General features: G+C 42.0%; 1 protein-coding gene across 2 annotated transcripts; it reads right to left on the bottom strand.

Annotated features, from left to right (window-relative positions):
• Nucleotides 1-14,419: 14,419 nt before the first annotated feature.
• On the bottom strand, nucleotides 14,420-71,723 carry RASIP1 (Ras interacting protein 1). Of its 2 annotated transcripts, none has more exons than XM_066607700.1 (12): nucleotides 70,579-71,723; nucleotides 68,831-68,982; nucleotides 63,072-63,661; nucleotides 54,350-54,729; nucleotides 49,459-50,097; nucleotides 35,512-35,549; nucleotides 31,951-32,102; nucleotides 30,432-30,547; nucleotides 26,805-27,045; nucleotides 24,622-24,794; nucleotides 23,291-23,438; nucleotides 14,420-15,150 (listed from the first exon to the last, which is right to left on the bottom strand). In XM_066607700.1, the coding sequence occupies exons 2-12, from the start codon at nucleotides 68,962-68,964 to the stop codon at nucleotides 14,951-14,953; spliced, it is 2,811 nt and encodes a 936-aa protein (XP_066463797.1). In that variant the 5' UTR covers nucleotides 68,965-68,982; nucleotides 70,579-71,723; the 3' UTR covers nucleotides 14,420-14,950. The 2 variants fall into 2 exon arrangements, with proteins under 2 accessions (XP_066463797.1, XP_066463798.1); XM_066607701.1 differs by having other exon boundaries at nucleotides 14,420-15,147; nucleotides 70,579-71,719.
• Between the last annotated feature and the right edge of the window lie 366 nt (nucleotides 71,724-72,089).

Here is a 72,089-nt window from a genome sequence, read left to right as displayed (position 1 = left end):
TCGGCTTGCGGGCTTAAGTATCTTGGCCAAAATACAAACTAATACCTAATACATTTTATAGTTATTCCATCTGACTATGTGTGCAGGTATGCAGGTGAGTGGTTTAGGTGTTTGTCAGTAGTTGGTTTATGTCTGTCCACGAGTATGTAGTCCGTTTCGCAGTTCTGCAGTTCTGTCTGAGTTTGCCATTCATGGGTGTGGAAGATGTAACAGAATGTATTCCACCGTTTCAGGTGGAACGTATGCGTAGCATTTGTGCCGTTCCGCTTTGTGTGGGTTGTGCGTTTATTCTGTTTCCTCCCCTTTTCTGTCATGTGTGTACATCTGTGCTCTATGCTAGGCACATATGGATAAGTCCTGTGCATCTTTTTGTCAGTCTGATTTATGCTTGTTTTCCGTTCTGTGTGTGTGAACAATGAGGTGTCCTTTGGTTGTTCAGTGGGCGTCTAGTCCCTGGTGCTATTCGCAGTCTTGGTGTTCTGTGGTCTGTCAGTTCCAACATCTAGCCCCTTGTGCTATTCGCAGTGTGATCTTGTTCTGTATGACTGCCCTTTGCACCAGACCCCTGTGTGTTAGGTACTGGTGTCTTCAGAGGCCCATCTTTAAGGGGGAGGTACTGTTAGAGCATTCTGCTGCGATCTGTTGTTCTACATGGGTTTCTAGTAGCAATGCTTCACAGAAGGAGTTGGCTGGGTGTGGATTTCTCCAGCCAACCAATCCCCCAGGTCTGCTGCTCATATATATATTAGCCCCTCTGATGAGGCTGCTGGCCTTTCCCGGTTTGTTCAGTATGTTCAGTGTGAACAGTGTCATGTTCCTGCGTGTCTGTGCAGTTTTTGGTACGTGTAGTGTGAACTGCATCTTCCTTTAGAGCCTTTATAATCTAGGACGAGGTAGGTGCCTAGATTCCAGCTCAGGGCCGTCCCTGTCGGGACGATCACCCCCCATGCACACAAGTTTCCTGGGGTTAGTCGTCTTGTTAGAATAGGGACCTGCAAGACGAGAACCCTTGAAGTGGGTTTGCGGGCTTAAGTATCTTGGCCAAAATAGAAACTAATACCTCATACATTCTATAGCTATTTCATCTGGCTATGTGTGCAGGTACGCAGGTGAGAGTTTTGAGCATTTGTCAGTCATTGGTTTATGTCTGTCCACGAGTATGAAGTCCGCTTCGCAGTTCTGCAGTCCCGTTTGAGTTCACCATTTGGTGGGTGTGGAAGATGTAACAAAGGGTGTTCAGCATAGCTGGAGGTGTGATAATTGACTGAAGCATTCACTTGCCCACAGACAATGTTTATCACCTGATGTTTTTAAAAATAAACCTGGCATGGATTTCACCTGACTTCTGCACCCCCACGGCAGGTTCCACTGATTAGTTTTTACTCTCATATGACTGAACATAGATTTATATCAAAGACCACACTGTGCACTTAAGGTGCTGTTCTCCTGCTTCCGCCATGTTTCCTCTTCCTACGTCCCCCCAAATGAAACACATGTCAATATGGAAATACAGAGCTACAGCTTTCACATTTCCACAAGGAACACATTTTGCCCTCAAGGTGCTGTTGCTGCTGATTGTGTGGTACTGCTGCTGCTCTCCTTCTCCCACCATATTTCCTCCTCCTAAACGGAATTTTTTAAAGCTCTACAGCTTTTCCTTGGAGAACGCCCATGCTTGGCTGTTCTGTTTATCTTGCAGAATTTGTCCTTTGTAAACTTTATGACATTGCTTTTAAAACAAGCAGCGCACCTGCTGTCTTGTGCAGCAAATTCTTTGGTAGCTCTACAGCTGTTCCTTGGAGCAGGTCCGTGCTTGAGTGTTGTCTTCACCTGGCAGAATTTCTCCTTGTAAAATTTATGACAATGCATGTGCCATTATAAGTAGCAATGCTGTAAGTACAGTTTAATGGTATTTTCATTCTTTTTATTTGGGGTTTACTGCAGCACTTGACTGAGTGCTGTGGACTCTTCAAACATCTGAAAATGGGGGCGAAAATAGTTGGATCCTCATCAATCTAATATTAATGGCCAATCCTAATGATAAGCCATGAATTGTAAAAACCTGGACAGTCCCTTTAAAGGGGTTGTCCCGCGCCGAAACGGGTTTTTTTTTTTTAACCCCCCCCCCCCCGCGCGCGCGCGCGCGCGAGACAACCCCAATGCAGGGGTTAAAAAAGAACACCGCACAGCGCTTACCTGAATCCCCGCGCTCCGGTGACTTCTTACTTACCTGCTGAAGATGGCCGCCGGGATCTTCTCCCTCGGTGGACCGCAGGGCTTCTGTGCAGTCCATTGCCGATTCCAGCCTCCTGATTGGCTGGAATCGGCACATGACGGGGCGGAGCTACACGGAGCCGGCATCCTGCACGAGCGGCCCCATTGAGAAAAGAAGAAGACCCGGACTGCGCAAGCGCGTCTAATTTGGCCATTAGACGCCGAAAATTAGACGGGCTCCATGGAAACGAGGACGCTAGCAACGGAGCAGGTAAGTGAAAAACTTCTTATAACTTCTGTATGGCTCATAATTAATGCACAATGTATATTACAAAGTGCATTAATATGGCCATACAGAAGTGTATAGACCCACTTGCTGCCGCGGGACAACCCCTTTAACTTCAGTGTAAGGAGGAGAAGGGAGTAAAATTAAAAAGATCTTTCAATAGCTCAGCTGAGTCCAGCTGTAGCCACACTGAGGGATATGAAATTTTAGCACTTCAGCAGCTCTCAATTTCACTCTGAAGGCCTTAGGCTAGTTTTACTCTAGGCCTACTTCTCACAGAGGTGTACATTCACAGTCTGAGGTACAGTATTGCCTCCCTTTTGTTGGTCTCTCCTCTCTTCTTGGCATGATACCAAACCCAGCCAAAGGTGCCTCTCCATTGGCACTGAGCTCAGAGAAAAGCCATGACAAGGATTTCTCTACTTACCGTACTGGCTACTAGGAAAACTGGTCTACTAGAAGCCAGCAGATGCTACCTGCAGAGCTTGACAAAACCTCAGATGCACTGAAAGCACAGGGGGAAGGCACCACTGATGGGAATAGGCACAGGAGGGCAGAAAACATAGCTGCACAAAAGAGGGGCAAACTGAAACACTACAGCCCCCTGTCCACAGCCGAGGTGGAATATCGCTAGCGATATTCCACTGCGGGGAAGGAGGGGGGAGCACTGACAGGTCTCCGAAGTGAACCTATCTGATAGGCTCACCTCGGAGCATGCCACAATTTAAATCCCGCAAGCAGAGAATCCCTATGATTGTTCGCTCGTGGACGCTGGCACTGCGCTTTCCATAGCAACCCTACGGAAAGCTTCACAGAGCTAAAGACAGACATGAAAACACAGACAAGCATGTAATTACACATAGAGAATGAGTTCTGCACATGGTCAAGGGCTGTAAGTGGGAATTGTCCAGTTTTACTGCCTCACTTGGCTGTGTAGGATACTTGGGTCCTAGTTATTATCCATGACCCTCGTGTATTGGATATGGGTATGGCAATTTACTTGATTGTATGCAGACCTTGAATACTTTAGAAAAACTTGCTAGTACGGTTTTAGATAAGACTAGACTTATATATTATATGTCTTGCTATTTATGTGTAGCTAGTGACTGGAGAGCTGTGTTTGTATGTTTCCAGTTAAGCAGCCTTCTTACATGCCTGAATCATTATTACAATCCCCAAAAAGTTGGGACACTGTAAAATGTAAATAAAAAGAATGCAAGGCTTTGAAAATCTTATCTAACCATATTTTATCCCCAACAGAACATAGAGCACATATCAGAAGTTGAAGATAAGACATTTTTCCATTTTATTTTAAAAATTAATTTAGAAGTTGATGGCAATAACACATCTCAAAAAAGGTTGGGCAGGGCAATGTCTGCTATTGTGTAGTACCCCGCCTCTTTCTACAACAGTCTACAAACATCTAGGAATTGAGGAGACCAATTGCTGGAGTTTTGTAGGAGGCATTCTTGTCTGATGTAGGATTCTAGCTACTCAACAGTTCTAGGTCATCTTTGCTGGATTTTATCTTTCATAATGCACCATGTTTTCTGTTGATGAAAGGTCTGAACTGCAGGCGGCCAGTTCAGCACCCAGACTCTACTTCTGCAAAGCCATGCTGTTGTGATGGATGCAATATGTGGTTTAGCATTGTCCTGCTGAAATTATGCAAGGCCTTCTCTGAAAGAGACATTGTTTGCATGGGAGTATATGTTGTTCTATGTACTGCTCAGCATTGATAGTGCCTTTCAAGATGTGTAAGCTGCAAATGCCATAGGCACTAATGCATCCCCATACCATCAGAGATGCAGGCTTTTGAACTGTGCGCTGATAACAAACTGGATGGTCCCTCTCGTCTTTGAGTCTGCAAAACACAGTGTCTGTGGTTTCTAAACAGAATTTAAACTTTTGATTCATCTATCCACAGAAGAATTTCCATTTTATATGAGCTTTAGCCCAGCGAAAAGGATAAAGTTTCTTGATTGTGTTGATACATGGCTTCTTCTTTGCATGATATAGCTTTAGCATCCATTTGTGAATTGCACAGTGAACTGTGTTCCCAGACAATGGTTTCTGGAGGTCTTCCTGAGCCCATCCAGTGATTTGCATTACAGAATCATGCCTGCTTTTAATACAGCAATGCCTGAGGGCCTGTACATCTCGAGCATCCAATATTGACTGTTGGCCTTGTCGCTTGTGCATATAAATTTCTCCAGATTCTTTAAATCTTTTGATCATATTATGTACTGTAGATTTCATCACAATTTTATGTTGACGTAGTTTTTCCCAGATTAGTGGAACTCTGACCATCTTTGCTTCTGAGAGACTCTGCCTCTCTAACATGCTTTTTTTATACACAGTCATGTGACTTTGTAGAAAATGCCCCTCTAGCTATTTTCATTAGTATCACTTACTTTTCCAGGCTTTTGTCTCACTTTCACCCTCTGATATGGGTTATATATTCTATTGGGAATGAAATATGGTTACATGAGATTTCCAAATCATGGTATGCTTTTTTTCTTTACATTTACATTTTTCATAGCATCCAAACATCTAGCTGTTTTTGTGCAGGAAGCTAACAGTTCTGTACATATCGCAGTGGCTCAGGTTGGTGATGCAGGCTGAGTCCTATTAAAGTGAATTCGCCTCAGCTTGCAGTACCAACCCGGACCACTGCACAATGTACAGAGCAGTCTGCTTCCTGCAGCAAAACAGCTAGAAGTGGGACAACCTCTTTACCAGAGTTTTATATAGTAATTTACTAATTTGTTTCTTAATGCTAAACTGTTTTCTGTCTACCACACTGGTGGCTCTGATGTTGAGGGAAAACAGTCAGGTAATGGGCTTCTGGTAATTATTCTATCTTCATGCACTATTTGTAGATTTATAGCACATGTTGTTCTGACCTTGCCCTGTGATCCCCTTTCCACCATCACAGTCAAAAATGCTAGATGTGTTGATGGTATTGCAGGGTAAACTGCCGGTTTAGCTCATTAACATTATGGTCACTGTCAACTGACTGAGATCAGATTTAGTCCCCTGCCATGAAAATGTTGTCTATGTATCTGTACCATGACAATCTTTTCATTGCCACTTCTGGTTCATATCCACAAAAAAGTGGTGCCTTTCAACTTGCCCAGGAAGAATTTTGCATATTAAAGGGTATACAGAAACTCCCCATGGAGGTATTATAGAGCTGGTGGAAGTACCAATCACCTACCTCAAGACAGACATTAATCACTAAAAGGATACGAATATTTTATATTGACCATTCCAGTGATAATAGACTAGTTTTAACTAATAGAAGATATTAAACCTCATGGCCGTCAGCAGGCTGAGCTTTGGAAGTTGAAGTATGTTGTAATGGAAATGTTACCCAGGGGCAAGCACGGTGCTTATGCACAGGAGTGCGACCTTCAATGTGGTCAGTGATACCATTAAAGTGTAATGGTCCGGCTAGAATGGCAAGCAATATACAGTAGCGATCATCTACTCCAGACATAGTAAAGGATCAAAGTTTTAGGGTATATTCACATGCAGAAGTAATGGTATTGTGCAAAAAAACATTTGCATCTACATGTGGTTTTGTCCCAATTGCAGTAAGATGTTTGAATAATGACTCCCATTCACAACTGTAACAAAATGCTCCTAGAATTGTATCAAGTCATCTTAACACAACAAAAGCCATTGAAAAGTTATTAAATAGGCAGATAAACTGTGTGACAGAAACTTTAAACTTTGCTACATTTGTGCATGCTATTTTCTTCAGTTATTCTATAGGTATAATAATAAATTGTAGATACGACATTTCACACATTTTTACACCCTGTGTGATTAAAGCTTTCAGCCAGCATGCTCCAATATACAGTATATTACATTTACCATCAGGTGATTTTGTGCATTTGACAAATTTTGCACCACTTCTGTCAACAGAGAAATATTAGCAAAAATGCACTTTTTATCCACCTATCTTATTGTGATTTCACAATGATTTATTCCAACTGCCAAACTCCTTTCTGCTGCATTGACTCGGCCAGTTCTGTTACATTCGTACGTTCCATATAAAATACAAACACTGTAACAGAATTCACTCTGTTTAAAAATATGATCAAGCTGGCATTTGTCCAGGTAATACCAAAGACATTAATAATGCGGTCCAGCAAGATTGAATTTAGTAGTAAAACGTCTTTATAGTAGAGGTCTCAGTAAATGTTATGAGTAGAATTGGCAGTAAGGAACTCCTCTTTGCCCTTTGATTTAATCCAGCCTTTGCTATACGAACGTTACCCTGGCTAATTTTTTGCTCTGTTTTTCCTGGAACAGGTGTCACCTGCTGCCAGCCATCCTGAAAGTACGAGCAGGATTTCACTGACGCTGCGGTGTCAAATTCAGCCCTGAGTATTTAAAGATATGCACACTCATTTTTTTCTCCCCTTTCTCTCCCATACCCCTCAGATCACATACTAATCCTTTATTTCTCACAGAGTAAAGTGTCTGCAGAGAGGAGAAAGAAAAAAAGAAACACTCATTTTGCGAGCTGACTATTCACAGTAGTGCTGTCTGTATTGTGCCACGTTGTGTGCCATATATTCTACTGTAGCAGTGCTTCTCGGGGGAATAGAACCTAACATACACTCCCAATGCAGCATACAATAATTGAATTTTAGAAAATATGGCAGTTTTGGCCTGTTCTGGCAGACCTTTGGGCATCCCTGTAGTACAGTTACCTGAGAAGTTATTGAAACTATTTAATGATATTTTTGATATAGTGGTGCCTTCCTAATTTAATGACGGAAACAGTTCTATTTTACCGACCGGGTTATTGACCTATATCCATTGTGAACTTAGACGTTAAAGGCCTAGCCTAGACCTTTTATACCACAAAAGTATATTAAAAAAATTTACAGAATGAGGGCAGACAGTGAGATACATCACTACTCTCACTAAGGCCCAATGTCCACTTGCACGCACGGATTCCACGGCTGAAACCCACAGTGGAATTGAGCCGTGCCTGCAGACATAGACAGGAAAATACATTGTACCTGTCCAGATCCAGCGCGGGTCTACTCTGTGCCAGACGGATCTTCTTTCTTCGGCATGGCGGATGCGTCCTGACGCGCCGGATGAATGCACAGTGCATTTTAAAAAAAAATCTCCTGCTTTCCCATGGCACGTCTACAGGGACAGCTGTGGCTGTGCCGCAGATCAGATTGCTTCCATTGACTTCAATGGAAGCCGTCCCACGGGATCCGCAGAAAAATGGAGCATGCTGTGATTTCTATTCACATGCCGGGAAAAAAAAATAACATTTGTATGCTCTAAATTGTTTTGTGGATGCTAATGCACCCCTATGAGTGCCTAGAGCTGTGGATCTCCCGCGTCTATGGACATTGGGCCTAAGTGCCGTCAAAAGCTTTTGACACAGTCAAGTGCAGTTTTTTTTTTTGTTATGGGTAGGATGGGTAGAATGCACTATTTAATTTAAATAATTCAAATTCTTTATAGCAAGCGCACATTATATATGCGTTTTGCTCGCTCAGAGGATCACAATCCTTTCCATTCAGGATGGTTGGCATCACATGCAAAACGGCTCTTGAGACTCGCATCTCATGAATTAAAAGCTGTCAGACACCAGAATTTCAAATCACCACAAACACGTGTGAAACATAAAATGATTCAGGTTTCACAACCCACAGGGTATCAGTCACTTTTTTCCTCCCAGGGCGTCTAGAGGGCATCCTCATCTGTCAGACCTTTGTCACGGGCCCAGACTGGTCTGCGCTGGACCTCAAGCTCCAAGTTCCTAATGGCTGTTGCTACAGCCTCTCACTCTGGCTTTTAGCCAAATTCCCCCTGAGTGTGGCAGGAACTGATCCCTTCATTTCACTTCCTGCCACACCCACAAATGTTCTCTCTCTCTCTTCAGGTACAAGAATGCCTGTCTACAGCCACCTACAGGCCATTCTGTGTACTGACCTTCTACAATACACACATACAGCTTTGCAGAATGCACATTATACACATACAGCATGCAGAACACAATTCATACAACTTTGAATATGCTGCATGCATGCTACACATTGATTTTATTAATTACATTGAACCCCTGCACACAAGTTGGTAAAATAATAGCCAATTCGCAGATCCAGAGAAAGTTCAGAAGGAGATGCAGACCTCTTTCTGTATTTAATTAGGTCTACATCTTTAAATGGGTTGTCCAGTTGTAAACTATTGATAACCTATCTGCAGAATAGGCCATCAATAGTAAATTAACAGGGGTATGCCTCCCTGGACCTCCACTAATCAGCTGCTCACCAGGCTAAAGTGCTTGTACACTGAGATAATTTCTGCAGGAAACAGAAAGCCCCATTCCCACTGCAGTGGCAAGGCGTGGTATTGCAGGCAAAGTTCTCATTGAAGTGAATGACAATTTTGCATGTAATACCAAGCCTAGCCACTGCAGTGGGAATGGAGCTGGCTGCTTCTGGCAGACACCTGCTCAGAACACAAAGCACACCAGCCTGGCAAACAGTTGATCAGTGGGGGTCCTTGGTGGCATACCCTGATGATCTACTAATGATGGCCTACCCTGAGGATAGGCTATCAATAGTCTACAATTGCACAACCCCTTTAAGATCTGGATACAATTGATTAAGGTAGTAATGCTGAAGGAAGCAGCACTCAGCTCCTTGCTCCACAGCCTGGCACCTTCTCTGTGATGCAGGAGGCACAAGAATGTAGTTGTGCCACCTGCGTCATTCTGCAGGATCCCAGCCATAAAGAGCAAGGCAGTGGATGGAAGATTCCATGAAAATGTGAGGGAGGTGACAGAGTTTATATTATTACAGGGGACAGTGCAGCTTATTATTTATTTTGAGGGACAGTGTGACTTATTATGTGGGACAAGCGCAGTATATTAATTATGTTGGGGACAAGATATGGCTTATTAATGATTGAGAAGGTCACAATGCGGCTTATTAATTGTAGGGGGCCCCATTTTTTTTTTAATAATTACTGTGACAGGCACAATGTGGTTTGTTAAAAATCCAGGAAGCACAATGTGGCACTATTAAGAGTTTGTCTTAATAAGTGGTGTTATATAAAGAGATGGATAAAGTGTCCCCCAGCTGTCCAGTATTAATCAGCTGTCGTTCAGGACACTAGGAAAGTTGTGCTGACATCCTTCACCCTTGAATTCCCCCTTACTAGGCGACAGGGATGAGCGTTGGAAGTGATCTAAAATGAGATCAACCACCATTGCCCATCTGATGATATATGAGATGATAGATAAATAGATAGATAGATAGATATTAGACAGGTAGATCGATACCAGAGAGATAGATAAAGATATGAGATGGATAGATATATATTGTGATGTGGAGGCTGTAGCCTGCAAGACATTCTGTGTGCGTCTCAGCGTCCATTGTTATGTTAGCCCATTTAGTAGGACGCGGCTACCTTAGTCCCACGTGGTTTTGCAACACTGCTGTGTAGCATGTAGGTGGCAGTGTGTATTGTGTGAGCATTGTAGAGCTCTGGGGTGCGCTAGAATGACCACGTGGATGATTTGAGCTTTTGCTTTGTATGCGTGCAGAAGCCTGGGAAAGCTGGGTACAAATCAACCGGTATTCTAATGACTTCAAGCTTGCAATCTCAGCTTTATTGGGCACCGGGCTAGGCGGATCGCTGTAAAGTTGTTGCAGAAGGTGATAGTCGTTTGTCTGGTTGACGTGCAGAGTCCTGGGAAGTTGGGGACCAGTCACTCCACAATCTAAGCCTTCCCCTCGCCACGTAACAAAGGGGTTAATAATATGACAAATAAAGTGCAAAAACATCTGTGTGGCAACTTCTAAAGAGACAAGTAGCAACTTTCAGAAGTCATCATGGCAGTCTGGATCAGATGGAGTAGAGAAGGATCCCAAATCATAAACTACTTTGCTTATTCTCCCACTGACTGTGTCTGATCATTCTGGTAGTCACTGTCTAGTCTACAGTGTTGAAAGGTGGTAGCATTGTTTGGGAGGTAACAACTTCCAGCATTTATTTACTGTTACTCAGGTCATACTGGGAGATACAGTTTTACAAAATTCTATAGCCAGGTTAACTTGACTTTATTGATCACAGTTCTGGTGCTGTACATATGTACAAAGAATAGTTATGGTGCTGTATTTACCTGTATGTCAGGAGTTTGGGGCTTTATTTATGTTGTGAACTGAGTTCTTGAGTTGCACTTATTTATGTTATGAGGTTGGTTCTAGCACTGTATTTATGTACCAAGGTTAGTTCTGATGCGGTTTCTAATGTTATGAGGGTAGTTCTGGTGACTTATTTATTTTATGAACTTGATTGTGGTACTGAATTTATCTTATGAGCTTCGTTCTGCAGCTCTTTTTAAGTTATGACACGGGAGCTTGGTTCTGGTGCTGTCTTTATGCACTGAGCCTGGTTCTGGTTCTGCTCACATACTGATACTTTCAAGACTGTCTCCTCCCAAGCATCGAAAAAGATGTGAAAAGAACTGGTATGGAGGCGCAACACTCTAAGCTACTAGAAGATGTAGATCAAAGTCCAATGTGTGATGGTGAAAGTACTTTTTTTAAATTATTTTTTCAGAAATTAAAAACCAGCAATGGAATACGCGTTTCGGGGAAGAACCCCTTCGTCAGTTCGGCTGGATAGGACTGTGTCATAAGTACAAATAGATAATGGAGGAGTGATTAACAAAGAAAGGGGAGGAGAGGGGAGAGGGAAAAAAAATTCATATACATAATGAAGTCTCACAAATGTGTCAATAAGAACAATAAATATATGATGAAAGCATCGATCTGAACAGTGATAAAATATATATGAGACAAAAAACATAAAAAAGAATATGAGCATCCGTACATGTAAATTAACATGAAATTTATACAAAACAAATATCTGTTAAAATAGGATGAAGACAATCCTGAGTAAAATACCAATCTTAAAAGTACCAATATGAAAGCGGATGGACTGAAAATCGTGTGGTTGCTTTCAGCTGAATGGAATGACTACAGAATTAAAATGCATGTACAGCCTATTGGGAAACATGATATGATTGCTACACCCGAGGGGGTGCATAAATAAATGTGTATATGTATGTGAAAATGAGAAAAGAAGACAAAAAAAAAAAAAAGACAAAAAAAAAACACAAGTCATTCCATTCAGCTGAAAGCAACCACACGATTTTCAGTCCATCCGCTTTCATATTGGTACTTTTAAGATTGGTATTTTACTCAGGATTGTCTTCATCCTATTTTAACAGATATTTGTTTTGTATAAATTTCATGTTAATTTACATGTACGGATGCTCCTATTCTTTTATGTTTTTTGTCTCATATATATTTTATCACTATTCAGATCGATGTTTTCATCATATATTTATTGTTCTTATTGACACATTTGTGAGACTCCCCTCTCCTCCCCTTTCTTTGTTAATCACTCCTCCATTATCTATTTGTACTTATGACACAGTCCTATCCAGCCGAACTGACGAAGGGGTTCTTCCCCGAAACGCGTATTCCATTGCTGGTTTTTAATTTCTGAAAAAATAATAAAAAAGAAGTGCTTTCACCATCACACATTGGACTTTGATCTACATCTTCTAGTAGCTTAGAGTGTTGCGCCTCCATACCAGTTCTTTTCACATCTTTTTCGTTACACTTACGCCCACACTGGTGGAGCGTCATCTGGTTGGCAGCACCTCCACCATTCAAAATACTCAATCATTGAAAGCTCTTTGTACTCCATAAATATTCCATCACCCTCACTGGGTCTTGCTCCACCCTCCTTTTTCATTTCTTTTCCTCCCAAGCATGACTGATCACATGGTCTCAACATCATGAAAGTTCTTCTTGTTGCCTATTTGTGCTGTATATGTAATGCTTGTCTCTCCTGGGAGGCCTTGATCTTATAGATCAGGGATGGGCAGGGAGAACTATGCATCTGCCATATATATGTACAGTATCTCAGCACAGTTATTCCAACGATCAGGTTTTATAAGCACACTTCCGGATTATTAAGATAGCCGTTAAGGTGCTCTAGCATTGCCAGATCCCCCTGACTCTCCGCTATAACATACATGGACTTTTTCTTGCTGAAGACTGTCTCCCAGTCTGAAAAATATAGTACATGGAATAAAAGAGTTATACATTGATCTGCCATTATATTAAATCGTCAAGCAGGTGAAATGAATAATAATAGAACCTGTCAAGCAGTAAGACATATGAGGAAGCAAGTGAACAGTCAGTTCTTGAAGTTGATGCTTTAGTAGCAGGAAAAACAGGGAGCATAGGGATCTGTGTGACTTTGACCAAGACCAAACTGTGAAGGCTAGTTAACTGGGTCAGAGAATCTCAAAAATCGGCAGGTCTTGGGGTGTGTTTCCAGTAATCAGTAGTTAGTACCTACAAAAAGTGACCCAAGCAAAGACAACTGGGAAATTGGTAACAGGGAGTGAAGGCTAGCCCATTAGATCCAATTCCACAGAAAGGTTACTATAATACAAATAGCTGATGCTACCTACTGCAGCTAGCTGTATATAAGGGTGCGTAGCCACAGACTGATCTGATGCTCACGTACTCATTGTAAAGGTCAGCATGTGCACTCTGAACTGTACCAAGAAGCAATGGAATAAAGAAGGTGGCCTAGTCTGATGAATCACGTTTTCTTTAACATGTGGATGGCCAGGTAAATGTGTATCACTTATCTGGGAGAGCAAATGACACAAAGTACAATGCATCTGCAGTACTGCTTATTGGAAGGCAACTTCCCTATATTGTATATCAGTGTCTGAGCTTTTACCAGGCCTTGTAACGTGACTAGGGATATATGCCAAAACCAGAGTCTTCTCCAGAAAGAAAAGATGACCATGTATAGACAGGCTGTTTCTGGGTTTTAGCTCCTCGTCCATGTACAGTAGGTTTCTGGCTGTCTGGGTGAGAGGCCTATGATGTAGGTTGGGAGGTGTTGTGTTTCTCCTTGTAGAGAGTGCCAAATAAGTGTGAGGAAATTTACAGCCCATGCAATGCTCCTCTAAGAAACTTGGTATGCAAAAGGAAGATGACTATGTAGAGGACTAGTACCACCTATGGGAAGGTGCCTGTCATGGTTATTTTTCCTCTTTGATAAGACTCTAGGTTTTGCTTATATCCCGAATTGTATTGCAAGGCTTGTTAGAAGGTTGGGTATTGACTTATAGGGAAGCTGCCTTCCAATTGGTGGAACTGAAGAGACATTGTACCATCTTCCATTTGTAAATCAAATTTCCCAGAAGACCATTGCATAGCCTATAAGTCTTTTCATTCCTACTTGGAACCTTCCACATAGAGAAATTGTACCCAGGAAAGAGATGGCACCGGGATACACTATGGGAGGAAGACCAGCCAGTAGAGCCTGTGTGATGCTCTGGGCAATGGTCTGCTGATATACCTTCAGGGAAAGGGAGGCAGCTTTAGATCTAACAGCATGCTCCAAAATTACACCAAAATTTTGACACAAAATACTGGTGCAAAGTATACCAACCAACAAACAACTGTGTAAAGTTAGATAAGTGTGTTTAAAGTTGTACCAAATTTATCATCAAATATGAGCCAAAGTGACAAACTTGACATAACTTGAAATTGACTGATCTACATTGACACTAAATATTAAACAGGAGTAATAAATGGGCCCCATTGTATACAATTTCCCCATTCTTTTTTAATCTGTTTTACTAGAATCATGCAAAAGTATGGGTGGACATCTTTCCATGGAAGACCTGGAATTTTTCAAAATTTTCTAACTTGGTATCAGTAGGGTTGGAATCCCACCAATGTGACTGTTATGTGAAACTGACATGAAAGTATACCAAATACCAGAGTAGAAGAAAAAAACTAATTTTATTAATAACATTGCAGTACTTGTTTTTTAATATAAAGAACATATACATAAAAATTCATATTTCACTTCCCAGGTAAGTGAAAATGTATTGAATCCGGAGCATACATTTGACTTTTTTTTTTTTCAAAAACATCTGAAAAACTGCAATTTGAGAAAGCACAATAGAATATAACATAGTTGCAGTTGTATTATGGCAAAGAGAATTCATATATAAAGCTATAAATTAATGTAGGACGTACTGACATTCAGTAATTGAATAAAGTGTCTTGTTTGACCCTACATACTATGTATCCTGTTAGATAATGGAATATGGAGACATCCAGAACAGGGTGTTGTTATCTTACGATTGAGCTATATGTTTTTCACTAGGTTCTTGATCCATATTGTCCATTATAAAATGTAAATAACACAATATAGTATACATATAGTCAGCACCATCCATGCTGGATACATTTCAATCAAGAGTGATATAATTCTAACAAGTCCCATACTGAACTTTGTGTTGTTCTGTTTGTATACTTGGAAACACCATATTAGTTGAAAACTTTCTTACTGACTATTCTCCACGCGGTATAAAGATCTCTGGTTGGCAGGCAGTGATTTCTGCTCAAGATCCCAAACAAATCGTCTAAGCTGACACAACTGCTTGTGAAAGGCATCATTAGACATGGGCTGGGAAATTTGCATCCGGAAGTTGTCACAAGGTAGAATCAATGGAGGATGATCGGTGAAGCTCTCAAAAATATCTGCTGCGAACAGAAAAGTCGGTTAATTAAAGTTCAATAAACAGGTAATATCCACTTTTTTTGTCTCAAAATTATTAAATAATTCCATAGGGTGTCTGGTTTAGAGTGGCTCTGACACTAGGGAACCTAGCATGTTGTGGATAAACAAATAGCCCATTGATGCCAGTAGTCACAATGAAATGCTGTGGTGACACTGTAGGTGAACCAAACACTTTAAGCCAGGTGCCCACAGATGATAGCTATAGGTCCCAGCAACAGGTGACTAGCTTAGGTCGAATGCACATGGCTGGTTCGAATTCCACATGTGGGATCCCACAGCAGAATCAGGCCCTGTGTCGGTTGGTCACCACCGTGTACCGGTTCAGATTGTCTTCTCTCTGCTGCGGATGTGCCGGGCCGACGTGGCGGCGCTCATGCGCAGTGCAGAGAATGCCGCGCCGGTGATGACATGTATTTACGGCAATTTCAAAATTGACATTTCGAAATTGCCGTGGGCCAGATGGCTTCCATTGACTGCAATGGAAGCCGTCTGTGTGAGTCCCGCACCAAAATAGAGCAGGCTATGATCCATCCTCTGTGAGCAAAAATCGCAAATGATTTCCACTTGTGTGCGTGGAAGAATCATTTTACATTGCATGCTATGGACAGGCATTACTGATGAATCCGTGGCCAAACTAGATTCCGCAGCGAAATTCCGCCTCTGTGCACTGGGCCTTATTTTGAGAGCACTCTTCTAATAAAAAGCAATTGTTAAAAGAGAACTAGCTTTTACATTTCATATTCATGTAAATGATTAGAGAAAAAATCCACAAAATATCCTTCCCACCCTTCTATGATCGTGTGGTCCTCATCAATACTTATAAACCACCTCTGGTGACAAATGGATAATTGCTTTTCTGACATAATAACTGATGTGATTTCTTTTTGGCATGATGTAGATCCAAGGAACACCAAACTTAGGGTGAATGCCCACGGACGGATTTGCACCGCGTTTCCCATGGTGGCAATCCACACGTGAATCCTGCAGTGGCAAGGTTCTATTTAAGCTAAGAGCTTCCTGCCTACCAACGAACACATGCGTATTTCCACTGTGGTTTTCCGCGAGCGGGAAAAACAATCGCGGCATGTTCTATATTACTGCGGATTCCCGCAGCGGGAGGGCACCACTGATATCAATGAATGGAGACCGCGGAAAAACGTGATCACTCACTGGCACTTTTTTGTTTTGAATCACGGTACTCCTGGGGTGGAAATCCGCGGGCGTAGTATTCCGCATCACTTGTGGGCATGAGCCCTTACAAAAGTTCTGTTTTTAGGGCTCCTTTATGAAAAGAATTTTTCCTCCATGTTTAAAACACCTCTTACAAAACACCATGACTTTTTAACATTATCCATGGCAATTTTTTTTACAGTACAAATGCTTTTTGTGTTTTGTTTTTTTTCAATCTGCAACATTTAAAATATACATTTTTCTAACTTTTTTTTTCTAAAAAAAAAAAAAAAAAAAAAGCTGTTATAAAAAGACAACAAAAACACCATGATAAAAAAGCTGCAAAATGCTCTGTGTGTGAATCAAGTCTGATAAAGCTGGTTGCATTTGAATCAGTAACGCCTGGCTACTAACTACTCTTGAGTGATTGTGGAAGAACTGTAGGTAGGGTACATCTACCGTTTCTTTTCTCACCCAGTTACTAAAAGTTGGATAACTTTTCGGAAAAACTAACTACAAATATAGCAAGTGTCAAATGAACGTACAGCACGCTACCATATTACTGCACTGAATGTTCATTCAGTGCTCTACGCCATTTCTGTAATGCATATTAACTCTATGAATGATGCGCTATGGAAATACTCTAGCACACCATGATAGTTAATATGACGTCAGCTAAATCTGTACATAATGAAATCTGTGTTTTCTCTCTTATTTGTGCTCCCAAAAGCAATTCGTTTGTTTACAGAAGTTGCCGAGGAATGCAAAGTTTTTAATTAGGTCTTGAAAAATCAGAACATAGACTTGAAGGACGGGGTAATTTCTTTTTTAATTTACAAAAAATTTCATGACTAGAATCTATAAACATTTAACCCTTTTCAATCCACTGTCTGACCTCTGAAGACATTATGATTTAAGGCTGTACAGCTCTGATGTTGGAAGACATCCGTCGGGGTTCTCTTACTGTATATTGCCAGCCTCTCTGCTGTCGGAGCCTATCCAATGTGTCACCTCATGCAGTACTGGCTTTAGCCAGCAGATAGCGCCGTTGTATAATGGCAGAAAAAGAGTAAGCCCCCTAGGACAACCAGGATACAAATTGGATTGGAAAGGGTTAAATATGAAAAAGATCTAAATTTTCACAACTTTCTGCATCTAAAAAATGTAACAATAAGACTAACCTGCTTATACTAAAAATAGCTAAATGTGTGTGTTCAATAAAACACAAAATAACTACAGGGCTCACTTTCATAGTGTATAATTGGGAAAATATAAAATAAAGGAAATCTACTTTTTCTAGATCACTACATGGAAGATTTCCAGACTAGGACGACAGATGGTTCGTGACCTTGAGCCAGATGTCCCTTTCTTACTTCCTGTTGGGAACATTTTAGAACAAGCAGAATATGCTGGAAGCTATAAATTTTGCATATCCTCCTGTGTTCACTATGCATGGGCACTGTAGAAGCAGGCTGTACCAAAATTAATTGCACTACAGTTTTGTTTTTAACTACCACCCATACCAAGCAATGGTCCCCACTAGAGGCATAACTGTACAGCATAAAGTTCCCATCGTGTGAACTTGTGTTGGAACTTTTCACTTTATGACGTCTAGCCTGTGTTCCATAGCAGTCCATTTACTAATTTGATCTCAGGCCTGAAGGGCTAATACAGGAAATTAGAATTTCAAGCTTCATTCTTGTTTTAGGTTTAGACTGTTCTACTTTGGGAAATCAGATAATATTCTGGGAACTGCTCAATCTGGACATATATTTTAAATGTTCTATGATATCATAAACAGTTAAACTACTTCAGTGAGATAAAACATTGTTGTTCAACTGTTCCAGCTCATTAGTTTCCAATATTTTATTCTTATTTTATTTCCTTATTTTTCATTATCACGGTATAAAATATTTTTTTAGCAAAAGACATTTTTTTCCATGCCCTAACTCTCATACATACTGAACCACAGGAGCGCAAATATTTCCAAAATTAACCATTTATTTCCATTTATTACATTTAGAAGGAGGGAGAATAATACTTGAGTTTTCTGAAATGTTTTTGCATTGCCCAATATACAAACCTTAGGATTATCTGGTGCAGTCACACCAAATATATACATTTTCTGTTAGTAATATCTCAATATCTATGTACTTAGGAGTTTCAGAACATATGTATCAGGTCTTCCCATCGTGTCTAATACTTAGGTCGTAGGTCAAGCTCCCTTCTTTTAATTTGATGTAATCTATAGGAAGTATAATTTGATCTGTTCGGTATGTACAATTGTGGAGTGATTTATGCAACAATAACTCATTAACCCCACTGATCATATTATGCTATACTTTCTTGGGCATTTGACTCATATCTCCCTCCTGCTTTTCTTTTGCAAACCCTTTATCACTGCATTGATTTAAGATCTTATACATTTCATCTTTGCTACTTCATCTTTTTATTGATTTTGAACAATAAGTTCCAATTTCTTCTAAGAGCTAATCTTGACTTCCTGTCCCAGTCCTCCAGTCCTAAATGTAGAACGCACCTGTGCATTCTTCAAAACACTGACCTCATCCAAATCAAATTCCTGGCATAGTATTCCAATTGACTTAAATAGAAAGTATAGCATCAACTGCATGTATTTTTTTACAAATTAAAACAAGGTACTGATAAACAGAATAGAACAACTATGTATTTTATGTTTGTAGATTTTTTTTATTTTGTTTTCTGTAAGTTATTATGGGAGCAGACATTTTGCCTGAGCTGCCATTATCAGCATTTAGAGATACACCATAGAGCAGCCTCATGAGCCATAAACACCAAGGGACAGGAGGGGACCCATTGAACTTCTGTGAGAGCTACCATCACAGATGGTACTGGAAAGACACAAGAAGGAGAATAGATCAAGTCAGTCAATGACAAGTCACCAGAGGTGTATGACGAGTCAGAGTTGAGTTGATCTGTACTTGACAAGGTGCTAAATTGTCTATCCTAGAGAGGTCAAATCCCCATCCTTCTGGGGGTTGGTAAGTATTAAGATCATTGGTTATGATCTACTCTATAATGGATACTGTGAGCCAAACCGCGCTCACAGATTACCTACTGGTGAAGAATGTGTGCAAAACAGATACCGTGTTTCCCCGAAAATAAGACACTGTCTTAAATAATTTTGCCCCAAAAAGGGCACAGTGTCTTATTTTCAGGGGGAAGGGGGGCTTATACTTACCTGGTCCGCAGCGTTCAAATAGTCCGCGGCGTCCCGATGGTCTCCGGCGGTGCTGTGGCAAGTGTCCTCCCCGTCTGCCTGCTCAACTTCTTTCTGGCGACGGGGCTTTGAATACCCGCCTCCAGCAAAGCGAACGCTTTGATTGGCTAATCTCAGCACCAGCAGCCAATTACAGCCGGCGCTCGATGAGCCAATCACAGCCATTCAGTGATGTCATCCACTAAATGGCTGCAATTGGCTCATCAAGCGCCAGCTGTGATTGGCAGATAGTGCTGAGATTAGCCAATCACAGTGCTCGCTATGCTGGAGGTGGGGTATTCAAAGCCCCGTCACCAGCAAAAACTGAGCAGGCAGACAGGGAGGTTTCTGCCGTTTGCCGCAGTGCCACCGGAGACCATCGGGACACCGCGGACCAGGTGAGTATCGATTTTATTTATTTTTGGGGCACCTGAGATAGGTCCTATTTTGGGGGGAGGTCTTATATTTCAAGCCTCCCTTGAAAACCCGATAGGTCTTACTATCAGGATAGGACCTATTTTCGGGGAAACACAGTAGCTGCTACTAATAGAAAATAGAGTTATCCAACTTTATGAGACCTCAAGCTATTCAGCTATATGAGACCTTACAATTGAGTTCCTCATGAACTATTTAAGTAGGGAAATGCGTTGAACCATAGGATATATCTGAACCTAAGAATTTTGCATCTTAGGAAATACCTGAACTATAGTTTTTAGTCAGGGAGTACTTCAGGGGTTGCGGCTCATATATTTCATAACCCTGACTATACTACAAAGGAACTCTATTGTAAGGTTACATATAGCTGAATAGCTCGAGGTCTCATATAGTTGGATAACTTTGTTTTCTATTAGTAGCAGCTATCTGTTTTGCACACATCCTTCACCAGTGGGCACTCTGTGAGCGCTGTTTGGCTCACAGCATCCATTATAGAGTAGATCATAACCAATGACCTTAATACTCACCAACCCCCAGAAGGATGGGGATTTGACCTCTCTAGGATAGACAATTTAGCACCTTGTCAAGTACAGATCGACTCAACTCTGACTCGTCATACACCTCTGGTGACTTGTCATTGACTGACTTGATCTATTCTGCTGGTGTCTTCCCAGTGAGGTGGCCACATCTGGTCTTCATTAATTTGTGTGCTTTGACTGTCTAATTTTGGTTTATCTACTTTCAGGGATATCCCCTTGCAGATTTCTCGATCAGTATTTGGGGGTTTCATGTTATATGTATATTTGTCAGTTCTAGCCCTACATATTTTAATTATATTTTCTAATAAAGTTGATTTTAGGTGTTTATACTGTGAATGACGTCAGATTTATACTTTAACTTCTCTGCTTCAATGAATGTATTTTGTAACAAAGTTCGTGCAGAAATAGGGTGCTACTGGTTCGGTTCGCTCAACACTAGTCCTGAACACTGGCATAGAACACTGACTAAAAGCTATAAAAGAGGGTTATGCAGGGCTTTTATATATCGTTATACATAAGTCTTAGAGTTTGGTGAACTTTCTGTTTGGTTTTAATGAATTCGGATTTAACCAAACGTTTTGCAAAACTTCAATGAACTGGCCGAACCGAACTTTTCAAAAAGTTTGCTTATCATTAATTAGGATGTTATAAAACAAACTGACTGCAGTTCAGAGGACAGGTATTTAAGGTGTATGGCCACCATTATGCTCACACTAGGGCTTCACACACTCAGATCATCTCACATGTTTACGTCTTAAATAGAGATGAGCGAACATACTCGTCCGAGCTTGATGCTCGGGCGAATATTAGGGTGTTCGGGATGCTCGTTACTCTTAACGAGTACCACGCGGTGTTCGGGTTACTTTCACTTTCATCTCTGAGACGTTAGCGCGCTTTTCTGGCCAGTAGAAAGACAGGGAAGGCATTACAACTTCCCCCTGGAACGTTCAAGCCCTATACCACCCCCCTGCAGTGAGTGGCTGGCGAGATTAGGTGTCACCCGAGTATTGAAATCTCCCCCTCCCGCGGCTCGCCACAGATGCATTCTGACATTAGTTCAGGGAAAGTGGTATCGTGTTGGAGCTGCTATAGGGAGAGTGTTAGGAGTTATTATAGGCTTCAAGAACCCCAACGGTCCTTCTAAAGGCCATACATCTTCTCTATATGCGCTCAATGGGGCCGGCGGCAGCAGCGCCGACCCCATTGAGAACATATAGAAGACAAATCCTTCTTTTCTGCCACAGCTGTAACAGCTGTGACAGAGAAGAACGATGTTTGCCCATTGAATTCAATGGAGCGGCAATACAGCCGCTCCATTGAAAGCAATGGGCTGCCGGCGTGCGCGGGGTGAATTGTCGGGAAGGGGTTAAATATATAACCCCTTCCCTGCAATTCATCCAGAAATGTGTAAAAATAACAATATATACCGGCGTATAAGGCGACGGGGCGTATAAGACGACCCCCCAACTGTCACCTTATACGCCGGCAATACAGTGGAGCAAAGAATAAAAAGCATTACTTACTTCTTCAGACGATCTGCGGCGCTCCTGCAGGCTGTCACTCCCTCCTGGTGTTTGCAGGCTCTTGCTCCCTCCTGGTTCCCGGCAGACTATTGCTTTCTCTACGAAAGGCTTTAAATCCCTGCCTCCAGAAACACACGTGCCTTCAGCCAATCACAGCCAATGACAATGATGTCATTGAATGGCTGTGATTGGCTGTGGTTCTGGAGGCGGGGATTTCAAGCCTTTCGTAGAGAAAGCAATAGTCTGCCGGGAACCAGGAGGGAGCAAGAGCCTGCAAACACCAGGAGGGAGTGACAGCCTGCAGGAGCGCCACAGATCGTCTGAAGAAGTAAGTAATGCTTTTTATTCTTTGCTCCACTGTATTGCCGGCGTATAAGGTGACAGTTGGGGGGTCGTCTTATACGCCCCGTCGCCTTATACGCCGGTATATATTTTTATTTTTACACATTTCTGGATGAATTGCAGGGAAGGGGTTATATATTTAACCCCTTCCCGACAATTCACCCCACGCACGCCGGCAGCCCATTGCTTTCAATGGAGCGGCTGTATTGCCGCTCCATTGAATTCAATGGGCAAACATCGTTCTTCTCTGCTACAGCTGTTACAGCTATGGCAGAGGAGAACGATCTTTACGCTGACAGTGCGGGGGGGGGGCCCACTCTTGCCGCTATTGTGGCTTAATAGTGGGACCTGTGAACTTGAGATGCAGCCCACCATGTAGCCCCTCGCCTGCCCTATCCGTTTCTGTGTCGTTCCCATCACTTTGTAGAATTGCCCAGATTTTCACACATGAAAACCTTAGCGAGCATCGGCGAAATACAAAAATGATCCGGTCGCCCATTGACTTCAATGGAGTTCGTTACTCGAAACGAACCCTCGAGCATCGCGGGAATTTCGTTCCGAGTAACGAGCACCCGAGCATTTTGGTGCTCGCTCATCTCTAGTCTTAAACCAAACACTCAGCACTCTCATTCTGTTTCTCATTTGTTAAAATGTCCTACTAATCATAAAAAAACTGGTCACTGAGTGTATGTATGAGCTGAAAATATTACGGATGGCATGTTTTCAGCATCTTGGCTACATGATGTACTTTATATTCAAAATTTCAAGTTTACTCAAAGTGAATAGCAGTCAAAAGGAAATTGAATCAAAGAGTTTAGGGCAAAGAGCAAGGTTTGACTGCACTCCGTGAACTCACTGTTTGTGATCTCATCCTTTTCCTCCTCAGGGGGGTCCCAGGCAGCTGGATGAGATCGTCCCACTCCCAGATGATAGTTCCTTAACAAATGGTTGAGCTGAGCACTGCTAAGTGCAGGATACTCGCTTCGAAGACTGCTCCATGAAAGCTGTGATCCAAAATATAGGAATACATTTTATTAAATTCTTAGTACATTTAACGATGTCACAACCTGTCCACTTAAATACTTTTTAAGTTATCTCTTCTACGTAGCTATAAAGACTACATCTGAGTAGTGTACATATAAGACAGGTCCCTATAAGAATCATCAAACTCAGGATCCCATTATGGTGCCTGAAAGTGAAGTGCCTGTTTGTTTACTAAGAGCCCTTTTACACCGAAAGGTTATCGTTCAAAGGATCGTTAGCTTTCAAAAAATCGTTGGATCATGCAAATTTGAACGATAATTGTTTAGTGTAAACACGGCCAACAACCGGACCACAAATGAGAATTTGTTTGCTTCTTATTCGTCATTCATTTTATACAGGCATAAAAATAATTGTTCGCTTGTCCGTACATCGTTGCATGTGAACAGCGATCATTTAGTCATTCACATTCACTGGTATAGTGAATGTAAATGACTGAAGGATATGCGAACACAATTGCATATGTTTTATCTACCTGCATAAATAGATTACAAGAGCGTACAGGTGAATTCTGTCGTTGTTGACTTGTTTGAGTGATTTATTGCCCCATGTAAAAGTTGCTTTAACTGTTGGCCAATTCACCACTGTTTTGTTTTCGGACGATACAGATAGTTGATAAAAGGGTAGTGTGATACAAGTACTCAACATTCAATGGTTAAGGATTAGAGATGAGCGAGCCTACTCGATAAGGCAAACTACTCGAGCGAGTAGTGCCTTATTCGAATACCTGCCCGCTCGTCTCTAAAGATTCGGCTGCCGGCGCGGGTGACAGGTGAGTTGCGGCGGTGAGCAGGGGGGAGCGGGGGGGAGAGAGAGATCTCCCCTTCATTCCTCCCCGCTCTCCCCTGCCGCTCCCCGCCCCCTGCCGTCACCCGAATCTTTAGAGACGAGCGGGGAGGTACTCGAATAAGGCACTACTCAATCGAGTAGTTTGCCTTATCGAGTATGCTCGCTCATCTCTATTAAGGATGTAGGACCAAACAGGGCTAGCCCCATAGCAGCTGTAGGGGCTGCTTCTACAGCATGTACACCTATATGTGTGTTGCTATAACAATTGCCACATATTGGAATTATTGTTTGCATAGTAAGAAATGAATGTACTCTGCTGACAATAAAAGTGATGCTTATGTCCTGTGCATAACCTACCTTTAAGAGACTGGTTTTAGGAATGCATAGTAAGTTCACAGTTGTAGACAACTTTTTGAAGAATTCAGAGGCTATATCCCCAAGACCTATACCTTGAAGCCAATCAAGTACAAGGTCGAGGTTTGTACGGATTTGAACAGCCTTTGACCATTGGTAAAATGGTTCTCCATTGCCTGCAAAACATGTTAAAAGGCCTTGTAATGCGGGACATTATACCAGTTACAAAATGAATGTATAAACAAAAAATTAGATGATTAAAATGGTTTTTCAGGACTTAGATATTGATGACCATCAACCAGAGGCGTAACTTGAAGCTCCTGGGCTCCAATGCAAAACCTGTAACAGGACCCCCAACTATAATGCTTTATTCATAGTACTGGGCTCCCTATATGGAGAAGAGAGGCCTTATGAGCCCTTTACAGTTCCTGGACCCGGGTGCAACCGCATCCCCTATAGTTATGCCCCTGCCATCAGCATTTGATTGGTGGTGGGGTGACTCCCAGCACCCTCATTGATTAGCTATTTGAAGAGGCTGTGGCACTCTGGTACGTATACCAAGCACAGCGCCTTTAATTTCGCAGCTGTGATTACTAATATTGAAGCTCAACCTCATTCACTTGAATCAGACTGCGCTGCATGAAAGACATGTGATCGATGAACATGGTGTCACAGGCTGAAGAAAAGGCCGCAGTGCTTACTCAAGTGCAACAGCTTCTTTAAATAGCTGATTGGTAGGGATTAGAGATGAGATCTCTCACACCAGTTTAGTACTGATAATACATCCTAAGGATAGGTAATCAATAGTTAAATCATGGAGAACCTCTTTAAACCCAAAGTTGAAAATGTAATTCTTTTTGTCAAATTTTTTACTGTTCGCTCATCAAATATCACTTGTGCCTGTTTGAAGTACTATGACTGACTGACACGGGTCATTCTCAGTCAGCTATCCGTATAGTCACATAAGGATAAATCTATTGGTGGCAATACACCATGTACACTCAATATATCCATTAAAAAGTTGTACAATCCACCTGGAACAAGTAAAGGGTTAAGTTCGGATGCTGTTATGGAAAAATAAAAGCACGTCATTCTCTTTTTTTCAGTGCAGGCAACCTTCTGCTTCCTGCTGTGAAGGAAAAAAATGGTCTCAACAGTGCTGAGAGCAATGCAAGGAGGAAGCACACAACTTCCTGCAGATAATCTGCCAGGACAATTAGAGGAACTGCTAACTCATGGATGCAGTCATAGGACCAATCCCTCCTTCATCAGGCATGAGGGAAAAAAGTTAGTTAAGGATGCTTTAAAGCAGAATGGTAGCACTTTTCTGGCTACATACAGTAAGATTATACTAAATATTTTAAAAAAACCCTCATAAATATCTATTATTACTAATAAAAATAATATAGAATCATTAACTGATTTCAAAAGGCTCAAATTCATCACAAAATGCCTTAAAACAACATAGCACCCCACAGTTCATTCTTTACCCATTTTAACATATACTGATTTTTAAGAGCAGAGGCTGTTGCTTCCAGGAACTAGAAGGTTAGTTGGCGCCATAGAGAGGGAGAGACAAGATGTGGGAAGCCAAGCTCCAGCTGGTGTGCCTAGAAGGGTCAATGCTCCAAGGCCTATGAGAGAAGACTAACAGAAAGAAAAAAAAGGGTTCCGTACCCTTAATCCAGTTTGGATAAAGAGATGGCTATTGTACCCACCAGTTCCTGAGGACACCTGCCAATTGCCACCCATGTAGTTCCAGTTTGTTACCGGCTGAATAAAAAAAGTTCACACAGTTTTAAAGTAGTATGTGGAACTGTAGTGAATTCTGTTCAGCAGTGCAGAGGACTTGGCAATTACCTTGCAACTGGGCGTTTTTCAAGAACCTCTCCCCGACACAAGGCCTTTGGGCCTGAACCCTGGCTAACTCAGCACCCAGTAGGAGAGACACTGAAAGAGTGGTGGGTAAGCCCAAATAGCCAGTGTCCCAATGGCCAATGCCTGAGAGTGCCTGCCTCGAACCTGCTTTACTAAGAATAAAGTCACTTTAGTGCGAACTAAGCACAGAGTTGGCTTCAAAGTTTGGCATTCCTAGTCCCCTTGCTGTTCAGGAAGCCACACCACAGTTCCATTTAATGCCGTACAGTTAAAATACAATTTAAATTTTAGTATGGACATAACTTTACCTTTTTCCATAAGAGTGTTAAATAATGAAGCATTGGAGAAAAAAAATAGATAGCCAAAAGTCTGAGAAACAAGGTCTGGATGGAGCTCACACTCTCGAGTTAAATCCAGTGTAGCCTGGTAAATGGCAAGGGTGCCCCGGGTGCCTTCTGGCATGTTGTTTAACTCGCCTACATCTGATAGACTGCTTGGATCAGTGAAGGGATTGCTCTCCAGCAGGGCAGGCAAGGCTGCGTATAATGTCTGTAAGCAGAAAGAAGCTTTCAAAATTCCAGCACAAACAATATTTTATATTCAAACAGCCCATTGATTTGTTATGCTTCATTTTCCCTCTTGCGGTATTACAAGGGAGTTGAATATTTGTTGGCAGGTTTTCATTTATGACTCCTTGCATTTTTTTTATTTTTAAAGCTACACAACTAGCTGAGACTTGTTTTTCTGCGTGGAGAGACATTTATATTTCTGCATCATTTTGGTATATATTGTAGTGAATAACTAATATGATTTTTTTCAGAAAGTGGAAATGCACAAATAATGCTTTGTTCACATCTATGTTGGAGGTTCTATTCCGAGTTTCTGCTGCAAATTTAAATTAAAATTCAGGATGAAATAGCTCTGCAAATTAATTATATATATATATATGCCTCTTCAGATCTATTTCATTTAGCCAGAGGAAGGACCCTTAGTCGGTTGGAAAGTTCACTATAACATCATGTATTTTTGTTATCCATTAAAAGGTATCATATCTACAAGATTACTTGGTTTCTCCTACTGAGAACAATCACACTTTACTCTAGTGGTTAAAGGGGTTGTCCCGCGGCAGCAAGTGGGGTTATGCACTTCTGTATGGCCATATTAATGCACTTTGTAATATACATAACTTTTTTCATTTCATCCTGGCATAAGAGACGTCAAACGGACCCGGTTAAAGACAATGGGGTTCATACGGCAGCAATTAGTTCTGTAATAAGGCAGATCCGTTTTGGCCAGGGATTCCATTTTCTGCTCCTGTGACAGTTTTCCATTTTCTGCAGTATGAAATTACATCATACTGCAATCTTCTAAGGCTGCTCTGGGGCATTTCAGTAGGCCCCCGGCTGCCATGACACCTGCACATCTCCCAGTGATCTCATCGCGCGCGCGGAGGGGGGGGGGGGCGTATGGGACCTCTGAACATCACTCGAGGAATTTAAAGGATTAATAGCTGCAATTGGCCGCACGGCCGATTGCAGCTATTGCCCTCAGGTGTCAGCTATAAAAAAACAGCTGGTGCCCGCGCTGCATTAAGAGAGACGTCGCCCTGCGATCTCTCTTCATACATACCCCGACGCTGCGTGATGTAAATGTACGTCATATAGCGGGAAAAGGTTAATTTCCAGCAGTCTCACTGAAAGTGAATAGAGTGGCACTGCACATGAGCGACTACTGCTTCATTCAGTCTCCCCATCATTGCAGTAAGCCCACAGTGAGGAGGAGGAAAGGAGACATGGGACCCTTGTTCTCAGGCTCTGTGGGGGTCTCAGCGATGATGCACTTTGCTCTTATAATAACCCATTTAACAGGGAGTATAACATTATTGGCAACGTAAGGCTGTCTTCACACAGGCAGTAAATGCTGCGGAAATTCTGCGGCTTTTACAGCACAAGCCGAGTTAAATTTTACAAATACCTTCACACTTAGGCCCCCTGCACACGGGCGGAAATTCCGCGGCGGGATTTCCGCCTGTGGAAGCTGCCATAGGATTTCGTTAGAAAACGCAATCCTATGCATACAGCTGCGATTTGTCTGCGCGAAATCACATGCAGAAAACAAATCGCGGCATGCTCTATTTCTGTGCGGGGCTTGCAGAAATGTCACTCCCCGGCCGCCGGCTCCAGTCTGCGCATCAAAGAGCCGGAGCCGCAGGAGCAGGTGAGTGCCGCGCTGGTCTCTGCAGGGGATCAGGTCGGGTGCGGCTGCGAGAATTCTCGCAGCCAGATCCGACCCGGCTGTCTGCAGGAGGCCTTAGCGGGATGTTTGTCCTGCAGGTATGCAAGAAATTTTAAAAATGCTGTGGGTTATGAATCCACATGTGTATTTATGTTGCAGAAACTCCACAAAATCAGTGGATATTTGAGGTGGAGATCATAAAATCCACTCCAAAATCAGCTAATACACTTTTGTAACCGGTTTTAACGTGTTTCCGATGCGGGAAAGCACTGCAACTGCTTAAAGATATGAATGTGCTTATGATTGAAAATTAAGTTTCCCAGTGCGAACTTAATGCAGGAACTATTAGGCTAGCTTCACATGGGCAAGCGATATGTGGCCATGAATCCCGCCCCCATATCGTGCTCTCCATCCATGTGAAAGCCCCAGGGATGCAATGCGTTTTCAAGTGAAAACAGCCTTGCATCACTTCGGGGATATAGGGATCCTTTGCCGCAACTGTCACAGCAGCAGCAGAGGATCGCAGAGTTCTCCCATTGCTTTCCATTGGGCTGGTGCTGCTGCCGTTGGCCCCATTGGAAACAATGGGCCTGCGATGCGGGATCATGCACAGAGATAGAACATTTATATATATATATATATATATATATATATATATATATATATATATTATACACACACATACATAGACTATACATATTTTTAGTGTATGCATGATTTTTTAATCTTTTCTCTCATTATTTAACAGCTCTCTTTGTTCCTATTAATCCATTCAAATTCATTTCAAACCATTACTTTTTCTTTAATTTTCGCTTTCCATTCCCACCTTCCAAACTCTGTAAGTTTTTCTTTTTCCATCAATACAGCTTCATGAGGGCTTGTTTTTTGCAGAACAAGTAACATTTTTTAATGTCACCATGTAACATACCATATAATACATTAAAAAAACTTTTATAATTCTAAGCAGAGTGAAATGGAACAAAACACAATTGCACCATGCTTAGGATGGTTTCGTTTCTACAGCTTTTTCCATTTTTCCTAACTTTATTATATGATTACAGTGACACTATAGTTTTTTATGCTGTAGTTACTTCAAAGAATAAATCTTCTGATCCGCATAACTTTCCTTTAATATTTCTGTAGAAGGGGCTGTGCAAGAGCTTATTTTTTTAAGGTTGACCTGTAGTTTCTGTTGGTACCATTTTGACGTACCTACAAATTTTTAATCAAATTTATTTTTCTTGAAGGCAGGGTGACCAAAAGAATTCTGGCATTGTGTATTTTTTCATGGTATTGAACATGAGGGATAAATAATGTGATTTTTTAATAAATTTGACTTTCATGGACATGGTAATATCAATTACGATTTTTATCACAGTATTTGCATTTGCATATACTAGGAAAGGGGAATGTGAAATTTAAATATATTCTTTTATTAACAGGTCTTTAAATAGTTTTTGTCTTTGTAGGTAACTTGAACTTGTGATCATTTGATCACTTAGTACAGTATTTTCCACTCTATGGGACATGCAGATATCTAGCAGAATATATTCACTATGTAGAGCAGCAGAGTTTAACTGTACAGTATATAGATAATAGGAAAATTAATAGAAAAGACCATTGTTGATCATACGTATATGCGCATTGTAATTTACAAGCTCACATTAGAGGACCTTTTTCGCCCCAATCTTTTTTCTTACCTTGGTTAAGTAATAAACACACTGCTGAAATGTGTACATAATGACCTCATCAAGAAGTGCCATGGACTCCTCACATGCTTCTAGGTCACTTGATAGCAAGGCATCTTGTGAAGTACCTGAAAAATGAATTATTTTCAAAAATAATTTAAGGGTATTCCTATCTTACTCATGTCTGATCGGTGAGATTTCCACCTCTGGATTGCATTTCTATCCAGTGAACTCTATTACTTCGAGTCTTCACTTGCACAAGGAAAGACTAGAAGCAATGGGATAAAACTGAAAGGGAGGAGACACAGATTAGATATTAGACAGAGAGGCGGATCAATGCGTGGGACAGGTTGCCACAAACAAAGGCTGGACAAATATCTGTCTGAGATGATTTAGTTAATCCTGCACTGAGTAGGGGGTTGGACCAAATGACCCTGGACCCTGAACTCTACCATTCCATGATTCTATAAGGAAATCACTGAGCTGAGTGTATTTTCACCTTCAATAATCTCATGAATGAACTACATTCAATCCTAGCTGCTAGGTTCGCTAGGGAGCGTGTACACATTGCAGGGCACCAATGTAGATGTGTAAGGCATAACCATTCATATTTTAAGTGTCATATGTTACCATGTGGTGTTCAAGATATAAGAGCCTGCTATATGTAAAATGTCCACACATTTTAGAAGAACCACTTGCAGCAGGCTGTAGTAGGGAGCCATAGGCACTCTGGGTCATGGAGTACGATACCATATTTTGGAAAAATTCTGTTGTCCGGCATTCTATAGAGCTGGGTTTGATTTCTATTTATATGGAATTGAACAAAAAAAACCCTCTATAAGCCCCCCATATTAAGAAAGCACAGCAAGGCCCAGAGGCATAGCTAGCAGGGGTCAGTGACCCTTGGCCAACTTACATAGTGGTGCCCATCCAGTGTTCTAGAACTCCAGGTGAACATTGTTCTCAACTGCATCAGTGTCTGCAAAACACTGATATAGTTGAAACCTATAGTAGAGCATAAAGCCATTGGCTCCCTGACATTTTATTCTCTGTCTTGTAGGCTACAGGGCACTTCAGGCCTGTAGTCAACAGAAGGCTGGGGTAATGGACTGAATGCCAGTGTTCTGACACAGTTGGCACAATAATGTCACTGCATCACATTGCCTGTAGTAGACCAGAAGAGGGTTAGGGTAGTATAGGTTCATTTTTTTATGGGACACTAGTTACTTTTACTGCTATTTTAAGTGGACATGTGGTGGTATTAATTCTTTTAATAAGGCACTCAAGAGGAATTATTACCATCCATTGGGCCCACTGAATACATTACTTTCAATGGAGCATTATCACTGTCTAGGGTGCAAAAATGGGGCATTATTACTTTCCATGGAGCATAAGAGGGACATTCTTACTTTTTAAGGGGCACAATGGGGAGCATTATGTTTACTAACACTGCCAAATTAGTGCTGACGTCATCAGCCTGTGTCAAGACACTCTCAACTGAAAGATTCTAAATAAATCAGCTCAGGCTTACCTTCTGACTCCCATTCCTTTTCCATGTCTAGGATTTTTCTCTGTACAAAATTGAGAAGTTCCATTGAGTTAGCCATCCACAGCATTAATGGCTGAAGATCTGAGGCCACCTCTTCAATGCCTAAAGTAGTCCCCAAATTTTTATCTTGCTGACTAAAATGATAAACAAAGGGTTTTTAATCACAAAAGTATCTAGTTGAAATCATAAAACTGAGGCCACTTTCATACATAGCGTTGGAAAAACACTGCAATTTCGATTGCAGGGTTTTGGCGCAATTTTACCACAGTTTTCAGGTGCAAGTCACTGCGCCCAGCCACGGTTTTTAAAGCACCCCATCATTGTAATGGGTGATGAGGTGCGTTAAAAAGCAGTAAATTAAGCAGCCACCATCTGAAAATCTTAACATTAGAAAACGCCGTGTTCGAGCGCATGTCTGTTAGGCCCCATTGAAAAAAGTGGGAGTGTTTTACCGCGGCATTCAAAATGCAGCCTGAGAGTAAACATTTTTTATTATGAACACATTTTAATATGATAAATTACATTTCTCAATTAAATATTTTTCAATCTGCACTTTTTAAATATATATGTATGTAAAAGTAGGAACGTAGATTAAAATCCCAGGAGAAGCATATACACATATGCTGCCAATGTCCTTGTATAAATATCTACATTGTGCTCAAGATATAAGAGCCTGTTATATGCTATTAGTCGGCACATAGACATTTAGCTCCCTCATATTGCAATCTGGCTTTCTGCATGCTACTAGGGGTTATGGTGATTCAGCCTGCCCTGCAGTATCAGGTGATGCATATTTAGCTTCTTTTTCTGTGAGTTGTGTCTTTGTACATTTTTTCTCTCACCTCTGGGATTTTATTTTACTACATGTAATATGTCCTAGTAGACACTTTCAAGACTTTTAAAAGTTACTGTAAAAACAAGTTAAACTGAAAATGCAGGATATCCATAGTAAAGAAATGCTAAAATACAGAATCTATCAAAACAATTTTTTTTGCAGATTGTAAGATGTGACATTTTATGGAATTATAGTATACTTCTTAGGGGACAGCATGGTGCCTAACAAATGACAAGCAACATACTAGGGCACATAGAGTGCCTACTGGTGCATAACACAACCCCTTAGGAACTCTATGTCCACCATACAGGCTTAAGGTTCACAGATAAAACAGCTTTGAGATGACTTAATTACTAGATATAACTATATTAGATACTGTTAAAGCTGATACTGGTGTGGATATCACACAACTGAAAGAAGCAGTGCAAAACCGAAAAACATGGAGGGAGCTCGGGTTGCCGAGGGTCGTGAACGACTAAACAGCTAACAACAACTATATTAGAGGTAAATAGCACCAGTCTGAGGGCCTTTATATACAGTATCCAGTCCTATAAACATAACAAGAGAGCATCCCCCAGATCTAGGGTAAGTATACAGGTAGAGAATGTCAATTTGACATGTAACAAATTACCATTCATTTTGATGATATATAATAGGATAATCATCAAGTTAAAGGGGTTGTCCCGCGCCGAAACGGGTTTTTTTTTTTTTTTCAATAGCCCCCCCGTTCGGCGCGAGACAAACCCGATGCAGGGGTAAAAAAAACAAACCGGATAGTACTTACCCGAATCCCCGCGCTCCGGTGACTTCTTACTTACCTTGCGAAGATGGCCGCCGGGATCTTCACCCACGGTGGACCGCAGGTCTTCTCCCATGGTGCACCGTGGGCTCTGTGCATTCCATTGCCGATTCCAGCCTCCTGATTGGCTGGAATCGGCACACGTGACGGGGCGGAGCTATGAGGAGCCGCTCTCCAGCACGAGCGGCCCCATTCAGAAGGGAGAAGACCGGACTGCGCAAGCGCGTCTAATCGGGAGATTAGACGCTGAAATTAGACGGCACCATGGAGACGGGGACGCCAGCAACGGAGCAGGTAAGTGAATAACTTCTGTATGGCTCATATTTAATGCACGATGTATATTACAAAGTGCATTAATATGGCCATACAGAAGTGTATACCCCCACTTGCTTTCGCGGGACAACCCCTTTAATGTTTGCTACATCAGTAAAATGTAATCATCAGCACAGAAAGTACAATAGAAAAAGCATATTGTGGCTTATATATGACATGACATCCTCCTCCTCTCTGGAATTCTAAACAAGGAAGCAGGTGACTTGCAAGTGGGTCTCAGAAGTGAAGCCACCACATATCAGACATGGCGATATTCCATAACTGTCTCAGATGGAAATGCCTTTTAAAGTTCTAGGGCAGCTTTGGGAAATTGTAAAATCTGAATATATGATCATTGGACCGACAAAGGTTGTGCATCTTTGGCTTAGAGTGAATAATTCCCATGAAAAACTGCAATGTATGCAATCATATAGAAAGGATAGACGCCAAAAAAATGTTTGATGTGCCACATCCCAGTCATTGTTACAAGGCTTGTATAAAGAGTCTAACATTGACTTACAAAATTGCTGCCTTCCAATGGGTACTAGGAGTAAAAATCAAAAATGTTTCCCTGCACTCATTTAAGCAGGCACTGCAAGGTAGCCACCGGTGTAACAAACAAATCTTCGTTTATTCTAACAAACAAGACAGAAAAGATCCGTAGATGCAACGCGTTTCGACGCACTGTAGCGTCTTTCTCAAGTATCACAGACGCGTTGCATGTTTGTTGGAATAAACAAAGATTTGTTTGTTACACCGGTACCTACCTTGCGGTGCCTGTTTAAACGAGCGCAGAGAAACTTTTTTGCTTTTTACTCCTGGAATTTTTGTTACTATGCCACTTTATGGGAAGTTGGCATACATTTCTCTAGCGACTCTCCTGAAGGGACAGGATACAGACGGACTTCAGCGGTTCACCACTTAGTGACCGGGACTATAGGGTTCTAGTGGAGTGTTCCCCACCTGAAACCCCCAATGGGCACCGGGCTTTATTCATTTATTCTCTTTACTCCCTCCAGCCTTTAATTAGGCTCTTCATATCCTTTATTGTGGAGCGCTGTCCACATAATCTTTAGTTTTTTTCCCCTTCCAATAGGTGGCGCTGCAGAGGTATTGTTCCATCCCCCTTATTTGCATATTACCCAGAGGAGCATGAATGGCCTTATAAGTCTCCTCACTGACTCACCTTCTAGGTGCTCTCCCTAAGCAGAAAAGATAGCGTTCCTGACATCTGTTTATTTAATGCACAGAATGTTAATAGAGCGTTTTTTGCTACTTGCACTGCCCTTTCTAGTCTATGAAGTGCTGGGCTATGCAAGTAGCATAGGAACACTACGATATTAATCTAGCCTGTTGTGAAAGTTATGCTTAAAAGTGATACATCTGTATAAGCATATTAAGGCATACATTGCACATTAACTCTCGTTAGAAAAAAAACGTGTACAGTGGAGATATTTATTTACTGTATCCCTCTGTATATAAGTGCACAGCAGACTACACTTTCATATACAGTGTAAGAAAAAAAATAAAATAAAAGAACAGCTCAGCGTGTATGCCTCAGGGACACCCCTTGTCACAGCCATTGATCACTACTTACTTTTCTGGTTGTTTGTCTCCAATCTCTTTAATCTTCTCCTGTAAAATGCCAAAAAACCCACATAATTCAATACGGCTTTCAGAAAAATGTAAATTAAATCTACCATAACTCAATATGCATTATATAATGCAGTGCCTAGAAAGCATCATCCCTGGGGACATTTTAATGTTTTATTGTGGACTTATATTACAGTGGTTTTAATTAAAGGGGGTTTCCAGGAGCAAAATCACTGGATACCTATCCTCAGGATAGGTCACCATAGGTGGATAGGTCACCAATAGCAGATCAAGATTGCTGCCGGTCAGCTGAGTACATGTCGATATGGATGGCTGGAACTGTCAAAGCGCCATCTTTAGCACAGTGGCCCAGCTTGGCATTGCAGTTCTCTCTCATCAGTGGATTCCTGTCGATTTGCTATTGATGACCTATCCATAGGATGTCACCAATAGTTTTGCTCCTAGAAAACCCTTAGAAAACCCCTTTTAAGATAAGCTGTCACCAGGTTCATGGTCAGCATGAATTCAGAACAGGCGCACACATTGCAGGCAGTTGTTATACTCTGAACACATGCAGCATTTCAGAAAAAACACATTTTGAGAATACACTCAGAATGGGGTTAGGAGTCAGAGGGCCAGGCCGAATCATCTAGGTCTGAATCAGTCCGAATCATCTAGGGTGACAGGTCTAGGTGGGGAGACACAGCATTTCAAAACTAACATATGTATCTGCATTGTACATGCTTGTCCCAAGTTCATGCTTCATGAACCTGGTGTCAGCTAAACTTATGGGCTAAAAGTCGGTGACCCGTGGAGTCTGGGGTGTAAGTTTTATACTTACCTCCCCCGTTGTTTCCCTGGTGTCAGCGCTGGAAGCTGCTGCTGAATGCATTGAGTGGCGCTGCTAAGTAGTCCGCACATTGTAAAATTAGAATGGACAGACTATTTAGTAGCACCGCTCAATGCATTCAGCAGCAACTTCCTGAGCTCACACTTGACTAGGGGCACAACAGGGCAGGTAAGCATATAACCTACATCTCCAGACTCTACGGGTCATCTATTTCCAGTCCATAAGTTTAACATATAAGTCTGAAAGTAGGTGACAGATTGTCTTCAACATTCCTAACAATTCTTTAACCAAAAAAAATAAAATGTATTACCATTCACCCTCATGAAGTCTACATATAACACCCACATTAAATCTATATACACGTAGCTATAGCAAGCACCAAATGAATACTCGTCACACCACCACCATTTGTTTGGCACAACAAGATTTCATGCCCAATTCATGTAACATGGCACTACAGCGCAAAGTCAATGATTCGCCATGCTACATAGATTCTGCAAGAGCAAAATGAATGTGTGTTACAATGTGAACATGAGTTTGGCCCTTGCTACATCTGCATAGTAATGGCAGTGGTGTGAGTCTGTCTGGGAGGTCTCCATCAGCATTTCACTTGTGAGTTCTACAGTTTTTCCTCCTTCTTCTTTGGCAAACTATCCAAGCTTTGTCAAGTTAGATGAGGATTTTGATAAAGGGTCAGCCACAAATTCTCAACTGGATACAGGCATTCGCTGGAATATAAATCAACATTTGCCTTATGTCCTAAGAGCAGCACAATAATGGGGTATTTCCTTCCCTGTGGGCAGGTAAGACAAAATAAAAAAATTTTAATCAAAGGTAAAACAATAAGTGATAACACCTCCCCCTCTGTTATAAAGCCTGCTAACGCCCCTGCCACCACTTTTTTTCTCTCCTTAAAAATTAATCTGTCAAGAATACTCTTACCCTAAGAGTGAGGGTGACTACCCACTACCGTTTTGTTTTTCACTGTGAAATTCGCAGCGGTTTTTTTTTCTGCAGGGGTCTATGGGACTTGTAATGTTAAAATCGCGATCGCACAAAATCCCGATTTCACGGTAAATTGCCATTTTGTGCGATCGTGATTTTAACATTACAAGTCCCATAGACCCCTGCAGAAAAGAAAACACTGCGAATTTCGCAGTGAAAAAAAACTGTAGTGGGTAGTCACCCTAAGGCCTCATGTCCACGGGGAAAATCAGATCCGCTGCAGATTCTCCATGGAGAATCTGCAGCGGGTCCCTCCTGCCCCGCGGACATGAGCGCTGAAAATAACAATAAATAAGAATAAACTCACCTCCCATCCGCTCCGTTTCTTCTCTTCGCTGCGGCGTCATCTTCTCTGCGTCGCGGCCGGATCTACTTTCTTCGGCTCGGCGGATGTGCAGGATGACGTCGGTGACGTGCCCCGCGCATGCGCGGCCCGAAGCAAAATGATCCGGCCGCGACTGAGAGAAGATGGCGCCGCGGAGAAGAGAAGAACCGGAGCGTGTGAGTAAAATCAGATTTTAGGTCTCCCGCGGATCCGGACGGCTTCCATAGGCTTCAATAGAAGCCCGCGGGAGCCGTCCCCGCGGGAGACCCGCATGAAAATGGAGCATGGTCCAGATTTTTTCATGCTCCATTTTTTTAAAATCCCTTTTATTGACCATCCGCGGGTATTTATCTACCCCGCGGGTGGTCAATGCATCCCTATGGGATGCGGATCCGCGGGCAGAAGAAGAGTTAAAATCCGCTGCTGATTTTAATTCTTATTTTGCCCGTGGACATGAGGCCTTATAGAGTTACTTCTTGCAAAATCCCCACAACTGGGCTGCAGATTAGTATGTAAAGAAAGCATTGATTTCTAAAGTTAATCTGACTTTCCTTAGTCCTAACAGTAGCACAAGCGTCCTGCCCACTGGCGTAACTATAGGGGATGCAGGGGATGCGGTTGCACCCGGGCCCAGGAGCCTTAGGGGGCCCATAAGGCCTCTCTTCTCCATCGAGAGAGCCCAGTACTATGAATAAAACATTATAGTTGGGGGTTCTGTTGCAAGTTTGCATTCGGGCCCAGGAGCTTCATGATACGCCTCTGGTCCTGCCCTACATGTATAGTACTAATTTATAATAAACACAAGGTGGGAGGGGCTAGTTAAGTCTTTCATGGGGGAGTCACTATTACTGCTTATTTAAATTTTTATTAAAAAATTTTCATGTCCCACTAGTTCACAGGGTCAGAAATACCCAAGTATTGTGCTGCTAGGACTAGGGGCTCTTTCACATGGGCGTATACGTAGTCACGGACCAAAAATAACTGTTTCCCCGCATGTTTTTGCCTATCGGCAGTTTTTTATACTCATGAATATGCACCATATTTACAAATGTAAAGAAAAAGACCATAAAATTCCATTGATTTTGTGTGTAAATATGCAGCAAATACAAAGGCTTCCTGCATATTTTGTGTGTATTTACATACACCCATTGATTTTAATGCAATATGCACCAAGATGATATACACAATTTTTTTCCCGCAACCGAAAGGCGTGTGAAAAATACGCAGCTGTGAATAAACCTATTGAAATCAATGGGCTCTATTCAGTGCGTAATACACTGTGTATTAAGATTCATGTGAAAGAGCCCTAAGGGAAAAGAGATTAAAATTAGACAGCATAACTTCTGGCTTTATTATCATATATTTTATAAATGGGCTTCATAATTGAATACATCTGCGAAATGCTGTTAATTAGTCATTTAAAGACTTCCTGTGTGTAATATTTAATTCTGGTAAAATCTTTGCTTTAGGGCTTATTCCGACATGCGTATATCAGCCGGGTTTGCAATGGGAAGGGTGGGATGGGGCGGAGCTAAATTCTAATTGTAAAAAGTGGTGAGGGGTGGAGAGGGGTTGGGAGCTCAGTGCACTGCTCCCGGCCCGGCCCACCTCCCCCCCTGCAGAGAGACAGCGTATATCGACCAGGCGTGAAAGCCCGGCTGATATACGCACGTCGAAATAAGCCCTTAAATAGCAGGCCATAAATCGTTTTTTACCTAATTTTTCTCTTACCAGTGTATCCTACATAAAATTTGAATATTATGCTTTTTCACGTTAGGATGATTTCACACACAGGATCAGTTTTTCATGCACGTTTTTTTTTTTAGCCAGAATGAGAAGTGGATCGAGCAGTAAAGGAGAAGTACAGGGTTATTTAAAAAGAAGGAGAAGATTTGGGGATTTCAACAAACTACAAAAGACAGGTACACAATCCACCCATCACTGAAAAGAGGAAGGTTCAAAGATATTTTTATGACATACCAGTAAGTTCCATTTCATTCCACAGCGCAGCGCTGCTTCTTGTCGTTTACAGTTTGTATGAAATTGGTGACACCACAGAGAAAATCGATTTCTGTGCTAAAGTTTGCCAAGTGTGAATCCATTGTTCAAGTCCAAAGCAAATTCCAGCGTCAAGTCCAAAAACAGCCACGTCATCACAAGCAAATCTACGACTGGCACAGAAAATTTGAACAATGGATTCACACTTAGCAAACTCAGGCTGGATTCACACGGGCGTATGCGTTTTTACGTTTGCCTGCCGGCAACGTAAGAACGCATGAACAGGCGCACAAATCTAACGCTTGTGCGCCCATTCAGACGGCCTGAGCCCAGTGCATATATGCCGAAGCCACAATGTGTTACCTCCCCCTCGCCAGCTCTCTGCTTCATTCCTCCTCTCTGTTTGCAATAGGAGGGGGCAGGGTGGGGCGCAGCTTAGCTCCACCGCGTCCCCTCCCATTGCAAACAGCTGGAGGGGAGGAAAGAGGATGATAGAAGGGGGAGGAAGTTTAGCAGTCACACTGCTAAACTCCCTCCCACAGCCACTGTCATAGGCTCCCACAGGAGTCAATGCAGCGGCCAACGTATTCTGGCTGGGAACATATTTCCAGGACTGTCTTTCCTGCCCAGTGTAAAAGTGTCTGGCGCTATATTTGCCGGCTAGGCACATTTACGCCGCAGGAATACGCCTGTGTGATCTGATGCATTGGAATCCAATGCATCAGATGGTAGCATATATCGTCCGACCGTGAAAACGGTGGACAATATATACACTCGTGTGAATAAGCTCTCAAGCACACAAAACAATTTCTCCTTTGGTGTTGCCATTTTCCTATAAACTGTAAGCAGCAAGAAACAGCGCCGCGATGTGGTAGAAAATGGAACTTACTGGTATGTCATGAAAAACTTTGAACCTTCCTTTCTTCGATGATGTCTTTTACAGTTTGCTTGTAATTAAAGGGGTTGTCCCGCGGCAGCAAGTGGGTCTATACACTTCTGTATGGCCATATTAATGCACTTTGTAATGTACATTGTGCATTAATTATGAGCCATACAGAAGTTATCAAAAGTTTTATACTTACCTGCTCCGTTGCTGGCGTCCTCGTCTCCATGGTGCCGACTAATTTTCGGCCTCCGATGGCCAAATTAGCCGCGCTTGCGCAGTCCGGGTCTTCTTTTATGAATGGGATCGCTCGTGCAGGATGCCGGCTCCGTGTAGCTCCGCCCCGTCACGTGCCGATTCCAGCCAATCAGGAGGCTGGAATCGGCAATGGACCGCACAGAAGAGCTGCAGTCCACGGAGGGAGCAGACCCTGGCGGCCATCTTCAGCAGGTGAGTATGAAGACGCCGGACCGCCGGGATTCAGGTAAGCGCTGTGCTGTTTGTTTTTTTAACCCCTGCATCGGGGTTGTCTCGCGCCGAACGGGGGGGGGGGGTTTAAAAAAAAAAACAAAAAACGTTTCGGCGCGGGACAACCCCTTTAAATCCTTCTTTTTAAATAACCTTGTATAATTCCCTTCTTTATATTTCCTATATCATTTACATTCACTTCTAGTTGTATGAAAAGCTGCAGTTTTTTACAACAGTGTTTGATGCAGTTTTGTAAGCTACAGCCAGACAAAAGATATGGGTAATATAATGGAAGGTTTTACACATCTCCTTTCTGCAGAAGTCCCTTCTGGCTTTGGCAAAAAAAAACTGCATCAAAAATTGCAGTGGTGTTTTCCAAAAAAAAAGTGTGAAACCACCCTAAAGTACCATAGCTTTCTCTATTAGGTTATGTTCACACAATGGTGACTTGTTGCATCAGATTCTTCAATTGAAAAACAGTTTCATACTAAAATTGGGTTCCTCTGCTGCAGGTGCAAAACCCATTAAAATATGTAGGACTCAGAATGCAGAAATGCCTGCTGCAAATATGTTGCATGTGAACACTGCCTTACTGGCACCCATGCAACGGCTCGATGCAAAGTGTTCCCCATATTAGACTTGGAAGCTTATAACTCCATCAGTAATGTTGTTAATCTTTTTATAGTTTCCCTCATTAAAAGCTTTTTCAAGGCTATGGGTATGTATTTTATTTTGCCTTCTCTAAAAAAATGTCCAATTATTTGTGTTTAAAAAAAACAAACAACTATTTCAACAACACCTGTACATTGCACCAGGGGGCTGAGGCTATGTCAGATTCTCAGGAGGGGGCCATGTGCAAACTTGAGCACCACTGCAATATTTACATGCTGCACCCCTCAGGTCAGCAGGAGTCAGAGGGAGGGAGGTTTTCTTAAACAAAGTATGAGTAAAGTCTCATACTCTTACAGGGATTGCCCCATGAAAAATATTGCTTATAGTTAAATCTAGACCATAATTATAAATATTTTTTGTATTTACACTTATTAAAAAATATGTTTCTATCCCCGGATATACTAGGACTATTCTTAGAAAAGTGCCATCTGGTGTTTCTATTGAAAAGCCTTGCTATGTTCTGTCCACCATTTCTATGTGCGCATCTTACTTGCATTTGTGATCCGCATCTATATAGAACCAATGCTTTTCAATGGCAGCAGTCACATGTCCTATTTTTACATGCACATAAATTTCGCACCTACAAAAGATAGAACATACGGGTGGCAATGGACGTGGTCACACGGTTTTTTTTTACGCGCGAATAAACGCATTTAAAAACTCCCGTCAGACTGAGCCCTAAGGCCTCATGTCCACGGGAAAAATCAGGCCCGCTACGGATTCCCCATGGAGAATCCGCAGCGGGTCCCTCCTGCCCCGCAGACATGAGCGCTGAAATTAGAATAAACTCACCTGCTGCGGGCCGTGCGTGTCTTTCCTTTTTCGCGGCCGGATCTTCTTTCTTTGGCTCGGCGGATGTGCTCGGCACGCCGGCTGCGTGCCACGCGCATGCGCCAGGTATATCCGCCGGGCCGAAGCAAGAAGATCCGGCCGGGAAGAAGAGAAGACACACACGGCCCGCAGCAGGTGAATATATTCTGATTTTAGGTCTCCCGCGGATCCGGACGGCTTCCATAGGCTTCAATAGAAGCCCGCGGGAGCCGTCCTCACGGGAGACCCGCACCTCAATGGAGCATGGTCCGGATTTTTTAACTACCTGCGGGTGTCTAATGCATCCCTATGGGGCGCGGATCCGCGTGCAGGAAAAACGCTGCGGATTTTAAATTAGAATTTGCAAGTGGACATGAGGCCTAAGGCCTCATGTCCACAGGGAAAATCAGATCCGCTGCGGACTTGTAACACGGATTTGAGCTGCGGATGCACTGTAATTGTCTTTTATTTTTCATGCGGGAGATCAATTGCGCTATATGCTCTATGAGCTCCCGCACGCAGGATCCGCACTAAAATGGAGCATGTCTATTTTTTTTCATGCTCCAGAAATTTTTGAATTCACTTTTAAATACCATCCGCGGGCATTTATCTACCCGTGGGTGGTCAATGCATTCCTATGGGGCGCGGATCCGCGTGCAGGAAAAACGCTGCGGATTTTAATTCTTATTTACCCCGTGGACATGAGGCCTAAATGTTCCAAAGTCTTGCTTCTCTGCAGTAACACTGTCTTATTCTCATTTGCTCAGCAGAGCAGAAAGTGGAGCAAGACTGAGCATGTGTGACCATCTTGGAACAATTACTGAGATGGATGCAGGATAGGAGAAGATGGTAAATGGTTTTATTTACCTGGTTGTTGTTAATCATGAAATGTTTGGGGGGTTGAAATATTTTTTAATAAAGCATAAATACAAAACGTGTTTATCATTATGGGCTGGATGCAACTGCAAACAATAAATTGGTTAAATTAAAAATACCGTATATACCGGCGTATAAGACGACTTTTGAACCCCGAAAAATCTGCTCTGCGGTCGGGGGTCGTCTTATGCGCCGGTAATACAAAAAAAAAAAAGTGTAAAAAAAAAAAATTTATTACTCACCTCCCACGGCGTTCTGTCGCGCTCCGGCAGGATGTCGCTCGCTCCGGCAGGCTGTCGCTCGCTCCTCGTCCCCAGCGCAGCATAGCTTTCTGAATGCGGGGCTTGAAATCCCCGCTTCCAGACAGCTAATACACACGCCGGCAGCCATGACAGCATTGAATGGCTGTGATTGGCTAAAGCACACGTGGCTTCAGCCAATCACACTATTCAATGACATCATTGAATGGCTGTGATTGGCTGAAGGCGCACGTGTTAGCAATCACACCCATTCAATGATGTCATTGAATAGTGTGATTGGCTGAAGCCACGTGTGCTTTAGCCAATCACAGCCATTCAATGATGTCATGGCTGCCGGCGTGTGTATTAGCTTTCTGGAAGCGGGGATTTCAAGCCCCGCATTCAGAAAGCTATGCTGCGCCGGGGACGAGGAGAGAGCGACATCCTGCCGGAGCGAGCGACATCCTGCCGGAGCGCGACAGAACGCCGTGGGAGGTGAGTAATGAATTTATTTTTTTTTCTCCACTGTATACCGGCGTATAAGGTGACAGTTGGGGGGTCGTCTTATACGCCCCGTCGCCTTATACGCCGGTATATACGGTACATCTATTCTGAAAAACCACTTTAATCCTCGCAGCGGGATGCGGACCCGTGCCGCTACAGAGATCTGCGGCTTACCCGCCCCCGGCGTCTTCTGTTTCCCGCTATGTGCTGGCTGCCGGCCAGCCGGAGCATGCACAGAGCGGAGCCAGCCCGTCGGCGCAAGCACATTTCTGTGTGGGCCTCTGCGAGACCCGCACAGAGAAAGAGCGTGCCGCAATTTGTTTTCCGCGTGTGTTTACACGCGCACAAATTGCGTCCCTCTGCATGGGATTGCGTTTAGTAATGCAATCCTATGCAGGCGGGCACGAAATTCTGCAGAAAAAAACTGCCATGGAATTTCCACCTTGTGCAGGGGGCCTATAAGTAGACATTTTCGTGCATTGATTAATTAAATTGTGACAAAGTAGATTTAAGATTTTGTACTTTTAATTCTGTCTCATGAACAGTTGGACCTCTCAGATCTACTTGTATATATACTATCATGACATTGACTTGCTCTTGACTGGTAATCTGCTGTACATTTACCGCTAATTCATTTTGTGATTTAAAATATGGCTTTTCTAGTGAAATCACTTCGTAGAAGTCTATCAGCACTTTGCCATTGAATATTTGTTTTCCCATTATCAAAACCACTATCAGTGTTGTTACACAATAAAACATTAAGGCCTCCTTCCCACGAGCGTGACGGGCTCCGCAGCGTAATATTCCGCTGTGAAGCCCGTCACGGCGCCCCCCAGAGCCCCTATACTTACCTGCGGGAGATAGCGTGAAATCGCTTCCCCGCCCACCACCGCCGCGTCACCGCTCGTCACCGCTCGTCACCGCCCACCGCTCTCGCGTCACCAGCCGTGTCACGTGACGCGGCCGGACCGCGTCATTTGGCGTCATATGACGCTCGGCGGTGGGCGGGAAAGCGTTTTTTCACGCTATCTCCCGCTGGTTACAGCGGGAGATAGCGTGAATGGACGGCTTCCATTGACTGCAATGGAAGCCGTCAGTGCGTACAGCCCGTCCTCACCCGCAGAAAATAGAGCATGCTGCGGGTGAGGACGGGAGAAATCGCGGTGCGTAATTCCGCGGTGGAATTACGCATCGTGAGCATGGAGCTATTAGGTTCAATAGAACCTAATAGCTGCGTGCAACGCAGCGGATTTTCGCCGCGTATTACGCGGCGGAAATCCGTTCGTGGGAAGGAGGCCATAAAGTCCAATTAATATATACATGTAAAAAGGGGGAAATCATTTAAAACACATTTAGATATTTTATAAGCTGTCAAGGCAAAATATGAGCTTCTTTCAGAATGCTTGAGATACCGCTAAAGCAAAAACCTGATGAAACAGGATGTTCATTGAAATGGGAAACTCTACGATTACACTGGTCAACACTGAAATTGTTACTGACTTAAAAAGGTCCTAATCTGTAGTATCTTGGTGTGCTGAACACGAATATGACCATGAACATTTTTTATTGACTCTCGTTTTGAAGATATTTCATATAGTTCATTTTCTGTGTTTCACCATGTAAATGTATCCAGTAGGACTGTAACGACATCCTTACAGTTTGACAATGAGGGCCTCATAAATGCCTTAGAAATCACTCATGAACCACAAGAATGGAGACTATTTGTAGACTTTTCGAAACTGAGTCTTAAAGGAGATGTCCCGCGCCGAAACGGGTTTTTTTTTTTTTAACCCCCCCCCCCGTTCGGCGCGAGACAACCCCGATGCAGGGGTTAAAAAAACCACCCGCACAGCGCTTACCTGAATCCCGGCGGTCCGGTGACTTCAATACTTACCGCTGAAGATGGCCGCCGGGATCTTCTACCTTCGTGGACCGCAGCTCTTCTGTGCGGTCCACTGCCGATTCCAGCCTCCTGATTGGCTGGAATCGGCACGTGACGGGGCGGAGCTACACGGAGCCCCTCTCTGGCACGAGCGGCTCCATAGAAGAAAGCTGAAGACCCGGACTGCGCAAGCGCGGCTAATTTGGCCATCGGAGGCCAAAAATTAGTCGGCACCATGGAGACGAGGACGCCAGCAACGGAGCAGGTAAGTATAAAACTTCTTATAACTTCTGTATGGCTCATAATTAATGCACAATGTATATTACAAAGTGCATTATTATGGCCATACAGAAGTGTATAGACCCACTTGCTGCCTCGGGACATCTCCTTTAAGGCTGTGCTTTTGCACAATGGAAATCGTCTTCCATCTATTCCAGTAGTGCATGCTGTCCACATGAAAGAGCTGTACGATAACTTAAAGCAGCTACTGAATTCTATTGAGTATAACCAGTACAGCTGGCACCTCTGTGGTGATTTGAAGGTAGTTGCCCTTTTAATAGGACTGCAGCAGGGATATACAAAATACACATTTCTTATGTGAGTAGGATAGTCGAATAAGGGAATTGCACTACTTTTGGAAGAAATGGACTTGCAGACAAAATGTAGCAGTTGGAGAGAAGAATATTCAGCATCCAGCTCTGGTCGAGGCTCACAAAAAACTGGGTTTGATGAAGAACTTTGTGAAAGCCATGGACCGGACTTTGCCAGCTTTCTAATATCTTAATGAAAAATTCCCTCAACTCAGTGAGGCAAATATTAAAGAGGGAGTTTTTGTGGGTCCTCAGATTCGAGAGCTCTTCAAAGATGACTGGTTCAACAACTTGCTGCAGGGTGATGTGAAACAAGCATGGAATGCTTTTTGCCTAGTGACTACAAACTTTCTCGGAAATGTTAGGGCAGAAAACTACAAGTAACTGGTACAAGACATGCTGATGCGGTATCAGAAACTTGTCCGTTATATGTCTCTAAAGATCCACTTCCTTCATTCCAATCTGGATTTCTTTTCAGACAAATGTGGTATGGTTAGGGATGAACATGGCCAACGTTTTCATCAAGATATCGCAACAATGGAAAAAAGATACCAGGGAAAATGGTCCACTACCATGCTGGCTGACTACTGCTGGACACTACCATGCTGGCTGACTACTGCTGGACACTACCATGCTGGCTGACTACTGCTGAACACTACCATGCTGGCTGACTACTGCTGGACACTACCATGCTAACTGACTACTGCAGGACACTACCATGCTGGCTGACTACTGCTGGACACTACCATGCTGGCTGACTACTGCTGGACACTACCATGCTAACTGACTACTGCTGGACACTACCATGCTGGCTGACTACTGCTGGACACTACCATGCTGGCTGACTACTGCTGGACACTACCATGCTGGCAGACTACTGCTGGACACTATCATGCTGGCTGACTACTGCTGGACACTATCATGCTGGCTGACTACTGCTGGACACTACCATGCTGGCTGACTACTGCTGGACACTACCATGCTGGCAGACTACTGCTGGACACTACCATGCTGGCAGACTACTGCTGGACACTCCCATGCTGGCTGACTACTGCTGGACACTACCATGCTGGCTGACTACTGCTGAACACTACCATGCTGGCTGACTACTGCTGGACACTACCATGCTGGCTGACTACTGCTGAACACTACCATGCTGGCGGACTACTGCTGGACACTACCATGCTGGCGGACTACTGCTGGACACTACCATGCTGGCGGACTACTGCTGGACACTACCATGCTGACCGACTACTGCTGGACACTACCATGCTGACCGACTACTGCTGGACACTACCATGCTGGCTGACTACTGCTGGACACTATCATGCTGGCTGACTACTGCTGGACACTACCAAGCTGACCGACTACTGCTGGACACTACCATGCTGACCGACTACTGCTGGACATTACCATGCTGGCTGACTACTGCTGGACACTACCATGCTGGCTGACTACTGCTGGACACTACCATGCTGGCAGACTACTGCTGGACACTACCATGCTGGCCGACTACTGCTGGACACTACCATGCTGGCTGACTACTGCTGGACACTACCATGCTGGCAGACTACTGCTGGACACTACCATGCTGGCTGACTACTGCTGGACACTACCATGCTGGCAGACTACTGCTGGACACTACCATGCTGGCGGACTACTGCTGGACACTACCATGCTGGCGGACTACTGCTGGACACTACCATGCTGGCGGACTACTGCTGGACACTACCATGCTGGCTGACTACTGCTGGACACTACCATACTGACCGACTACTGCTGGACACTACCATGCTGGCTGACTACTGCTGGACACTACCAAGCTGGCCGACTACTGCTGGACACTACCATGCTGGCCGACTACTGCTGGACACTACCATGCTGACCGACTACTGCTGGACACTACCATGCTGGCTGACTACTGCTGGACACTACCATGCTGGCTGACTACTGCTGGACACTACCATGCTGGCTGACTACTGCAGGACACTACCATGCTGGCTGACTACTGCTGGACACTACCATACTGGCTGACTACTGCTGGACACTACCATGCTGGCTGACTACTGCTGGACACTCCACAGAGATGCTCCTGAACAGCTGTACAAAAGACAGGCAAGGAAATCTAAGATGTAGTCTATGACTTGATTTTTTACAGGTATAATCATAGGCCTATTACTATTGCCAGATTACAAGAAATAATGGAGCCAATTTTGCATTTTGACTGTCATATTCGTGTTGAGCACATAAAGATTGACTAATTTTATTTCAGTAACATGACCAGTGTTATAAGTCTGGTTAATGCATATAAAAAGCAAATATACTGATTCAAAACGTGTGGGTTCCTCTGAGAAAGCTTTATATTGTACAAGTAAACCTCTTTGGGACAAACACCTAAAATAACACCAAAGAGTAGTCTTCTATAGGGATAGTCCTCTCAGAGAGGATAGCCAGTATGTACAGTATAATATGTGCTGGAACTGAAAATCTGGCCTAGATAAAGGGGTGTTCTTCTTAAAGGGGTGGTCTTTAGGAGAGCTTTCACTGTGGCATATTACAATCAAGTATGAGGGTTGTTATTGTTTGCTTTTATTTGACACTGGTATGTAATTCTGAAAAGAATTGGCTGAAATAATGCAAACAGTGCAGCCCCATGACAAGTAGACCAGGAGACCTTCAGTAGTTCTGCAAAGACTACATTTCCTGTTTTCATATGAAGCAACTTTTAGAGAACTCAGTACAAACGAAACAGTATAAAGACAACAGAATATCCCCAAAATATCTCCACCAACACAATTTCCATAGCATTTAATACAGAAAGCTGATATGTTATAAATGAATGATCTTACCCAAACAACTTCCTTTGTCATGGTGGCAATCTTCATTACCAGTTTAGGAAAGTGTCCAGGGTCCAAAGCACGAGTGGAATGTTCAATGCAAAGGCTAAAGAGGTATGCAGGAGCTAGTTTAAATTCAGTTTTCGAATTACCAGATTTTTCAATAATTTCCCTCAGCACAGCATCCTCTTCTTGGGAGCGATATTGTAGGATTAAATCTCTACTTTCTATGTAGGCCTGAACAGCCTCTTGACGCTCCTGAAGTGATCTGCCACACATCTGACATGAAAATGCCCCGCTCAGCCCAGAGGTCGACCAGGATTGTGGAAGCCAGGCAGGCCGAGTCTGGGCTACCCTAGGGTCCTTGTACATGAATAGAAAGTGCTCTCCAAGCCCTAACAAATCCCCAGTGTGTAGTTCTGCTTCTCTTTGGAGGACTCCCCCATTGTGAGTCACAAGTGCCCCTCGATAAGGCCTTACACGGACTATGTTCTTTTGAGTAGAAGAATCTAAACGCCATACGCAACAGTGGCGAGGAAGTATATCTGGAGCAGACAGAAAGGTATCAACATAGGGACCTTTGTCTCGTGAAGCTTTTTCCGCTCTTCCAAATAGATGCTTCTTCCTGGTCATCACATATATAACAAAGTCCTATCATACAAGGAGAAAAAACATTTAGTTTGTATTAAGCAATTTATTAAATATTATAAGGCTACATTTTTGGTTTGCTTGAATTTGCCTGTTTTTCAAAGTCCTATGTAATCAGAATTCCAGAAATATAGGACAAGCCCTTTAAAATATACTGTTTCAATGCTCCAGCACCACAGCATCTAACAGGTGGCATCATGGGGTCTTCTAGCCTGGTGATATCCTATAAACCTGTTACGTGGGCTTCTAATGTATAATCCCCATGAGGTTTACGGGATATCACTAATGATGTCCCATGTTGGGGCCTCCTATTGGCTGCAGCGGTCAAATGCAAACAACCATATGACTGCTGCAGCCATAAGACAAGAGCAGTGGTGCGGGAGCAGCTCGGTAGTGGACAGGTGAGTACTGTTTATATATATGCTAGCAAAGTGCATTACTCATTTATTTTTATACTAATAGGGGAACAAGCACAAAAAGGGGGTTCTTTTAAATTTTTATTTTTTTACAATATTTTTAACTTTTCTTTATACTTTTTATATCCCTGTAGGAGACCTGAGCCATAGCTGCTATGATATAGCATTGCAGGACTTCTGTCTTGCAATGCCTTGTCATTTGTATTTATGATCATAGGCAATGGCAAAGCAGGACACCTGTAGCTAGTATCCTGTTGCCATTTCAACCCGTCGGCGCTCCACGATTACATCATGGGGGTCCAATGGCATCACAGAGGGAGCACTCTCCCTCTGTGAGTCCTTTACATGCCGTGATCTGCATAGATTGTGGCAATGAAGGAGTTAACAGCAGTGGTCGCTGTCCTTATGCAACCCCATTGTTGCAACGGGAGGCTGGCTATCAGTCACAGCCAGCTCCCACTGCTGGATGGCATGGGATCACTTCTGATCTAGCGCTATCCATATGACATAAGGTTACGTCATGTTGCATAAAGTACCCCACTGCCATGATGTAACCTTACGCCATATGGCGTTAAGGGGTTAAAGTGCACCTGAGTTTTCAAACAAAAACATTTTTGGTTTGCTTGAATTTGCCTGTTTTTCAAAGTCCTATGTAATCAGAATTCCAGAAATATAGATTCAATGGTGTTTTCTATAAAAATGGTCAGATTTTTTTCCAAGGTATAGCAGCGCATCCTTATTCAAATGCATGGTGCTAAGCTGCAATTTCAGACATAGCCTGTGGACAAGAGTGGCACTGTTTCTAGGAAAAAGCAAAACCAGTTGCACTAATCCTGGACAAGCCCTTTAAAATATACTGTTTCAATGCTCCAGCGCCACAGCATCTAACAGGTGGCATCACGGGGTCTTCTAGCCTGGTGATATCCTATAAACCTGTTACGTGGGCTTCTAATGTATAATCCCCATGAGGTTTACGGGATATCACTAATGATGTCCCATGTTGGGGCCTCCTATTGGCTGTGGCGGTCAAATGCAAACAACCATATGACTGCTGCAGCCATAAGACAAGAGCAGTGGTGCGGGAGCAGCTCGGTAGTGGACAGGTGAGTACTGTTTATATATATGCTAGCAAAGTGCATTACTCAGAAAACCCCTTTAATGTATTTTAGAAATAATGTTTCATTCATAGGAGGAAATACAATACTAAACACAACAGACTTCTTGTTCAGCACTCACATTACAGAATACAGGGTTGAACCTCTCTCAGCCTGATATGGCTAATGAAAATGAACAAACTGAAGAAAATGGATATATTATATCTAGAATGTCCTATTCTACGTCTGGAAGCCCTATTCCAAGACCTTACACCTACACTGAATGTTGGTTCTTTTAATCTTTGATTTTTTTTATATAAACCAAGAGCTTACATTTGTCTCCTTGCTCAATATTTGCTTCATTTTGTACATGTTAATAATAATAATGAAATATAGGAAAATGTTTATATTCATATATATTGTGTTAGAAATAAACAATGTTACACTTAGTATTCAGATGGAAATATCTGTGCATACATATGTATGCTTAATCCCAGGGGCGTAGCTAAAGGCTCATGGGCCCAGATGCAAAAGTTTATCTTGGGGCCCACAACTTCTCTTAACCCCTTAGCGCAGAGGCGTAACTTGAAGCTCCTGGACCCCAATGCAAAACCTGTAACAGGGCTCCCATCTATAATGGTTTATTCATAGTACCGGGCTACCTGTATGGAAAAGAGAGACCTTATGTGCTGTCTAAGGCTCCTGGGCTCGGGTGCAACCGCTCCCCCTGCGCCTTCTATAGTTACGCCAGAGCTTAACCCCTCAAGGACATGGCCTATTTTGGCCATTAGGACGCAACGATTTTGGGGGGATTTTCATTTCCACTTTTCAAAAGCCAGAACGTTTTTCTTTCGTTGACATGACCATATGGGGCTTGATTATTGCGTGGTGAACTGTAATTTTTATTAGTGCCATTTTTGGGTACATCGACTTTATTGTAAAACTTTTATTAAGTTTTTATAATCGCATGGAGAGAAAACACATCAATTCTGCTATCTTTTTTTTTAGTTTTTGTTTTTACAGCGTTAATCATGCAGCATAGATGATGCAATACATTTTTTTTGTGGGTCAGCACGATTATAACAATACCAAATTTCTTTTTTTTTTAGTTTTTTTCCACTTTTTCCGCAATAAAACCCCATTTTTGGGGAAAATTTTTTTTTTAAACCGATGCATTCAAAGTCCTATAACTTTTTTATTTTACCATGGATGGAGTTCTGTGAGGGCTTGTTTTTTGCAAGACGAGCTGTACTTTTTATTGAAACCATTTTGGGGTACATATGGCTTTTTTTATCACTTTTATTGCACTTTTTGGGAGGTAAAACAAACAAAATAAGCATTTTGCCTCAGTTTTATAGCGTTTTTTTTACGCTTTTTGCCGTGCAGGATAAAAAGTGTGTTCAATTTGTTGTACGAGTCGTTACGGATACGACGGTACCAAATATGTGGGATTTTAACATTTTCAATTTATTTTTATACTAATAGGGGAACAAGCACAAAAAGGGGGTTCTTTTAAATTTTTATTTTTTTACAATATTTTTAACTTTTCTTTATACTTTTTATATCCCTGTAGGAGACCTGAGCCATAGCTGCTATGATATAGCATTGCAGGACTTCTGTCTTGCAATGCCTTGTCATTTGTATTAATGATCATAGGCAATGGCAAAGCAGGACACCTGTAGCTAGTATCCTGTTGCCATTTCAACCCGTCGGCGCTCCACGATTACATCATGGGGGTCCAATGGCATCACAGAAGGAGCACTCTCCCTCTGTGAGTCCTTTACATGCCGTGATCTGCATAGATTGTGGCAATGAAGGAGTTAACAGCAGTGGTCGCTGTCCTTATGCAACCCCACTGTTGCAACGGGAGGCTGGCTATCAGTCACAGCCAGCTCCCACTGCTGGATGGCATGGGATCACTTCTGATCTAGCGCTATCCATATGACATAAGGTTACGTCATGTTGCATAAAGTACCCCACTGCCATGATGTAACCTTACGCCATATGGCGTTAAGGGGTTAAAGTGCACCTGAGTTTTCAAACAAAATTTCAAAAGCAGCTCAGATCATCACGGCCTGCTGCTTTACTGCTGTTTGCACTCAGTTTGAGCTCTATCAATTCAGTTTTTTCATGTTGCTTTTCTTATTTTTCTGCTGATCTATTGTTTACAATCTACTAACACTTAGGGGATATGTTATAAGCCAGCCATTTTGCCAGTGCTGGACTGGCCAGGACTTCCTCTCCTACACTACCCATGCTGTCATGCATAGCCCTGCTCCAATTAACTGTAAAGCAGTGTTTAATTGCCTGCCCCTCTGTTGCATGGTGTAATTATCAGAGTCCCTGTTACTAGAGAAGCCAAATGCCTAACGACAGGCAGTGGATTGTAAAAGTGGTGGAAGGGAGACCTCTAGGGTCAGATGGGGGGGGGAGAGCTCCCCCCCTGTTCCCCATTGCTACCCCCCGCTCCACCACGCCACCCCCCGAATCTTTTCGTCCGAGTAGTCAGTTACTCGGAAAAAGCGGTGCTCGAGTGCAAAAACACCCGAACCGAGTACGCTCGCTCATCTCTAGTGACAAGTTAATGTCCATTTACATTTTTGCTTACAGATTTTCTTCAAACACTTTAAAAACACCAAATATTCCCAGTATTAGATGCATGAAAAATAAGTCATATGTCACATGCACATTTATAATATTATGCATCACAAGAATGCCATTATGAAAATAATAATAAGTAATTACCACATCTTTGTTGTAACCTTGCAAAAGAAGAAAATATGGATGTTCGGAAGGCGGCTGAATAAGGCACTGAGAGAGGCGTTCAAAGTCTAAGTCAATCTGATCAGTGGAATCCTCTGGACAATCCACACTGCTATTGCGTTCTGTTGAGTTTTGCATGTTTCCATCTTTTTGGTGCAGCCCTCCTTCTTGACCTGGGTCTGTATCATTAGCCACCATACTCTTTATGCTTTTCCTCTCTCTACGTTTCTTCGTGTTTAAGTTGATATCACTTATACTGCGGCGAAGAGAGATGCTGTCTTCCCTCTCTCTCAATGGAGCATTTCCACCAGAGGCTGCACGAGACCGACTTTTTAGAAGTTTTCGGGCTTGAGTATTGATTCCTGTTGACAGATTATGTAAAATAATTTAAAGTTAAAAACATTAATAGAAATAAAGTTGCATTTGTGTAACTAGATATATAGTCATACTAATGACTCGGCATACTAACACATGCTATCAAATTCTATCAAATGGATAATAAATATAAAACAGTAAAAAAGTGTCAGGCATACAGAAAAAAAATGTTTCATCATAGACCATCGCAACTCAAACTTTTGAGACTCCTTGAAAACATCAAGTTTTTCTAGTGGAAGCCATGGCCAGCCTGAACTTTGTTCTCATGGGATACATAGCATTTGATAGTGGCCATTCAGATGCGTGACTGTCCATGTAATACATGGATGGCCTAAGTCCCTTCTCCCGGGCATTGCTAGTAACTGGACACTCTGATTTAGAAGGGTGTCGTGAGAAAGGGAGATCCTCTATGAACAGATTATCTCCAATTTGGCTGATCCATTTTAAAAATGGGTGAAAACATAGTATGTTACACTATTTTGTCCTGTAAAATGCTGGAAGCAGGACCAGAAACCAAACAAACTCTATTATAGTCAGTAGGATCCGTTCAACGTCCTTTGCTTCCATCATATGACGTTTCCGTTTGGGCACTGGATTCTGTTTTCCTGCTCTATAATGGAGCCGGGAAATGGAACACAAAAGTGCTGAATGAGCCTTTAAGCTGTTAAACCAGATACTGGTGCAGCCAGAGAAAGGCCTGTGCAATATATGATCATATCTGTCAAAACGACTTCTTCTTAACGAGTTCTTCTTTGTCTGACCTTCAGCAACAACTGAGGAGCATCTTACCAGTGAGACCAGCCTTACACTTTGATTATTCCTAGAGTAAAGAATAGGCTTATGTCTTTACAGCTAAATGGTGAATCTGGAGCTAGTGGATCAGTGGATACTCTAGATATTAGAAAACCTCTTTACTGTTCTTGGCTTAAGATGACAAAAATGTTCTTAATATAGCAGCCTACTGACAATGGGCCACGATGCTTCATTTACAGGTCCTCATAATGAGGCAATATCAATGGTGATGCCATGATCAGTTTCAGGGTACACACTTATACATGTGAGTTGCGAAAAATGTTTTATGCTAGGATTACTCCATGGGAAGTCTAGATGCAAAAAATGCCGAACCATTGCCCAATTAGGAAATACTTCCTTCATCATCATCGTCATCATCACAAGCAACTTATGTTAGTAAAAGGCCTTAGAACATCCTGCAAATCATGAGTATGGCATTTTTTAACTGTTCCTTAATGTAATAGGTTATTAACGTCATAACCTGAGGAATTCCAGAAGCATGACTTCAGTGAGGGATTTCCTGAGTGAGCAGAAATGTATTTTCGTAATTTTTAAGAAACTAAGAAATCTAAAAATGTCTGCTATGACCTATAGATACCGTGATCATAGAAATATTATAGCATAGTAAGTTCTGATAAATGCCAACTTGATAACCATTTACTAAATATAATATAAATAATATATCATAGTTGTCCCACAAAATACTGTCCTCCTTGCCCAAGGCAACTAGAGATTAGTCTACTGAATTTGTGGCAATTGAAAATCCACGTCAGATTTTATGGCAGCCATGTAGATTTTTTACATAGATTTCCATTGAAATTCATGTTGGATTTACAGATGCAGATTAATTATTATGTGAATAAGACCTTAAGTTGGGATTCCACTCTGTGGCAGCCACATGCAGCTGACGCCTCACCCACAGGTTGCATGCTTTTATTGGCAATACTGCCCTTGGACCAGCAAAACTGTGTGCCCCTTGGCGACTGTGGGCTGGGCTTTGCTAGTATACAGCTGCTAAAATGTGGGAAGTTCCTGCCTTACAAATTGACTTTTTCAATAATTTATTGAAAGAAAATTCCCGGGTATGCCACTTTCTTCTTTTAAAAAAAGTATATTACATCTTGTGACTCCATCATAATGACCTAAATTTAAAATCAGGCGAATGCCAGCCAACTCTAGGCAATTTGCGGTCATCCACATCTGGCTACAGTGAATGACCTGCTATTTGTACGACCATTCTAGCAATCATGGAGAAGTCTTGAGATGTTTGATTTGCCAAAATTCCGCTGTCTGGAAAATCTGCTGCAACTCGCCTTCCTGATGCCTAAAAGTGTAATGGTGCATCCTCAAAACCAACAAAAACATGAAATACCTCTGCCAAATGCATAAATAAAAATATGTTGTCTAATTAGGCCAGTCTCACACGATCAGATTTGAATTGCAGATTCCGGGATCAGCGTCCATGTGGACTTTCCGCAGTAAAACACGGGCATTGAAAGGCATGCATTTTTGAATTGTCCTTCACATTTATGGATATGAATTGCATATTCTGCGAGCGGAATAAGAATCGCAGCTTGATCTACTTTACTGTGGAATCCCCACGGATGCCCCCTATTGATGTAAATGGAGGAGTGCGACCCACAGCCCATATGCAACTGATATTGCGTATGGGCTGCCAGAACCAGCGTCACCTCTTTAAGGAGTCATGCGTTAGGTAGCAATGCCTTGCATACATGTAAATGTCACTATGAGAGAATTTACATTTACCCTTCATGGCCCTGTTCATTTTTACCACACTTAAGCTGTTTTATGATTTATCGCTAATCCTTTACTCATAGAGGTGATACAGAATATGCATGCGCTGTATAGATAAAAGGTGATTATTATTGTCCCAGGATAAAATATTAGTTTACACTTCGATGATCCAAAACATCATTTTTAATTGAAATTATTTTGAAAAATTCTCGTGTCTAGGTATTACTGGTAAGTACTTGTTACCTCACACCGTTATTGTCTTTGATTAAGGAAGACCTGTCATACCCTCTGAGTAGTGAAACTGGCATCATACCTTTACAGCCAGGTGATTACCGATTCCTCCCCAGATTTTATTTTCTCTTCTAGCCCTATCCCCATGGCTCTCATTAGTTTCTGAGCTAAATATTAGTCAACTGTCATGTGGGTCTCTGACACCCAGTCAATGGCTTAGATGATGTTTGATTGACAATGAGCAAGACTACCCACACATAAACTTGATGTATCCTGCATTATAGGTATTATAAGGTGTTACTGTGTTTTAAAAAGGGTGTTGATGATGATGATAGGTTTATACTAGAGATGAGCGAACGTACTCGTCCGAGCTTGATGCTCGGGCGAATATTAGGGTGTTCGGGATGCTCGTTACTCTTAACGAGTACCACGCGGTGTTCGGGTTACTTTCACTTTCCTCTGTGAGACGTTAGCGCGCTTTTCTGGCCAATTGAAAGACAGGGAAGGCATTACAACTTCCCCCTGCAACGTTCAAGCCCTATACCACCCCCCTGCAGTGAGTGGCTGGGGAGATTAGGTGTCACCCGAGTATTGTGCCAGAGGAGAACGATGTTTACGCTGACAGTGCGGGGGGGGGGGCACTCTTGCCGCTATTGTGGCTTAATAGTGGGACCTGTGAACTTGAGATGCAGCCCACCATGTAGCCCCTCGCCTGCCCTATCCGTCACTGTGTCGTTCCCATCACTTTGTAGAATTGCCCAGATTTTCACACATGAAAACCTTAGCGAGCATCGGCGAAATACAAAAATGCTCCGGTCGCCCATTGACTTCAATGGGGTTCGTTACTCGAAACGAACCCTCGAGCATTGCGAAAATTTCGTGCCGAGTAACGAGCACCCGAGCATTTTGGTGTTCGCTCATCTCTAGTTTATACCCGATATGTATTGAGTGTGCTCAGCTCCTGGGCCCCATGCTCTACCCTGTGATGCATCATACTGTACATGTACCAAAAAACAAGGTCAGCGTTTCCAGCAATTAGATTAAATGTGGAGGTGTATGTAAGCCATAGCAGCAACAAATACAAAAACAGAAACACACGCTTCAGCATCCATGCAATTTAATATCGTAATAAAACTGCATAACTGTTATATATATACTAAAAATGAAGGTTTTTAGCACATAGTATCATAGTGGAGATGAGCGAGAACCAAAATGCTCGGGTGCTCGTTACTCGAGTCGAACTTTCAGTGATGCTCGAGGGTTCGTTTCGAGTAACGAACCCCATTGAAGCCAATGGGCGACTCGAGCATTTTTGTATATGACTGGGGTTCCGCTAAGGTTTTCATTGGTGAAAATCTGGGAAATTCAAGAAAGTGATGGGGACGACACAGAAACGGATAGGGCAGGCGAGGGGCTACATGCTGGGCTGCATCTCAAGTTCCCATGTCCCACTATTAAGCCACAATAGTGGCAAGAGTGAGACCCCCACCCCCCCCCGCACTGTCAGCATAAAGATCGTTCTCCTCTGCCACAGCTGTAACAGCTGTGGCAGAGGAGAACGATGTTAGCCCATTGAATTCAATGGAGACGGCAATACAGTCGGCTCCATAGAAAGCAATGGGCTGCCGGCGAGCGCGGGATGAATTTTCGGGAAGGGCTTAAGAATATAAGCCCTTACCTGAAAATCATCCTAAAATGTGTAAAAATTTTAAAAAAATATATACTCACCTTGTCCCGGCAGCTGGAGTTCAGCCGTGGGCGGCAGCAGTTCTCCTGAACTGCTCAGAGTAATATTCAGCAGCCGGGGATTTAAAATCCCCGCCTGCTGAATGAGCTGCCTCTGATTGGTCACAGCCTGACCAATCAGAGGCAGCTCTCACTCACACCCATTCATGAATTCATGAATGGGTGAGTGCTGCCTCTGATTGGCTCAGCGCAGCTCTGAATGACAGCTGAGAGCTGCCCCTACATTTATTTATGGTTAGTACATATAACACTTATGCAATTTTATTCAGATATTAACTGTGTATGAGTTCTGAAGCGCATGTTTCTGGTACTGTACATCCCATATCGGAGAGAGATTGATACAAAGCATCTGAGATGACAAACTTCAACCGTTTTAGCTGACTGCCAGGCAGATATCTGTAATTCAGAATATTTGATTGTTCTGTACTGTACGTAAAATCTTTCAACATCTATATATATATAAAGACGAAAGCCCTCACTGACTCACTCACTGACTCACTGACTGACTGACTGACTCGCCAAAAGTTCTCCAACTTCCCGATGTCGTAGAAACATGAATTTTGGCACAAGCCTAGATTATCTCCAACATAGGAAAAGTAATTGGGTCCCAACTCGATTAATCAATTCTAGCGCAAAAGAATTGGTGTCGAAATTTAACATACATAATCTAAATCTCTTCCCAATGTCATAGAAACTTAAAATTTGGAACGCGCATTAAATATGTCATAAATAGGAAAAGTTAATAGGTCCCAACGCGATTATTCAATTCCTTGCGCAAAAGAATTAGCGTCCAAATTTTACGTACGGAATCTGATTCTCTCACTTCCCGGTGTCATAGAAACTCGAAATGTGGCAGGAGCATTGATTATGTCATAAATAGGAAAAGCTAATGGGTCCCAACTCGATTATTCAATTCTATGCGCAAAAGAATTAGCATCCAAATTTTACGTACGGAATCTAATTTTCTCACTTTCCGGTGTCATAGAAACGTGAAATTTGGCACGAGCATTGATTATGTCATAAATAGGAAAAGTTCATAGGTCCCAACTCGATTATTCAATTCTAGCACAAAAGAACTGACGTCGAAATTTTACGTGCGGAATGTAATTTTTTCACTTTCCGGTGTCATAGAAACAGGAAATTTGGCACGAGCATTGATTATGTCATAAATAGGAAAAGCTAATGGGTCCCAACTCCATTATTCAATTCTATGCGCAAAAGAATTAGCGTCCAAATTTTACGTGCGGAATGTAATTTTCTCACTTTCCGGTGTCATAGAAACGTGAAATTTGGCACGAGCATTGATTATGTCATAAATAGGAAACACTAATGGGTCTCAACTCCATTATTCAATTCTATGCGCAAAAGAATTAGCGTCCAAATTTTACATACATAATCTAAATCTCTCACTTCCCAATGTCATAGAAACATAAAATTTGGCACGAGCATTGATTGTGTCATAAATATGAAAAGTTAATGGGTCCCAACTCGATTATTCAATTCTATGCACAAAAGAGTTAGCGTCCAAATTTTACGTACGGAATCTAATTTTCTCACTTTCCGGTGTCATAGAAACGTGAAATTTGGCAGGAGCATTGATTATTTCATAAATAGGAAAAGCTAATGGGTCCCAACTCGATTATTCAATTCTATGCGCAAAAGAATTAGCGTCCAAATTTTACGTACGGAATCTAATTTTCTCACTTTCCGGTGTCATAGAAACGTGAAATTTGGCACGAGCATTGATTATGTCATAAATAGGAAAAGCTAATGGGTCCCAACTCGATTATTCATTTCTATGTGCAAAAGAATTAGCGTCCAAATTTTACGTGTGGAATGTAATTTTCTCACTTTCCGGTGTCATAGAAACAGGAAATTTGGCACGAGCATTGATTATGTCATAAATAGGAAAAGCTAATGGGTCCCAACTCGATTATTCAATTCTATGCGCAAAAGAATTGACGTCAAAATTTTACGTGCGGAATGTAATTTTCTCACTTTCCGGTGTCATAGAAACGTGAAATTTGGCACGAGCATTGATTATGTCTTAAATAGGAAAAGCTAATGGGTCCCAACTTGATTATTCAATTCTATGCGCAAAAGAATTAGTGTCCAAATTTTACGTACGGAATCTAATTTTACGTGCGGAATGTAATTTTCTCACTTTCCAGTGTCATAGAAACGTGAAATTTGGCACGAGCATTGATTATGTCATAAATAGGAAAAGTTCATAGGTCCCAACTCGATTATTCAATTCTATGCGCAAAAGAATTAGCGTCCAAATTTTACGTACGGAATCTAATTATACGTGCGGAATGTAATTTTCTCACTTTCCGGTGTCATAGAAACAGGAAATTTGGCACGAGCATTGATTATGTCATAAATAGGAAAAGCTAATGGGTCCCAACTCCATTATTCAATTCTATGCGCAAAAGAATTAGCGTCCAAATTTTACGTGCGGAATGTAATTTTCTCACTTTCCGGTGTCATAGAAACGGGAAATTTGGCACGAGCATTGATTATGTCATAAATAGGAAACGCTAATGGGTCCCAACTCCATTATTCAATTCTATGCGCAAAAGAATTAGCGTCCACATTTTACGTACATAATCTAAATCTCTCACTTCCCAATGTCATAGAAACATGAAATTTGGCACAAGCATTAATTGTGTCAAAAGTATGAAAAGTTAATGGGTCCCAACTCGATTATTCAATTCTAAGCGCAAAAGAATTAGTGTCCAAATTTTATGTACGTAATCTAATTCTCTCACTTCCTGATGCCATTTTATATAAAGGAAACGTTGCATGGTTGCCTCCACGTGGTGTTTCCTGGCTAACGCAGAGAACTATGCAAAATGGTGAACATATGTTTTTCCTCAGTATCTCTAAAGTAACCATGACTTCATAAGATTTTCCGTGTGAACACCAGATAAATACCAGTACCAAATTAACTTGGGCGAAGCCGGGTATATCAGCTAGTATATAATAAAAGCAAGAGCAACACTAATTATGCATTTCAAATTTGGAAATCTGACATAGAAAATACATTAAAGAATGACTACACTTTCAGCTAATTTTAACATGTTAAAGACATGTCAAAAGTATTGATCAGTGGGTGTCCTGTTGCTGAGACCCCTGATAATTGCTAGAAGGAGGGGCTACAGCGCTCACTTAAGCAATGTGCACCCTCAGGTATCTTTACTGGTTTTTGGCTGCTTTCGACAGCTGAAGATGGCCTAAAAGAGGTGTATGACCTTCTTCAACCCTTATAGTTATAACACATTAGTTATTAGATAAGCATGTAGCCCTTTTTTAAATGCTGCTATGTTACAGACATTCTCCGAATTTGTGAAACTTTATGATCAGGAGCGCATTGCCCTCCGACATACATTACAGGAATTAACTCTTTTTTGTAAGGAGCTGTAAAACTTGCTCACGTATAATGACCCCAGACATGATACAGATCAGGACTGTAAAGATTCTTGAGACATTCACATGTCCCACGTTCAATGTTCAATACTGGAACATTACTATGTATATGGACACACTCATTTTTAGATACTTTTGTCATGCTTGATGAAGAAACCTAAGTAGTCACGAAAGCTTGCCGTTGAACATCATTTCTTTTTAAAAGATATATCCACAATATTTTTTTTTTATCTTAGTTACACATTTTGCACAATAGAATATATTAGGAATTGGTAATTGCTGTTTTTAATTCACTGCAAGAAAAACATTGCTAACATTCAATGTATCTCTTAGATGTTTCTGAAATAAGTTGTAAGTTTTTACACACCATACCCACCTGCTGTCTCAATATCTTCTGCTGGAGGGATGTTTTCCACTTCTTGCTTTCTCCTTATTTCAAACCGTCGAGAAAATCCCACCTTCGGCTTCCACATTTCTTGTAAGACCAGGGGTCGTTCATGGTCCCCAACAATGCGCAGGTACTCCATCTTCCATTCACCTTCATGCCCTACAAACCGCCCTACCACATCACAAAGGACAAAGGTTTCTATGTCGGAATCTGCCACAGCATATCTTTCCAGAGCCTCTTTGACTAGTTCCCGTGCCATGGACCGCGGTGTAGCTAAAACACTTTTGTAGTTGGTGCCAGAAGAAATGTCATCTCCAAATATTTTGAGAATACCGGGCAAATTCTTTTGACTAGAAAGCTCCACCAAATCTTCTGGCACTGAATCAATAATGTCTGATAATTTCTTCTCACTGGCCCAACGGCCTGCTGCACTGCCGGCACTAATACTACCAGTCATAAGTATTGTACCACGGTGAAAGATGTTAGACAGGCGTTTGTGACGATTGTTTTTATTCTTCGTTGGTTGACGTAATTCCACTGTCTCATTGCTGCGACTTGCTGTGTCTGAAGAGGTAGACCTGTAAAGTATCAAAAATATGTAAAAGCATCACTTTATAATTAGCCATACATATAATCAAAAAGCATGAGAAAGCTGGGTCACAAGCCGTATGGGACTATACTGGGTGTTGTTATGCGTCCCTGATACAAATACAACTAACTTTCTCCGCTGTGTAGAGAAAGAGCTGAAGAGGCTCATACCCTATATCAAGGGTCTATCAGAATTAGCAATTATTTAATAGATTCATTTTAAAACTAAAAGTGGTGTTTTCTTTTTTTGCCATTTATTATCCAGATGGACCCAAACATGTACTTTGATTGTATGTCAGTGCACTTGGATCATTCTACCATTGACGACTACTTCATAACGACTGATGAAGATAGCCAAGTGCTGTACTTTGCTATCTCAGTAAGTTCTATGAACAGTAGTTCATGCATGTGATCACCACTGAAATTGAAATGGGGAACACGGAAGCCCCACTCCTCTTATGATCGATGGGGGTTCCAGCAGTTGCCCCCCCAGGGTTCATACATCATGCACCACAGTTGTACATGGGCTGTGCCTAACATTGCAGTTGAACCCCATTCAATTCTAAAGTTATGGGCAAACCCTTTAAGACATAGCATCTTAAAGAGGGTCTATCACATGGAAAGGGTGTAATTTTTTAAAATTGGAATCCATTAGCCTGGCTTAATATAACTAGAGAAAAGGTCTTGGGCATAATTGATTATCTTCCAATAAACTCAGGCATCAGACTATAAAAACACAAAATCTCACTAATCATAGTGAGATCTAACCTCTATGACTACAAGGAGAACTTTATATAGCAGTTATCACCAGAATTGGGGGGGGGGATACGAAAGCCTGCAATGCAACGTCAAGGGTCCTCATGCTCTTGTGGGACCCTAAACTAACATTACAAAAAAAAAATCACAGAAAGAGGACATATCAATTCAAAAAATGTATGCAGACAGCCAAACTGGTAAATGGAGGAGCATGTCACAGGTGCAAAATACTGAATAACAACCACTCACACCTTCCTTATACTGAGGGGGCTGCTTAGTACTATTCTTGCACACAGATGCTGGGCTCCCCCAGCATCTAAAGCCAGAATTTATGGGAAGATAACAAGAACCGCAATGGGCACAACGGGAACAGCCTGGGAGGAAGCTGAGCACTGGCTCTGGACTTCTTTTTATTACATTTACGGAATTATTTTTTGTTGTTGAGGAGTAAGGATTTGTCAATTCAAAAAAAATCTAAGGTTGGGTTCACACTGTGCGTATTCCCACCGGAAATCCCGCGGTTTGTCCGCAACAAAAACCACGAGATTTCCGCCAGGAGAAGCGCCACGGAAAAAGCCGCGGCGGCTTTGAAGCGGCCCGACCGCTCGCTTTTCCGTTGCGGCCGGCGCTCCCATAGAGGAGAGCGCGGCCGCGACGAAAGTAAACAATAAACAGACATGCTGTATCTTTTGAAACCGCGGCTGCGGCCGCCGCAGCAGCGGTTTCAGCCAGACTTACCGCAGCGGATTGGCCATCCCGTGTGGACGAGATTTCTGAGAAATCTTGTCCACATGGCTGGCTAATCCCGAGATTAGCGGCCGCGGGCGGATTTGCCGCGGCAAATCCGCCCAGTGTGAACCCAGCCTAACTCTCAGGTATAGATCCTCTTTAAGCCTGACTGCCACTGTTTCCCCATTTAGAATCCGGGTAAACAATATACTCGCAGCATTAACCTCTTTGTGTTTCAAGTTTGGCATTTGGTCCCATTAAAACTTGTAAAGTTGTTGAACATATTTTATAAAACAGATTGTATTTTTGTAGTTGTTTAGACCTACAATGAATTGGAAGGACTTCTTCACTCACCATTTGTTTAGAAGATGTTTTACATTTTTCTTTCTTTAGGAATTTCCTTGTCTCTACACCTGGCGTGGGGCTGCAGAGGACTAGCGGCAGCTATCCTATCAGGCAATACTAGAACATGCTGTATCTCTGTTTATGGGCGAACAGCTGACAAAAACACATTTCTACGGAAACAATGTTTCTAGCCAAATAGTCAAGGACGCCTTGCTATTTACTTTTGTACAAAATGCTAAATATTCTAGGCTTGTCCAAAACACAGCTCTGACCCATGATTCAAGTATTTTATTTTGGAGATTGTTAAATGATCCTTTCTTACTAAGGCTTAGGACATATTCGGATGGCTGTATGCGGGTTATGCAGGAAAACTCAACAGTACATGGATGCCATCTGTGTGCTGTGTATTTTTCATGGGCACCATTTACTGCATATCTAATGGCCGATTTACGCAGGACAATTATATAGTTCGGAATTGTTTAAATTAATGCGCTGCCATAGGAATTTGAATGATAATTGTCTTGTGTAAATGCATGCAGCGACTGAACGAGAACTGTTCAGTTTTTGCATGCAGAAAACTGAATGACGTGGTGTTCACTATAAACAGCAGTCATTCACTTCTGAAGAACACTCCCTGGCCACCCGCTTCCATGCCAGCAGCCCTCTGAGCGATGCCAGCAATACTCACTCCTGTGTAGTAGCACAGGAGCGAGCATCACTGTGACAAGCTACCAGGCATCGTTGTTAGTCCAGCAGCTCATCCTGTATAAACGGGGCATTACTCTTATCTGTGAAAATGGACAAGAATAGGACATGCTGTGATGGTCCATGATGGTCTCAAGTGCATAAATGTCACTCTGCATAGCTTAATTGGCTACGAGTCCATGTGCTGTCCATGCAATACATGGATGATGAACTCACTTGGCCCTTAAGGGCAATATATTTTTTTAAGAAGAGTTTAGTTGTGTGCACTTGGGAATTATATGGGTGTAAGAGTAGGGGTTCTACTCCATCTAGAAATCAGAAGAACACTGCACTCAAATGCACTATGCCAATATGAGGTTTTTTTTAGACAGGCAACCCAAAATGTAACGTCCCCACATATAAGGTTACGTTTATCAAGCACGTTTGTCGCTGGACATCAGTTGTCATTTTCCTCAGTGCTGTACTATACTTTCAGGCTAGTGACCAGTGACAATCATATTTGATAAAGGTGATAAAAGGTCCTTGTATGTGTGGACTGAAATGTTGGATTGCCTGCTTAATAAAACTTCTCATCAGCAGTAAAAAAACTATATAAAATAAGCTACTACAGGTGATTTCTCTCTTCATAACCAGGGGCTTATTCCTATGGCCGTATACGTACAATACTGCGTGTATCATGCAAGGTTTTACTGCCGCATGAATCGGCTATCGCTGTATATGGCGATTGTACACTGCGCATGACAGCGCATCTCACTCACGCTGCCATGTGCAATGTAATTTGTTTCTTTTTTAAAAATTCCCCACTCTGTCTCATAGCAGCGTTGCGTATTCAATGACGCACATACACAATGCAACCCATAGAGCCCAATAGGGCTATACATGTGTAATACGCAGGATAATAGAACATGTTGTGTTCTTTTTTGCAAGCGTATTGCACACAATGAATATTCACAACTGTAAATGGATCAATGCAATTCAATGTACATTTATTGACTTCATTCACCACATATGCGGTGAAAATACATTCGTGGGAATGAGCCCGAACTGTTACATTTTTTAGAGGATGTGCTGGACAATAATAGCTAGAAACTCTTTTTAGTCTTCTCTAGTGCTCTTAGCTTCAAGGACTTACGGAAATGATCCAGTACAAGGTTCCCCACCCCTTCAACTTCCTGTCATTCCATTCCTTCGTTTCATTATCTATACTATGACTGTGTTACAGGATGGAAGGAAGCGGGGGGGATCTCACACAATGTTATATTGCAAAGATGTTACATATAAAGATAAGCACTAAAGATATGTAGTGAGACAAGATGAATCCTAACAGAGCATACAATATGATAAAGCGTATAATAAACAGCTAATTCATTTGCTTTTGCTTTTTGAACATGGTTAATTAAAAAAGGTAGATTTTATCATCAGCATCTTATGAAATAGTCTATTGGGAAGATTCATCAAAACTGGTGGAGAGTAAATGTGTAGCAGTTCACTATTGGCTGAAAACATCTAGAGATATATTTCAGATGATGAACCTCATCATAAACAGTTGGACATTTATGGCACTATTGGCTTGTAGGGTTGACCAGTGAAAGTTTGTGTCCCCGTTATTGGTGGCTCTTTTATGGTCTAAGTGGGCAAGCTAACAACTTAATAGCAGATAATGATTAACGAATGTAGCCCATGAGCAATGTCCTGGTGTAACATGTTTAAATGTTGTGGTCTTCTCAGTCATTAAATTGTAACCCTAGGAAAGAGCATCTGTTCTCTGACACCTTGCAGAAGTCATTTTTTTGGTTAGCCTATGAAGGTATCCCATCTATAATATTTTTATTTTTTTAAGACAGAAAAGTATTTTACATCATATGAATGGTGCTAATTAGAGATGAGCGAGCGTACTCGCTAAGGCAAACTACTCAAGCGAGTAGTTCCTTATGCGAGTACCTGCTCGCTCGTCTCAAAAGATTCGGGTGCCGGCGGGGAAGAGCGGTGAGTTGCGGCGGTGAGCAGGGGGGAGCAGGGGGGAGAGAGTGAGAGATCTCCACCCCGTTCCTTCCCGCTCTCCCCCGCCGCCCCCAAATCTTTTGAGACGAGCGAGCAGGTACTCGCATAAGGCACTACTCACTCGAGTATCTCTAGTGATAATTCTTCCTTATTATTTTCATAAAAAGCAAATATAGGGGGGAAATTATACCGGTCTTAATAGGATTCCTGCAGGCACAGGATTGCCAAATATAAGAAGAATCACATGTTCCTTCATAGGTTAGGCACATCTCAAGCCATCCATGTGCTTAAAAAGTAGATTTATGGTATTTTTTACGCCAGGACAGGACATCCCCTCTGACAAGCCACGCCCCCATTTATTAAAACTGGCGTGAGCGCCGTAAATCTGACAAAGTCGCCATTTTATTGCACAAGTAACACTTGCAAAAACAATTGTGACTTTTTCATGCCATTTTGCCATGATAAATCAACCCCGTAGTGTTTACTTTGTTGAAAACTTGATTGTGCTAAACAAATAAATCACCATTGAATCCTAACTTTTAAAAAAGCTCTACTCTGTTCAGATGTCTCGTGATAAGAAATGTTTAAATACACATTAAAGAGGAAATGGTGGGGATTCTTACTTGATGGAGCCAACACTAGGCCACCGTCTCCCTAGCTTGGCAAAGTGCTTCTTTGGAGAATTAATCCAGAGGCCCACAGGAAAATGAAGTTTCCCGAATCTAGGACTTCCTTCCTTCTTCTCTTCGTGAAACATTGTATAACCTTTTCAGAACTGCAGGAAAAAAAATGAGGGAAAAAAGTCAAGTTTCCTATGTATCCAAAGAAAACCTATGATCTAATTGTGATTCTACAGTAACATTGCAGCTTCTTAAATCTCCCATATTTAGATTTCTCAGGTGATTGTACATGTTACATTTCCAAAGACAAATAAGTAAATTAATTACTGTTTTCAGATTACGCCGTAATACCACAATTTGTTCTACATTTTTACGGTTCAGGGCTGAAAATTAAGGCAACACCAAAATACCTTAAACAAATTGCATTTTCAATATTACATATATGCTACCTTACTCTTACAGATTGAGAAGTTCCCATGTAATATACATTTCAGCATGTAGCTTGTTAATAAAGTTATAAGATTTTACCTCAAATTGTCAATAGACTTATAGAATTACCTAATGCTTGCAAATATAATTCTAGAGAGAAGGTATAGCAAAGTAACAAATGCAATAATTACAGTGATGTAATTGATATAGTACATGTTGCATACATAGATACATTGCCCTACATTCCTTCATTCACACAATAGAAATATATGAAAATGTACAACATAGATGTATAAAAAAGGCCAAACCCAAATAAATAGGCATACAGCCCAAACCAGCTAATATACTGTCATACAAATATATAATATTCCAGATGCTATAATAAAACACATTCATATCAGTGTAATATATGTATTAGATAAATGTTACTTCTAAACACACAACAAAGTGTGACATGCCCAATCCTTCGGGGACCACCCTGCCAAAGCCAAAACCAGTCATGTATTGTGCTAAGTAAATTTGACATTCATACTATTGGCTACAGTGCACCTTTAAGGAAACATGGCGATCGATATTCAATAACTGTCAGGGAAAGTTATATTACCTAAATGTATAGTAGCTGCACTGAAGATATAGCTTCAGAAATACAATGGCAGAAAATACAAGGAGGACATTACAATGTACACAGGAAAAAGCTCACAAATTAATGCCAAAATCTGAAATGCAGTGATCTCCAACCTGCTGTAAAACTGCAAGTCCCAGGATATCCTGACAGGCACTGCTGAAAGGTATCACTTAATATCTTAAAGTGGCACATAATGAGCAATCATGCAATTCACTATCCAGTACCAAATCATCTTCTTCCTTTCCCCCTCTCTGTAATGTAATAATGTATACTATAAACCCGTATATCACTGACAAAAAACTATAAAAACCACTGTACGGTGAGAAAGATATGGAACTATTGATACATTTATAAGAAGTTGGTGGATACATTATACCTGTACCTACTTCAAATAACAGCACAGAAGAAGTGAGTAATAATTTCAGTAAACCCCACCTAATATGAAGCTTAAAAAATGGCGTGTCTATTCGCTGGCATGAGAGAAGTCTACAGATTTCTTTGTAAGCGAAATTAAAAAATGATATATTTCTACAGGTTCTTTCATGGACATAGCAGCATACTGGAATAGTAGTACATTGTATGAGGTTATTTTCACAACAGGACAACTAACACATTAAACCTTAATGAAGTTTAGTCAGATAGATGAAATGTACAGAAAACAAGTGAAGGCGAAAGATTATGGCAATGCTATACTTACCAGCGATATGATTGTAGGAAGTGTGCTCCTCAGACGACTCTGCTGCAGTGCTTCCCTCCGCAATTAGGAATGTCACCTCAGCAAATCTTGTACATCTTATTCTTGCTTCCAGAATGCATGGTATGGAATCAGAAAAATCCCCATTGACCAGACTAAAGGTGTCATATGAATCTATTCAAGTATTCATTTTGGGGTAAGAAAGATCCCAAATCACTTCTACAAGTTCAATGCAAAGTGATTGACCTGAATATCAGCATGAAGACTAAATGTCTATTTAATGTTTTGTCCTAAAGTTAAATTCTAATCCCTTTGGTTCCTGTAGCTGTTTGAACAGAAGTTTCTGTTCCCTTCGGTCCCAACCCTGGAAAAGCTGTCTGTCTGAAGTCCAATTTCCTTTGTTTTAACAATTCCAAGCCCTCCCTCTCTTCCTGGGGTCAGATAAGATGAATATAACTCGCATCTCACAAAACTTAACTAGGCAGAAGGACAAGGAAAAAATGAGGTAAAAGGGACACTGCACTGATGGGTGTATCTATGGTCATATGTGATGGCGCTACACAAATAAAGATGATTATAGCATGTTTGATAACAACATAGTGCTATGCTATGAATTATCATAGCATACATGCTTCTCATCATTACAAGTTACTAAGTTCCATTATCAAGGTTATTTATTTATAGAGGATTTCCAAGAGTGAAAAAAATATACTGAAAGAGAATGGGCTAAAAATAACAAAAATAAGCACTACTTACCAGTTAGTTGTTCCTACCTTAGTGTAGCGCAGAAGCCCTGGCGCCGGATGCTTTGCTCTTGGAAGAAGCTGCAGCAGTCACATGATCTTCATTGCATACATGACTACTCAGCCAATCGCTGGCTTCAACTTTTAAACAAACTTGTGTTATGTGATAGGCAATGTGATAACAGGCAAAAGTGCAAGTCACTTTATTTACCTAAAATTAGGTTTCTATTCAGAAGAAATCAATAAAGTGTCAGTCATTGGGGTTTTGCTTCCTTTTAATTTGCTTTCCACTGCCTGTTGTTCTCTGAGGTCTATCTGTAGCAGCAGAGCCACCAAGACAGATTAAAAGAAGAAGTGTGTGGGGGTGGGGTCTTTGCTTTCTGCTCTCAGAAGTCATGAGGGGCCGATTATGTCAGACCAATTCGATCAGCTTCTACGATGAAGTAAGTTCTAGGCTGGGCCTGGGAGAGTCTATTGATCTCATACCGTGTTTCCCCAAAAATAGGTCCTACCCCAATAGTAAGACCTATCGGGTTTTTGGGGGAGGCTTGAAATATAAGGCCTTCCCCGAAAATAGGACCTAGCTCAGGTGCCCTACAAAAAAAACCCAACACAATACTCACCTGCTCCACAGCTACCCGATGGTCTCCGGCAGTGCTGCAGTAAGCTGTGTTCTCCTCGTCTCACAGCGGAGCTTCTGCTGGTGACGGGGCTTTGAATACCCCACCACCAGCAATCGACCTCTGTGATTGGCTAATTAAGTACCGGCAG

The sequence above is a fragment of the Eleutherodactylus coqui genome, chromosome 6 (genome assembly GCF_035609145.1).
Source record: "Eleutherodactylus coqui strain aEleCoq1 chromosome 6, aEleCoq1.hap1, whole genome shotgun sequence".
In the NCBI taxonomy this organism is placed as follows: domain Eukaryota; kingdom Metazoa; phylum Chordata; class Amphibia; order Anura; family Eleutherodactylidae; genus Eleutherodactylus; species Eleutherodactylus coqui.
The sequence above is the reverse complement of the archived record's forward strand: the minus strand, read 5'-3'. Positions and strand labels throughout refer to the sequence as shown.

What these genes read in the sequence shown, in the direction of transcription:
- RASIP1 (XM_066607700.1), bottom strand. Translation starts at nt 68,964, where the DNA reads ATGTTTCACGAAGAGAAGAAGGAAGGAAGTCCTAGATTCGGGAAACTT. An exon ending in GTGTTTATTACTTAACCAAG is followed by an intron (nt 27,046 to 30,431) that starts GTAAGAAAAAAG and finishes TTCTGCTTACAG; the next exon opens with ACATTATACGCAGCCTTGCC. An exon ending in TAACACTCTTATGGAAAAAG is followed by an intron (nt 24,795 to 26,804) that starts GTAAAGTTATGT and finishes CATGTTTTGCAG; the next exon opens with GCAATGGAGAACCATTTTAC.